This window comes from Pinus tabuliformis, chromosome Q, assembly GCF_031772625.1.
Source record: "Pinus tabuliformis cultivar Carrire ecotype Pingquan chromosome Q, CPIR1, whole genome shotgun sequence".
NCBI classification, from domain to species: Eukaryota; Viridiplantae; Streptophyta; class Pinopsida; order Pinales; family Pinaceae; genus Pinus; species Pinus tabuliformis.
In genome coordinates this window covers 3,006,433-3,078,521 of record NC_142296.1, presented here as the reverse complement: position 1 = coordinate 3,078,521, position 72,089 = coordinate 3,006,433, and the positions used below count along the sequence as shown (strand labels likewise).

General features: G+C 36.0%; 2 protein-coding genes and 1 pseudogene across 2 annotated transcripts; all 3 read right to left on the bottom strand.

Annotated features, from left to right (window-relative positions):
- Positions 1-14,851: 14,851 nt before the first annotated feature.
- Positions 14,852-21,715, bottom strand: LOC149217978 ((-)-beta-pinene synthase 1, chloroplastic-like). Its single transcript, XM_089383699.1, has 5 exons — positions 21,564-21,715; positions 20,483-20,581; positions 20,178-20,382; positions 14,961-15,209; positions 14,852-14,863 (listed from the first exon to the last, which is right to left on the bottom strand). Exons 1-5 carry the CDS (start codon positions 21,713-21,715, stop codon positions 14,852-14,854), a joined length of 717 nt encoding a protein of 238 aa, XP_089239825.1.
- A 16,712-nt stretch (positions 21,716-38,427) lies between these two features.
- LOC149217977 (uncharacterized) lies at positions 38,428-39,063 on the bottom strand (annotated as a pseudogene).
- A 371-nt stretch (positions 39,064-39,434) lies between these two features.
- On the bottom strand, positions 39,435-41,889 carry LOC149217976 (soluble inorganic pyrophosphatase 4-like). The gene is made up of 4 exons (XM_089383698.1): positions 41,634-41,889; positions 41,148-41,176; positions 39,596-39,661; positions 39,435-39,476 (listed from the first exon to the last, which is right to left on the bottom strand). Exons 1-4 carry the CDS (start codon positions 41,803-41,805, stop codon positions 39,435-39,437), a joined length of 309 nt encoding a protein of 102 aa, XP_089239824.1. The 5' UTR covers positions 41,806-41,889.
- Between the last annotated feature and the right edge of the window lie 30,200 nt (positions 41,890-72,089).

Below are 72,089 nucleotides of genomic sequence, written 5' to 3'. Positions count from 1 at the left end.
TGGAGGGGCCCAGTCTGGAGGTCGTGGCCACTGTCTTCTTATTTCCTTGAGGGCATATCATCAGAAAAACAAATTTCCCTGTTTTGGAAATGAGCTTACTGCATTGTTTTGCAGTAACCAAAGAGATGGCAGTAGGCGGTGCTACCTCTGGTATCCTGTACAACATATTTCCCAAAGTAATAATAACAACACGGGGCCTTGACTCATACACAACATGTCGCTTCCACAAGTATGGTTGTCCTAATAATACATCACAAACTTCAAGGGGAGCAATGTCACACAATACCTCATCTTTGAAGGGCTTGATGTTGTATGGAAGGTGACATTGCTGGCTCACGCGAAGATCCCGTCCTTGGTGAAGCCACCCGATGATGTATGGTTGTGGATGTGCTATGGTCGATAAGCCCAGCCGCTTCACAACCTCTACCGAAATGAGGTTCTTTTGGCTCCTGCTGTCGACAATGAACTATAGCGGGGATCCCTTTACCCACATCTGGGAGTGGAAGAGATGCTCCTCCTCCTCTAGAGATTTGGGTTCCTCCTTCTGGATCTTCGTGGTGGCAATGGTGGCATTGGGTTCCGCATCGATAATCTGCTTCCCTTTGTCATTCCCCTTGTCAGGTTCTGACTCAAAGTCGGAACATGCATCTGATTCTGAAACCTTTAGCTCAACCACCAGTGACTGCTTGGCCCGAAACTCACTTGTGTTGTGAGTGGAGCTCTTGTGGAACTCACACCATTTTCCCGTGTCTTTTTTTGGCTTCGCGGCATTGTTCTTTGCTTGCAGCTTTGGTGGGTTGTCTTGGGCCGCCCCACCTTGGCTTTGTCCTTTGTTCTGCGATTTGGGGGCACCTTTCCCTTGCTTCGGATTTGCAGATCCAAAGTCTCGCTTCTTCTGTTTAAACTTTTGCTCGACCTTGACGGCATATCGGTATGCCATGCTGAGCGAGGAGATGTTCAGGAATTCTATTTCTTCCTGGATGTACTTGTGTAGGCAGCCACGATATTTGAGTACCAAATGCTGCTCTGAATCCTTGATACCCAACTTTGTGCGAAGGGTATGGAAAATATTGGTAAACTCTGCACGTCTTGGTCCCTTCCCTGCCGCAGCGTGGTCCAGTTTACGTATTGATCCTCATAGATTTTGACAACGTAGTACTGCTCCTTGATGGCATCCCGGAATGAATTCCAGGTGGGTGCGGCTGAAAATAGTGAGCTGGTACTTTCATCCTTTTGCTCGCAGTAGGTTTCCCACCAATCTTTGACGTGGGGGACTACTTTGAGAAGAGTGAAAATAATCTTTTCCCGACTGGAAAAATCATGAACAGAAAAATAGCCCTCTAGCAAATTTAACCATTTATAGATGGCATCTGCGTTTATCTGACCCTCGAATATGGGGATTTCAAAATTAAATTGTACGTTAAATGGTGTGGCATTTCCATAGTAGTTGTTGGAAGCCGATGCGTCGCCCCTGGGTAGCCGCTGAAGGATATGGGAAAAGTTGTCCATCATCGCATTACTTTGTCGCTCGAGGGCTTCTTCAAGCAAGATTTTGATAGGATCTCCTACCCCCTCGTCTTTATTTTCATCTGCCATGGGAGGCCGTCAGGATTTGCGAGGCTAGTCTTGTAAAGGATCGACCAGTTCAAGCCCTAACTCCTTATATCCCGACCTCGTTGGGGAAATGCAAAGAAAAACAGAGAAAAAGCAGATCGCTTTGATACCACTGATATGGACTTAAACAGGAATGCAACAAATTACAGAGATGACCATAAACACAAAGATGTAGCAGAAATAATATTTCATTAATGTAAAATATTGAGAAATGCTTACAAACAGAAAATGGAAATAAACAGCTAGGGTGATGGTAGCTTATCTCTGAGAAGAGATGTGGCGGCTACATGCCTCTGAACTGTGTTACAATGAGGCTCGAAGGCCTATTTATTGTTGAGAAATAATGGAGTAAACATCCAAAAACCTAACCCTAGAAGATGAAACGCCAAATTGTGGGCCCCGTTTGGGTAAATTGGTACATCAACTTCCCGGGGCTGTAACTTTGGCATACAATCTCCGTTTGACGTGCACAATATCTCATTAGAAATATCTATCCGAGAAATACAACTTTGGGAAGAGCAACAATGTCCATCATTGTCCATGGACCCATGTTTCTCCTAGTTTTCCCAAAAAAATGTCGTTTAGGGCCTCAAAACGACTCCGGAAGTTCACGACCTGAAAAACTGCTAAAAATAGTAAATTGTGATATAATTAAGGAAACTGAAAAACTGAAAGAAACAATGGTGGAGGCCCAAGTGGACTTGGTAGGTGGCCACCAATATCCACCTGGATATTGGAAGGGTTTAAAGGAAAAGTTATTGGGCATTAGGGATAATACATCCCCACTAACTATATAATAGGGGGAAACACCCGCGGGGAGGAAATAGGAATGTCAAGGGTTGGGTGTAGGGGATCACAATGACCATAATTGACATGGTAAATTGACTAAATGGGATAGGTGAAGGATGGAATTGGGTGGGTATACAAAGGTAAGGGATTGGGAGCGATGACACCTACATAGACATTTGTAATGTGTTTTATTAGTACAAAAACATAAAATTGAACTAGACTAAGATAGTGAACATCACATTAAAAGTGGATATGATTTAACATATGCTGCCTAGGTGGTAGGTGATCTATTATTCCCATGTGGAGATGGCTACTCAAAATATTTAATAGACACCTACCGAAACACAACAACATTAATATTTATTTCTCCTAAATAACTTGGACATTTGCAAAGATTTTTTTTTTTTTTATTTTTTTATAGTTTAAATCCATCTAAGTTAATCATTGAAGTAGACAAGCATAAAGTCTTTTAAACACTTGTGTGTGAGGTGTTGTAATGTCAAATGCTACAACCATGGCTATAATTCCATTAGGAAAATTGACATCTTCACACCTTGATGTCAACGTATCCTCTTTGTAGCATCTATACATGCCAAAAAAGTGAAAGTAAAAAAGAAATACGTTAAAGTTACACTTATTGAAAATTTTTTCAGTTTCATAATTAAATATATAAACCCAATGATTTAGCTTCAATTAAAAATCGTACTAACCTGATGCATAAATATTCATGGATAAGATCCTCCATCAAGCCATGGCAAGTATTCCCGTAATGAGAATACAGATGTGGTGCTACTCGACTCAAAATAGAAACATCGACCTGACTATGTGGATTTGCTAATATATAATCACTGCAATCTGAAGGCCCTCACATGGAGGTTTAAGATATTCCTCCAAAGGATATTGTTTAGAGGCCACTACAACTGAACCATACTACATTAGACTACTTGTGAGATGTGCTATCACAATGCTAGTGTCATAAAGGCGATTTAAAAGGTGAGGTTCCAGTGGTGGGGTTAGGCATGTGCCTAGGAATAGGAGGGCCTCTCAATGGATTACATCTAACATTTGGTCGATACTAGGTAGATCCAATACCAACCCATTGGAACACACTAATGTCAAAATAGTTCATGTGGAAATCAATTATGGAATCAACCCACAATTTGTGAAGAAGATGTAATGGTACCTCTCTATTATTACAAGGAGGTTTATCGAAAACCATAAGCCAATGACTCATCCACCTCTCTTTCCATGGATACCAATCCATGCAAAGACATATCTTCCTCGAATTAAGGGTTTCATTGGATCTAGGATCAAGAAACAACCCCACAATAATTTGTTTGGTGATATTCAAATATTTAACTTTCTCTTTACTTATACCAATGGAGATAATTCTCTCATATTGGTCATATATTCAATTATACTTGTTAACTGACCATGGGCATGGTTAATGGAGGTAATAATATTATTAAAAGATTGGCTAATGAAACTTGTGGTGGTTCCCTTATGTTCCTAAGCTCTCCAATCAATATTTTTAATTGATATAAGTCTTTTGTAATTTGTGTCTGTGGGTTGGTATTTGCCTTTAGGTTAATGTTTTCTTATGGCTCTTGTGGTGCTTCCCTTATGTTTCTAAGTTCTTCAATCAATAATTTCAATTGATATAAATCTTCTGTAATTTGTGTTTGTGGGTTTGTATATGCCTTCAAGTTTTCTTGTAGTTCTATTATGGGGTTGGTTTCTTGATTTGGGTCTAGCTTTTAGCCATCATAATGTTATATAATCAATTTACAATTAAAAAAATTCTTTACTTTTTTTTCTTCTTTTGTACATAAAAAGAAGAAGAAAGGAAAGATGAATTATCTTTGAAGCTAAATGACTAGGGAACCTTTGAAGCCCCTCAAGTTGGGAATCTTAAGTAGGGGTGTGTGCATGTTCTAATTGTGTTGGAAAACGGTTAGCAAATGAGAAACCATGCAACCTTTTTTAATACATAGAGGATTGTACTTACATTAATTTTAAAAAAATATATGCACTTTATTTTTTAAATAATGTGTGCATGTTCATATGCCATGTCAGAAACTCAACGTGAAGGTTTGACAAAGGTCAAATCTAAAAAAGAGGAACGCTCTCATGTTTATGAGAATGCATGAATGTTCATAAAAATTCCATGCTCATGTGCTCCCATTTCACCAAAATTTGGTAGCATCTCCATGTGAGCACCCCTAATTTCTATGAAGACTTCCTCAAACCACCACATGAAACCATGAATGGTTCATAGGCCCTTGGCCATCATCAAATAATGGAAACAAGATTCTTAGGATCTTGCTGAAGCTTCTTAAGCTTGAGATCCTTAAACAATTACTTGAACTAATATGTAAGAACTTTATAAGGGGAATTTGGCCTTGAGATGCGATTTAGGCACCATGAATACATTTTTGGATATGTGTGTCAAGGCATAAACATGGTTAAGTAATAAATAATGATATTAATCCCTCACTAAACTTTGTTTAGCCTAATAACCATGAAAAGACCTGGAAACAATGACATGAGTCCTCTCTAGAAAGTCTTTAACATTTGAGTTGAATATGGACAAAATTATGAAATCTTAGACATTGTGGGTAGGTGTAGGTCCATGATCATAGTTGCATGAGTGAAAAAAGAGACTAGATAATCCTAAATCATGCTTGTCATGCTCAAGCACCATGAATGAGTCTTCGAACCACCACATTAAACCTTTGATAGTGATCATTTGTTTCCAAGGTTGTTGTTGGTGCCATGACTTGGCTAGTTGTGCACCAAGAATGGGTCTAGATTTCTAACCAAGGTCATGGGGTAATGACAACGACCTTGTCCCTAAATAACTCTTCATAGTCTTAATTAAAATGAAAAACACCAACATTCCACTAAACATTACATGCTTTTGGCATATTTTGACTATGAGTGGTTTACTAAGGGACATTATGTCATTTTCAATAACATCAATTGATCTTTGCATTATGAAAATGATTAGTGAAGTATTACAAAGGCCTCAAGTATTTAATAAAGCTTCTCAAGCTCAAGCATGGTGAAAGATGCATTGAAATATCTAAGTAGATTATGACTACCATTAATTGGTTTTGGGAAGTAATGATGTGTCTATGGGCCTATACCATGGTCAAAAGGAAAACAAGTGCCTTATATGTGAAAAAGAACCTTCTAGACCTCTAGTGCTATGAACAATGTCTCCTACCACGACACATGTCCTCTCTATAGAGGTTTGACTCATGAGTGACATTCCAGAAATTTTAATTTAATTATCAATAATCATTAGGTGAATGGTAGGGATTTAATCTCCACATAATATTCTAGAATATTTTTAGTAGTATCCACAGGTCAAAGGTTGAGATTTATCTCCAAAGTATTTATGCCCTTTTGCTATTTTAATTTAATTAATTAATTCAAAAAAATATCATATGAAATAATATATGGTTTTTTGGGCATGTGGTATTGATAAGACATGATATTGGTCCATGATATTGTAACAAAGCCTCTTTAAAAATTAAAACTCCCCATGAGGATGAATCTCCATGGTTAAGAATCTTGTCACTTTTTTATTAAATGTATATATATTTAATTTATCTATTAATTCTTTTTATCAATAATAATAATAATAATAATAATAATAATAATAATCATAATAATAATAATAGATATCATTTTTTTTCTTTTTGGATTCAAGTGCGTTAAGTAAGTCATTCACATATGACCATTTCCATGAGAGGTAGTCGTAACTCACTAATTTCTCATGATTTTTGAATAGTTCACTTAGCACTCATTGCATCGGATGATGCTCACATATGTATACTAATTTAAGAATTCACAAGCCTCGAAGTCAATACAACAATATTCATAAGCACAAATCAATACAACAATATTTATCAATGCATTATAGCTCATTATGTCACTAACATAGATTTTTACCATATATATATATATATATATATATATATATATATATATATATATAAGGTTACCCCACACATATACTTACTTAAGAATTCACAAGGCTCGAAGCCATTACAACAATATTTATCAAGGAATTATAGCTCATTATGTCACTAGCAAGGATTTGAACCATGCCAAATAACCCAATTGACTTTTGTATTATAATAATAATAATAATAAAATTTGGTATAATAATATTTAAGTTTATTAAGTCAATACAACAATATTTATGGGCAAAAACCATTACAATAATAGTTATCAAGGTATTATAGCTGATTATGTCACTAAGAGGCATGTGAACCATGCGAAATAACCATATTCACTTATATATATAATAAAATTTGATACAAGTTTATTTATCAAGACTTTATAACTCATCATGTTACTAGCAGGGACTTGAACCATACCACATAACCTTATATAATAGGCGAACATCATTAAAAGAGAAAAATTAATTGATAATAATATTATTAATCACCATTTAATGTTATATTTTGATTATAATATTATTTATTTTTCGTCTCTTGTTAATTAACCATTGTATCTCTACTATATTTATTCTTGCCTTGATTAGAGCTATCTGTCTCTTTCCTAAAGATGAACTATAGTAAATGGTTCAAAACATATCTACCAAAAAAACTATATGTAATTGATTCAGAAAAACCTCAATATACAATAATATTATTAATGAAAAAATGAAATTTTTTTTTTTTTTTTTTATAAATACTAATTTGGATAACAATTTATTTAATTATTTTCAATATAAAATATTTATTTTTAAAATTATACAAATACTTTTTTTTTTATAATAAAAGCAATGTAAAACCAAAATTATAATTTCTTAAAATTAAAAAAATAATATGGTTCAATTATATATATGAGATAATTCAATTTCAATATTATTTTAAAATTATATTTAATTTTTTGTTTTATGTAATTTGGATCGTTGAATAAAAGAAGATCCACAAATTTAGGTATTATAATTAAGGTTTTGGAATATCTTGTTGAGTCTATTTTTAAAATTTGATAAAGAGCATGAACGATAATAAATATATGAAAAATATGTCATTCAAATTCTAAATGGTCAAACAAACTAAATTAATACTTTAATATATAAATAATATATATTAGATATAAAGTAAATTTATAGAATTTAATAAATGACAATCAGAAAAGTGTAAACTTTAATTAATTTATAGTAGTTATTAATATTAATATTTCGAATAAGCCCCGAGGGATAGCTTAAATGGTCGAGTTCCCGTTGCTAGTACTCTCCCGGTTTGGGAGGTCATGGGGTCAAATCTCCTCGACGCCCTCAGGGTTAGGCCTGATATGGCCGACCGGCAGATCCCTTCGGGTGGAGCTGCCCCGCTTCTCTATGTGGACGTAGCGGCCACTCCGATGCCCGTGAACCACACTTAAAAAAAAAAAAAAAAATATTAATATTTCGAATGTAACTATATTAGTAAGAGTCTTATTTATATTAATATTAAAAAAATTTAAATTATATTAATAATTTTATATAACCATCTAAAAGGTGCAAACTTTATACTTTACTTTAGTTAAACTATAGTAGTTCTTAATATTAATTTTTCTAACGTACTTGTATTAATAAGAGTCTTATTTATATTAATATTAATAAGAATTTAAATTATTCTATATTAAATTATAATATTGTGGTCTATATGAAAATGTTTATATAGATTAATAATACAATGTATTATATATTATAAAAATTAGCTATATAATAATTATATTTATAATATATTAGAAAATATTATTTTTTATTATTATTTTTGTTTAGGAGGGGTTATTGATTTTTATTTATCTGAATGTTATTGTCTTTATTAATATTATTACGGTTTTTTTTTTAATTTCGAAAGTCTTTTTTTTTTTTTTTTTACTTTTGTAATAGAGGTTTTCTTTAACAAGGATTTTTGCATTCTTTATGCAGACATATTGTTTGGTGTTCATAGTATGTTTTGCAATACCTGAGTTTTTTGTCCTTTCGTGTCTTATGTTCGCAATGTGCTCCTCGATTCTTTCTTTAAAGGTACACCCAATGTCTCTGATATAACATTTACCACATGAACATTCTATCTTGTAAACACCTTTAACTTGGAAGGGGTCAATGTCATCCTTTACAGATCTCATCATTTGTTTGGTGGTGGTTTGGGGTTTAAAACATGTTTTAATCTCTTTCTTCTTCAATATTTTGGAAATCTTGTCAGTGATTCCCTTATAGTAAGGTAGATATGCAGTGTTCCCACGGTTATGGATGTTAGATGTAGGATGATCACCGTCATGCCTTAGAGCTTTTTGGAATGTATTCTTAATATATTTCATGCTATATCGAAGGTTGCTAAAGAATTTTATTAAATTCTCTTTTTCATCAACTTTATGATCAACTCCAAAGATTTTGAAGGCTCTAGAAGCCAAGGTTTTAATGACCCCGATATTTTGTGAGGGATGATGATGAGAGTCTATGTGAAGGTAATTTTTTGTGTGCGTTTTCTTCTGATAGACATTGTAATCTAATTTTCCATAAGGTTTCCTTATGATAAGAGTATCAAGGAAGGGAATGCATCCAATTTCTTCTTCCTCCATGGTGAATTGAATGTCTTTTGAGATGTTATCGAGGTGGTGTAGAAATTTATTTAGTTCCTCTTTTCCATGTGGGCAGATGACATTGGTATCATCAACAAATCTTTTCCAAACCTTATGTTTTAGACGATAAGTATTAAGGGCGTTGCTTTCAAAATTTTCCATGTAAAGGTTGGCCATTACTAGAGAAAGACGAGATCCCATTGCCACCCCACTCGTTTGTTCATAAAATTCTTTTTTAAAGCTAAAAAATGTGGATCTAAGACAAACTTCAACAAGTCTAGCTATTAGTAGGTTAACTATTTCTTTGATTACAAGAATTGCCTCTTCTAGGGTGATCTTAGTAAAGATGGATACCACATCGAAGCTAATAATAATGTCATCTAGGCTGATTCTCTCCTCCTTGATCAGTTGAAAAAAATATTTCAAACCCTTGATGTATGAATATGTATGGCCAACTAATGTAATAAGTGATTTTGCCTCAAATTTTGCTGATTGGTAGGTTGGAGATCCAATAGTGTTCACTATTGTTCTTAACAGAACACCATTCTTGTGAATTTTTGGGGCACCATAAATTCTACATGTAATTTCTCTTGAAGGCATCAATCTCTTTTTGATACTGTCATTAAGGTTGGAAGATATTAAGGCTTTATAAACCTTTTTTATCACTTCAGAGATAAGATTACTAGGTAACTTCTTGTAACTTACACTTTCATTTAGAAGCTCAATCATTTTCATGTCATAACCTTGAGATTCATTACCACAATAACCCCACCTTTATCCGCTTTCAAAATAAGGGACAATATGTTCTTCTTTGCTAATGTTATTTCTAGTGGCTTTGGCACCTCTATGATGGAATTTTTTTCTTCAATAGTTAATGATTATACACTATCTTCTATAATAAAAAATTAAATATTTTCTCTAAAACTCTTTGTTCAACACTATTTAATACAAAATTAGAAAGTAACTCTATTTAATACCAATTATAAAATAAGTTGTGAGCTATATTCAAAAAACTTATTATATTTAATTTATTAAAATTACAATAATTTAATTTTTTATTATAATTAAAAATAAAAAATATATAATGGACTATATCAAAGCTTTTAACACAATATCCAAATTTTAATCTTCATATTAAAAAGTAACTATAAAATTCAAACAAAATTCATTTCTCTTATATTAAAAATATAATTTCAACGTTGTAATATTCACTCTTATTAAATATGTAATTATTTAAGTTTATTACTACTTGTAATCTGTTGCGATCCCATCCGACTCCACGAATTTCAATGACAAACTCAAGAATTACAACTTCAAATTTAATGACATAATGACACAGTTTTATATAATGACCTACATATCTGTTGGGAATAATGCTTAATTTGTTATGTAAATTGCTGACAATTTAGTCAACAAATTTTGTGATCTCTGTGCAGCAAATTATTAGGGAGGTCAGTGCTCACAAATAAAAGAGTGTTAGAATATTGGTAGTGTTAGTAGATTTGTTTCAGAGTTGATTGATAATCATATTAGTAATAATTTTACTATATAAGAATGTAGTTAATGGTTTAATAATATATGAGATTTACAACAGGTTTGTGTGACACAGTAACTGTGTTTTATTTGTTTCATTTTTTTTATATGTATTTTTCTTCATAGTTATGTTGGCTTATAAGTTGGCTTAAAGAGGGCCATTTCATATTCTACAAGTGGTATCAGAGCAGGTAAAATTGTTTTGGGTTAAATTTTTATTGTTGAAATTTCGCCAAAGTTAATCATGTCAAATTCTAACCAGATGCAAGTTCCAGAATTTGATGGAAACGATTATGATTATTGGTGCATTAAGATGCTAACGTTCTTTATTGGAAAAGATTTGTGGGAGATTGTTGAATCAGGTTATGAGGAGCCAGCTGATTGGAATGCCCTTACAGCCAATGCAAGAACAACCAGAAATGAAGGAAGGAAGAAGAATGCTCAAGCTTTGTTTCACATTCAGATAGCTCTTGATAAGAGCTTATTTCCAAGAATATCAGGAGCAAAAACTGCCAAAATGCCTGGGAGACTCTACAAGAAGCTTACCAAGGTAGTGATTAAGTTAAGGTGGTCAAGCTTCAGACATTGAAGTGAGAGTTCGAGAATTTGAAGATGCAAGAAGCTGAAAGTGTGAGTGACTATTGTGTGAGAGTCAAAGATGTGTTCAATAAAATGGCTACACTTGGAGAAACTGTAAGTAATGAAGTTTTAATTAAAAATTTATTGAGATCTTTAACACATAGATGGAATCATGTTGCCATAATCATGGAAGAAAGTAAGGATTTAACAAAACTATAGTTTGATCATTTGGTTGGATCTTTGATGTCTCATGAAGAAAGATTGAATGACACTTTTGAAGGTGTAGAGAAAGCTTTTTCCTCTAAATTACAAATTACAAAGAATGAATATGCAAGAAGAAGCAGTACCAAAAGAAATCAAGGTCAAGGTAAATGGTAAAGCCAAAATTATTCAAGAGGTAGAGGAAGAGGTGGCTCAAGTGGAAGAGGTAGTTTCATAGGTAGAGGTAGAGGTAGATTTGATAAGAGAAATGTTCAATGTTACTATTGTAACAAGTATGGCCACTTTGAAAGAGAATGCAGATTGAAAGAAGGTGAAAATGCTAACTATGCTCAAGAAAGTGGTGAGTATCCTCGAGATCATTTATTTTTATCTTGTGCCAAAGGTGAAAATACTAGTAAAGATGTTTGGTACCTAGATTCTGGATGCTCTAACCATGTGACAGGGAATGAGAAGTTGTTTTCAGCAAAGGATGAAAGTTTCAAATCCAAGATCTAGCTTGGTGATGATAAATCATTGGTGGTTGCTACTAAAGGAGCTATGGAGGTCCAAACAAAAGAAGGTATAAAGAGTATTCATGACATTTATTATACTCCACAATTGAAGCATAAATTGTTGAGCGTTGGGCAGCTATGTGAGAAAAATTATAAAGTAGTCTTTGAAAATAAGACATGTACTATCTATGATAAGAATAAGGGAAATAGAGTGATCACTGTTGTGCCTATGACAAGAAATAGGATGTTTCCCTTGAGGTTTGATGAACATAAAAACAATATTGCAAATATGGCTTATGAGGATTCAAGTTGGTCATGGCATCTCAGGTATGGACATTTAAATTTTCACAGTTTGAAGTTTCTAACCTCACATGCATTAGTTTCTGGAGCATAAGGAGGTTTGTGAAGGATGTGCTAAAGGAAAGCATGCAAGGGAAAGGTTTCCAAAGGGTGCTGCATGGAGGGATCATCTCCCACTTCAACTTATTCATTCAGACATATGTGGTCCTATGCAGACTAAAAGTTTGGGTAAGTCATCGTATTTCATCACCTTTATTGATGATTACTCTCGAAATTGTTGGGTATATTTTTTGAAGGTCAAAAGTGAAGCCTTGGATACATTCAAGAAGTTCAAAACCCTTGTAGAAAATGAGAAAGGGTGCAAGATCAAATGTTTGTAGACTGACCGTGGAGGAGAATTCTGCTCAAAAGCTTTCCATAGTTATTATGATATGAATGGCATCAAGAGGCATCATACTACGACATACACACCCCAACAAAATGACATAACTAGAAGAAAGAATCGTACTATGGTTGAAATGGCAAGATGCATGTTACAAACTAAGGGGTTGAGCAATTCTTATTGGGGAGATGCAGTTGCTATAGCAGTGTACATCCTCAACCATAGCCCCACCAATGCACTAGAAAAGACGACTCCTTATGAATCTTGGTATGGAAAAATGCCTAATGTTAATCATTTCAAAGTTTTTGGTTGTTTGGCTTATGTGCATGTACCTGATCATAATAGAAAAAAGTTAGATGCAAAGAGTGAGTTATGTATTTTTATTGGGTATAGTGAAACAAGCAAGGCTTATAAATTGTATAATCCTCTAAATAAAAATCTTGTTGTCTCAAGAGATGTAATTTTTTATGAAGGGGGAGTTTATTGTCATCAAAAAGGCCATGTTGAGAAGACAAAATCTGTTTTGAATGATGATATAATTGTTGATAATGATCACGAGCAACCAACTAATGTTTCTGTAACTAGTGGGTTAACTCCACCAAGCAACCCTTCATTAATTTCTTCAACATCAAGTTTAAATCCAACTTCTTCTCCAAGATCTACAAGGAAAGGTAAGAAGATTGAGTGATATTTATCGGAGGAGTGCAAATCAAGTACATGGAGAAAGCCTAATGGGTTAGATAGTCAATTTTGCTTTATTAGCCAAGGCTAATTTTGAACCATCATGTTTTGAAGATGCATGTACTATTGAGGTTTGGATGCAAGCCATGAAAGAAGAGATGAATTCCATTCAAAGGAATGACACTTGGAAGTTGACAGAGCTTCCACATGATAAGAAAAAGATTGGCACCAAATAGGTCTATAAGATTAAATTTAATAGTGATGGGAGTGTTGAAAGACACAAAGCAAGATTAGTTGCTAAAGGATTCACACAAAAGTATGAAATTGATTATGAAGAGACATTTGTACCAGTAGCAAGACAGGAGACCATTAGAATGTTGATTTCATTAGCAGCTCAAAAAAAGTGGATCATACGTCATATGGACATGAAAGTGCCTTCTTGAATGGGTACTTAGAAGAGGAAGTATATGTGGAGCAGCCACAAGGTTTTGAAGTGGAAGGAAAGGAGAATAATGTCTACAAGTTGAAGAAGGCTTTATATGGTCTCAAGCAAGCACCAAGAGCGTGGTATGCTAGGATTGATGGATACTTTCATGAAAATGGCTTCCAGAGAAGTAATAGTGATCCTACCCTTTACTACAAAAAAGAAGGTATTGATATTCTAATCATAAGTTTGTATGTTGATGATCTATTGTATATGGGTAGTAGTTCTAAGATGAATGATAAATTCAAAGTTGCTATGATGAATGAATTTGAGATGAAAGATCTAGGCATCATGAAATATTTTCTAGGAATGGAGGTTTATCAAAGTAAGGATGGGATTTTCATTTGTCAGACAAAGTATGCACAGGATATGCTAAATAAATTTGATATGCTTGATTGTAATCCATATCCTACTCCAAGTGCTCATGGGGAGGTTTTATGTAGAGATGATGGTGCTGATTTAGTTGATGAGAAAACTTATAGAAGTATTGTGGGGAGCTTGATATTTCTAACCCACATAAGACCTGTTATTACATATTTAGTTTCACTTGTTTCAAGGTATATGAAAAATCCATCTCAAATACATATGAAGACAGCCAAGAGGATTTTAAGGTATGTGAAAGACACTCTAAATTTTGGTATTCATTACTACTCTTCTGAAAAGTTCAATCTTGTTGGATTTAGTGATTCAGATTAGGGAGGTAGTCTTGATGACCGTAAGTCGACATCTGGAAATTGTTTCTCTTTTGGTTCTGGTTTGATTACATGGAGCTCAAAAGAAAAAAGCATTCTTTCCCTCTCATCCACAGAAGCAAAGTATGTTGCAGTTACCTCAGCAGGTACACAAGCTCTTTGGCTCAGAAAATTTTTGGAAGAAATTGGAGAAAAACAAATTCAACCTACAGTGATTTATTGTGATAATGTAATTGCCATCAAGTTAGCAAAGAATCCAGTTCATCACAGCAGGACAAAGCATTTTGACATGAAATATCACTTCATTAGAGATTTGGTGCAGAAGAAGGATATTGAATTGAAGCATATAAATACTCACCATCACCTAGCAGATATCTTCACCAAAGCAGTTGCAAAAGCTTAGTTTTTGGCACTACGAGATAAGATAGTAAATCCTCATTAATCATTTTACCTGGTAACATTTAACAACCACATTACCTAAAAACATCACTTATCACTTTTTAATCTAAAAATAATACATACCAAAACATTAAACTGGATTCTAATCCACCAAATTTCAAAATATTCTCAAAATTTAGTGTCACATGAGAATACCACGTTACCTGATAACATCGGGTATCACCTCGTAATCGAAGTATGGCACATGCCAAGTCATTGAGGTTGGATGGAAAGTCAACTTCCTTGAGGATGTGAGGAGGAAAGGGGATGTCCATCGTCAGCATGGGTTGCAATGCCGATACGCGATGACCAGAGCTAACTTTCCCGTTCTCCAAGTATTCCTCGAACGTTGGCAGATAACCAGTGGTGATACACTTTGCTTCTTGCATATACGAATCAAGATAATCCTCCCACTGCACACACGCAAACAGAGGCAAATTCCGTAATAACTACCGAGTGAAATACGTGGGCGATTCATAAAGAAATAAATGTATGTGGCCATACAGCCTGTCGAGTGTTAGCGCTTGAAATTTCACCTCAGGCTGAGAAAGGTAAACCTCAAGGCTACATCAAACCATTTAGCCTCGTAGCTAGCCCTACGGGGTAGGAGAAGGCTCTCTCCGGTCAATCTCGGTAGATCTTCAATGGGATGAGATGACCAACAAGGTAACACTGATATTAGGCTAGTAAACTGATTAGAAAGGTTGATTTGGGGGTTTTTTGGGTTTTTGGTGGCAATTTGAGGAATTGCAATTTTGGGTGCGGGGATTGGACACAGTTTCTGCAGGGGGTTCCTTGGGGTGAGGTAGGAAACAGTATTGATGCCTTAACTTGAGATGGATGATCAGGAATGAAATATGAGGAGCTAAAGAGAGCAAACAATGACTTTGAATTCCCTTTAGACAGTAGAAAACATGGAAATTAAACAAATTTAAAAGCAGAGCATGGCTAGCATGAATTCCTACTTTAACACTTCATTTGTTTAATGTGCAGCAGTAAAGAAAGGAAATGAATCACATAACAAAGCTTACAAGAACATTGAGAAACACACCATCAACACATGAGTCCACAAGAATCCCAAAGATGACTGCAAAACCCTGGTCTTCCTTAGCCAAAAATTGCAGAGATACAGTGAAAATATACAATGATAGCTTCTCCCTCAAGAGTCCAACCATGAAAATGAGCAAGAAAGTACATAATATAGATGATCTAACCTCTTTCCCTGCCTCCATGGGTCGAGCTCACTATCCTAGGAGCTGTTTCAACCACCTCTAAACTAAGCACTACAAAATAGGCAGTCAAAACAACTTGCCTCTATAAACTTAAAAACCAGTTCATACATTCAATTTTTACCCTTTACATGAATAAATCTTCTAGAAGAGTTACAAAAGGGTAAAAGTGTCTAAAAAGTGTCACAATTACATCAAAGAAGACCATCATTAACCTCAAAAAGTCAAACCAAGTCAAACTGTGCTTTTCCGAGCTGTTACAGTGAAATCTGGCAAAGTTTGCCTGACGGGTCGCGCACATCTGCCTGACGGGTCGCGCACATTGGGAGCTCTGTTTGAGGCACTTGCATGTGTCAAAATTGGGTGCAGGATAGCTCGTTGGAAAGGTCTATGAGTCTAATTTCCAACCCAACTAGAATTTTTGAATTTGGAGGTCATTTGCCCTGTCAAAACGTAATTCTCCCAAGACAGGTTTTTGCAACTCAAAAAAGGGGCAGAAAGTCAAATTTTGCATGTATTTTGACCTTTTGGAGGCTCAAAACTCCATAAAAACTCAAGTCCATCCATAGGCATATGTAACTTTGCATAAAAAATCTAGAAATGCTGAGTTTTTGCAAAAAGGAGCGGCCATGACAAAGGGTCTCACCGGGGGTGAGACTCGTTGAGGAGCCAAAACCTGTAAATTTCCAAAAATGCCAAAATTACCCAAAATTTTCAAATTTTTTTGGGATTTGAGCTGTGGCTAGGCTAATGAGTGCCATGATCCTTGAGAGAAGCCTCAGCCAAGATACGGAGGGGATTTGGCTTCTTTCTCTGTTTTTGAGCCTCGGTCAACCTCCTTTGAAAAACTTTCATTTTGGCTTTGCATACATGCATCCTTGCCCAATAATGATTCTTCATATTCCTCAGCAGCTTTTTCTCTTGGTTGGCCTTAGCCAACAGCCTCTCTAAGTATGCATTCACCTAGATGAGCATTAACTCTCGGTCAGCAGGCAATGGATCACCGGGTCTTCTTCGGTTCAAGACTCGGTCACTACGAATCCTCCATAACTCATCCAGTGCTTTCTCCTCCTCCAACTGTTTGTTCCGCTGCTCCAGGTAAGTGATAGTCCATTGGGCACCCTCAAGTCTCTTCTGCAAAACATCATTTTCAGCTCTCAGATGCTGAATGATCTCCTTTGCCTCTCGGCTAGGAGAACTGGCCTCAAGATCAATGACCTCGGTATCGGGGACTCCTGATGGACCCTCATGAATCATGGGCTGTTTGCCCCTCTGTGGTACCTGTGCTGGTGAAGAAAGCGAGGCCCCTTCCACCTGATGTGGAGATAACACTCGCTGTGCTAATGATGAAGGCGAGACCCCTTCCACCTGATGTGGAGATAGTACTCGCCTGGCTGCTGCAAATAAGGCCCTTGGGCCTTTCTGATAGGTGACCAAAGGTGTAGAGCTGGCATGTCGGGTGACCGGAATATCAGGTTGCTAAGATGGTCCTCCCTCCTCATGAATGACCTCATGATGTGGCTGGGGTGGCACTGTGAAAAACTCACGAGAGATAAACTCCTCCCATGAGATACCTTGCTGTGTCAACTGATGCAAGGCTATGAGCTGAATCAAACCATAATGACATAAGCTCCTATACTGCTGGGCCGGGGTCTTCCTCTGCAACATGGGCACCATCTTCTGAATGTTCTGAAAGAAGAAAACCGGGATGTTCATCATCCTCACTCGGGTGAAGTGCATCAAGAGGCGAATGTGATATGAGTACACTTGTGAAAATCTGCCCTCATAGGTAAAATAGTGCATAATAAGCCTCATGATGGGAGCATACTCACTCCGGAGAAATCTGAATGGAAAAACACCCGCTAAATGTCTCAAGAATGATGGCCGAACATAAGGCTCAAAGTGAACAATATCTAGCAACTTGCGCTTAGGCCACACCTCACCAACATTCAGTATCCCTGTAGCATGTGAGATCACCTCGGGTGTCAATGTAAAATCTACCCCTGCTAGATTGACATGTCCATCATGCAAATGTAAAACAAAGAGGCGGGCCAACTCTCTGTGATGTTGAATCCGGGAGATCCTCTCACAAAACTGATAACAAGACATGTACTGAAAACAAGTCACTGCCATGGGACAAGCCTGTAATTCTGCCAAAGAGGTGGGCTCCTCTCGCTTATGATGTCCACCCTTACCTCCCCTACGAGGCCTCCTCTGTACCTCAACCTCTGTAGATGATGAATGGTCATCACTTTGCTCATAAGTTTCGGTTTCTGACATGGTTTAGGAGCAAAGTGGACAAACTGAACTGCTGTCTCTGCCTGCAAAAAGTGCCGAACTCTATACTGTTTCAAGGGGAAAAAGACATGAGGGAAATGTCAGGGGAGGGATCTTTTAACAAGGAATGGGAATATATAAATATAACAGGGAATTTTTAAGGGAAATGTTGCAAATCATTATGCATATAGGAATACATATTTATAATTGGGAAATCATTTGCAAAGATCATTGCATATGGGAAAAAACATATATGAAAGTGAACATGGGAATATGCATACATGTATTAATAGGGGAAATAGGGAAACCATGAAAAAAACATGCTGACATATTTACCAACATTTTTGCTTTATTTACACATGCATATGGTGGAGGAGAACTAGGGTTTGAATTTTGTTTTTTGATGCTTTGGGAGAGGGGTAGGGTTTTCATTTTTAGTGATTAGGGATGGGGAAAGAATTGCATTTTATTTGTAAAATACTATGGGAAAAGAGATGAACATATAAGTGTGAGTGAAAGGGAAAGGAGGGAAACAAACCAAAGGGAACAATAGCTTGAAACAACACAAACCCTAGCACAATTTGCTCATTAACATTGCAGCCATATAAAGGAGTTCCACTTGCAAAATTTTAATCATTTTAACATGTTCATGACACCCACCATTCATAACCAGCAACCAATCCATGTTTAGAGCACCTACCTCGAACAATTTGATAGCTTGGAGGGCGTTTGAGGGAATTCGTTTGAAGTTTGCAGCAAAACAGTCCAACGGGTCGCGCACCACGCCCAACGGGTCGCGCCCCTCTGACGGGTCGCGCCCGTTGTTTTTCTGAACGGTGGGAGACCCTCTGACGGGTCGCGCGCACCCAACAGGTCGCGCACCTGGCTCAACGGGTCGCGCACCTCTCTGCTGCCCGAAACTGCTCTGCCTTGGCTCCTTTCTCACAATCGCTCTCTCAAACCTCTCTTGCAAGCGATAGGATGCACAATGAGAGTGAAAGGAGGGAATTTAGGCTTTTATAAGTTTCATTTGAAAAAATTTCATTCATAAACCCACTTTCTAATGTTTTCCTTTTGACACTTTATAACACTGATTTTTGGTTTCTTTTATCCTGAATTTGACTCATTGAGTGCTTTGACTTGATTCTTTTTGCAGGTAGATCATCTGAGGGACCTCGGCAAAGGGACCAGGGTTGCATTTTGTCCGCTGAAGACTTTTGAAATTTCATCACTTATTTACAAAAACTGAGAAAATGACCTTGGCTTTAAAAACAGAGTTTTTAAATCCAAGGTGAAAGTTCACTGTACAAGATAAAAATATCGAAGAAACATATTTACAAACCTCCCTCTGGCTTGCTGAGTACTCATGGATTTTCTTAGACATGACCTTGCAGAGATAAATGACCAAAACCCTAGACCTAGGACTTTGACCTCAAGACAAATCAAGACAAGCTTGAAAAGCTTAATGACTGATATGACCTGATCCAGCAAAGCCAAGAGGGGTAAAAATAGACCAGTTTCTCCATCAGGGTTATGGCATGCCTAACGGGATGCAAAATTTGACACTGATGAGACACCTACTAATGCAAATGCAAAGAGCTTTGATCACTGATAGAGGGCTTTCAAGACCGACACTAACATCGAGCATAGTTGAGAGTGTCTCGGCCTTGAGCCTTCTGTGCCTCCGTAAACATTTCATTGACGGTGTTGTAAACCATCATGTAAATTCCTTTCATATATTGTGGAAGGCAATCTGTGGTGGACGGATCCCATATGGTCATTATACACACAAATATTGGTCAAGTGGGTGAATGCAGAAGCAAGCAAATATTCTTCTAAAATTCTTTGGATTCATCATCACCACCTCTTAATTGCGGCTGTGAAAAGTTTGAGCTCGTCAACTGTTCCGAAGAGGTTGTACATATCGTCAAGAACAGTGATAACATGACACGCTTTCGCAAAGCCGAGTCTGAATCCAGAATGTTGAGGCTCAAACGCGATGCAGGAAGCCAAAGTGTAGTACTCCACGTGGCGATGTCGAGTGAAGGTAATCTGAGGTGAACCTGAATCATTCCACCATCTGCACATGCAAATTTCACGGATTTTACTTTATTGGACTACTAAATCCATTTCTTCTTTTCCATTGTAAGGAAGATATTCATCCACACATTTCGCATCACCTCAAGAGGGACTCTAACTCTGTCTTCTTTATGGATTGAAAGATGTTGAACTTCAGTTTCACAAGTTCTAAGAGTTTCTTCGTCTTCCTATTTGACTCCCTGTATCCGTTAAAAATACATACATCGACAATGTATCAAAAAGATGTTAGGTAAATATTTTTACTAGCTTAAATTAGATAATAATAAAAATAATAATAAAATATAATTAAAAGATAAAAATAATATTAATAATTATAATTATTAATTAAAATATTTTGAATTAGTTTAGATCTATTTTAATTTTGAAAGTCAAATCTCTTAGAGTAATTTTTTTTTAGAGTGAGAGAGATTTAATCCCTTCTTTAAATTTATAGTAAATCTAAAACTAAAATAAATCTAAATGAATAATATAAAAAATAAAAATAATACAAAACAAATAAAAAATATTATAATATAATAAATAAAACTAAAATTTATAATATAATAATAAATAGAAAAAGATTTTTATTTTTATAATTTTTTAAAACATATCCTAATGAAAGTTGGCAGCTGAGTCGTTCCGCCCACCGTCGCTAAAGGTACATTGGACCGAGGAGTCTGTCCGACAGATGAAGTGGGTGCAGTAGGAGTAGCACCCTTTGATTCTTTGGTAGGAGTGGCAGCTGAACAAACCAGAGGGCATTCCTTGTAAAGATGCCCAACCTTATGACACCTTCGGCACCTGAACAACACTCCTTCATAATCCAAGATTTGTATGTGGGTGAAGTTCTTCCATTGCAAAGTATTTTTCTCTTCCAACACTTCTCTTGTATCCAGATAAACCATAATACATGCCATAGACCGATTGCCAGAGCTGATGTATGATTTGTCATAATCCAGATAGGAGCCAAGCGCATTTCCGATGCGGATGAAAATGTCTTCAGACCAAAAATGGAGAGGTAATCCGGGCAGCTTGACCCATAGTGGTCGAGCGCCAATTTTTTCCCGTTCTGGATCGAATAAAGGGCTCCAACACTTAAACAATATCGGGGCCATCTCGATATGCCAGTACCTGGAGAGTGCCCAATTGGTGTACTCCTCCTGCTAGAAGTAGAGCGCAAACCATCCCCAAGCCAGCATTTGAACCTCTGGGAGTTCCTTGAAAATGTTCCCCCATATTTCCTTGACCCAGAGGCGAAGGCGCTCGTCAGAATATGCACGACCTCTGACTCTTCCCACTAAAACTCTGCTCGCCGTGTCAACAACTTCCCCCATTTGGACCCCTTCCCCAAATTTTAGAGTTAGGTCCTTGCTTGTAGCCTTAACACACTTTAACTTTTTCTTACCAGTATGCGGCGCGGTCGGGTGATCCTATAAGGGACCCTGTGTGCCCTAATGATCCTTCTAAGGCTGTGAGGTATTATTTCAGACTTTTATCATCGGTGTTTCGAAATAGCCCGAAGGGGAGGAGGAGGAAATCGAATCAGATGCGGGGGGAGTGTGTGGGAGGGCCTGCTGCCATATCAAACCCTATGGAGGAGGGGATATCAAAAGGAGTCTGATGAGGAAAAACACCCAAAGGCGACGGGTCAAATGGGGGAGAGGGTGTCGTGCAAGAGGCAAGCAAGTGGAGGGTAGCCAACGATAGGGGGGAATTAAAGTCCCGGGGAGTCGATAGAGAGGGTAGCGAATGACAGGTGGAATGAGGAAGGACTGGGGCCTGAACAGGAGGGTGGGATAACGTAAAAGTGTGAGAAAGGCAGAAACTGAACCCCATTAGTCGAAGCCTCTAGCAGAGCATTAGGGCACGTCCAAATAGGCTCATAGGGGTGAGGGTCAACATAATAGTCCACCTCCTCCTCTTCTAGGTCTGACATCTTGTAGGCAATCCCGACGATAGCGAAGGGTGTTCCGTTGACAACAAAACCAAAGTGATAATGCCAACCGTGATGGTGAGAATGACAGTGCAACTACGAATATAGCATGCAGAGGGTGTGCATCTGCAGGCAGTGAGGAGGAAATCCTAACCGTGATCCCAGTGCTGAACATGCTCAAGATCCCAACTGCCCATCGTTTCTTCTCCAGCAAAGTGATTTACGAAGATTTGAAAATGAATCTATTTTATATTTTACTGTTAGATTTCAATTAATTTGCTTTAGATTCAAAGCAAAAGATAAACCTTCAGGAATTGAATTGATAGATTGGTATGAATATTTTTTTATTTTTTTTTGTTTATGTTCCTCCTATTTCAAATCCATATGAAACAATTGCAAGCTTTGATGACTCTCCTTCAACTTCTAGTAATATTATCAACAATTCTGATATAGAGGTGCATATTAATCATGATGAAGTGGCCTCAACCATGTTTGATAAATTCCTAAATTTAGTACACACCTCTTACATTGTTAATGATAATCATGCTGATGAACCATTATCACAAATCTCATAAGCATTTGATAGAAAACTACAAGAAGAAATCAGTAATAAACTTGAAGGACTATATGCCACGAAATCTGAAAATCACTATGAATTAAATTCAGAAAATCACATTATAAATCAACAAGTAAAAGCAGAAATTGAAGTTTCCAATAATATGCGATTTGCTGTACAAATTTCTGAATTTGATCATGTTGATCAAAAGACAAATTCAGGGAAACCAAGCAACATTCTTCAAGAAAGCATTAATAAACAAATAAATGATCTGGAATATGTAATTTGCATTTGAAAGAATTTACAAGAATTTGATACTAGAGATATTTTTAAATTCATTGCTTCTGATTCTCATTTCACCTCTATTTTGATATTTTTGCTAATAGCAATTTATCCCCTCTTTACTTTAATGTTGTTTCAAAAAATAGAGAGGCTGATATAAATGAATTGCTAATTAGTTTTTATAAAGATAGAGAATCATCCATTCATCATTCTTTTGTCATTAATGCACATATGCTTCATATTCCTTCTTGCTTTGGTACATCAGATGAGACTGAAGGGAATTCTAGAGAGTGTTGTGAAGTCATTTATGATAATTACTCTGACATTGAGGATGTTGATCTATCTTCTTCTCAAATGAATCCTTATGATCAAATTCAAATCACATGTGAAAATGAAGAACAGTCTAACTCAGAAATTCTTTCAAGTAGTTTTCATTTTTAAACAATTAATCATACTGATGATTTCAACATTCAGGAACCCATTCCAATCTATGATTTTTATCGTGATCGAATTCTCACCCATATTCATAGTCCCGACCCTCTCTTTAATTCACAAGTTTGTGTTTGAAAGAATTTTAATTCCATTATTTTGATCAATCCTTCTGAAGCGGAAATAACATCAAGTCAATCTCAATTGTGTTGTAACAATAATTTAATTACTACTGCAGATAACAATTTGATTTTGTTATTTTTCGTTCAATTATTTTGTTTGATTTCAGAATTACTTTCTATTTTCATTTTTTAATTTTCAAATATCTTATGCTGGCATATTAAGCGGTTCATTATTTAGCACTCAATTGATGCATTGCATGAATGGAAAAATGAAGTTTCAATTAATAATCATGAACATCAAGAGATATTATTCTTCCAATTCCAATTGATGTTCATTTCTAATCACTTGTTACTTTCCTCTCAAAAGCAGTGCTAACAAGAGAGTATATTCTTACAATATGACCAACTATCTAATTCTATTAATGATCTTCCATTGAATCTATCAAACTTCCATCCATACTCCATTGACCCATTTGAAAGGCACTTGGAAAATTTTCTTACACGAAAGATTATTAATAATTTAACATATGTACATAAGTCTGACAAATTTTTGCAGGCCATTTTATCTAAAAATTCATTTCCACAATCTGACCTGTTATCTTCCCCTTTAAACATCTTCCAATCATTAATGGAAATCCATCCAGATTTCTATGATCCAATTGAAATTCAACTAGAAGGGACATTTCAAGGGAAGGTAATTGTAAATAAGCTGCTTTTTGTAAGTATGTTAGCAATAAATGTACATTTTGCATTCAGATTTAGTTCTCTTAGTTTAATTATATTTGTATTTTTGTTACTGATGTTTGACATGTACATACATGCAGGAATTAAAATGAGAGAATGGTTATATTGGAAGTATGACTATACCTAGTCATGTTTCCTTCCATTCAGTTAGCAATAGGAATAGATCAATTTAGACTTAGATTCTTTTTATGTTTGCATTTATTTCAGTATTTCAGATTTTTAATAAGCAAGTAATGAATCCAAGTTTTTCTTGGCATCCCCTTTCATGTTTTGGAAAAGTGGCTTAGAACATATCAAAGTTCTTATGTAGTCAGATCATACACACTTGTGAGCCACTTGATTGTCTTGTTTTTGCAAAAAACTTCATCACATTGTTAAAAATGTTTTTTAATCATATATGAATAAATTCTAAGGAATTGCTATGGCTTGGCAATTTTTGATTCACAAGTATTTCTAAAAGGCTAATTTTCACCACCCTTGTCCTCTAATTTAAATTTGAAGAGGATTCAATTTGAAGGTTCATTACTTAGCATTTTTTATTGAATAAGTAGATGATTTTGAACATATGAAATTTGTGAGAAATGCATGGGAGAACTTGAATATTCATGAGGTAAACTTACATCCAATATTCTTCTAGGCATGCATTAATAGGTTCATCTTCATCTGCTGTTAGTTTTCTCTTTTTCATAGTTTACTTCCTATTTATGTTCTGTTTCTTTTGCAGGTTTTCATTGGCTTGATTTTGGAGACTACAGATAAGCAAACATTCAATCATTTACAATCTGCAACATGTTCACGAAATTATTTGTTGTTTCGTCAGAATTTGGGTATTCTTTAGTTTTTCTTCTATTCATTAAAACCCCGATAGACCTTTAATATATTATTGGAAGATTCACATCAAATCGTTATAATATCATAACTGTCCTCATAATAAAGTTTTGATAAAGTCATTCTCCGATCAAATATTTCTGATAGTTAATATAATTATTAAATGGGTTTTTATTAAAATGCAAAGTTGAGTTGGGCACTTTCTTTTGAATTAAATACTTCAAGAGCTCCTGACCCCATAGGATTTCCACGTAGTAATATCAGAGCTGTTCATATAAGCATCACTCAAAATACTCTGATATACCGATCCTTCGATCCTCTGATATCTCTTTTCATCCGTCCTCCAATATATGACATCTACGATCCTCCGATATCCTCATATCGCCGATCTTTGATATTCCCAATCCTCCGATTCTCCGATAAACCCCTCTTATCCATATGAGAAATTCCTATCAGATGTGACTCTTTTCAACCCCTGAAATCAAATATTCAATACAAGACTTCTGATATCCCTTCCCACTTATATTTTTAGTCGTTACGTTTTAATAATAAAATCCTATTGGTAAGAATATCAAATGTTTCAAAGATACTACCATGAGATTTCTCTGATATTTTTCTTCCAATACGTTCATGTGTGCAGACCCACGTGAATGTACATTTAGCAATAATGAGTCAATAATAATGTTCTACCTCCAATTGATACAACTGAAATAAAACACTTACATTCTTCATTGCTTAGATTTGCTACAAATGGAGGAAAAATTCACACAAAACACTTGCAGTGAATGATCTTATCCATGATTTTATCTATAATTGTTCCGAATATTAAAATTTCCGAGTTGAGTTGAACCATTGGATCACACACATTCATATTGTTTTCCCTTTAGTGATAGTCCTTTCTTCCAAAATGATTCTGAGCCTTTAATTGGTGAATTTTTGAATTCTAATCCTCTACATCTCATTTTTCCGAGTATTTCCTTAGAATTTTGGACTTTCTGACCTGTTGGACCCTTGGATTCATATTATATCGTGTTGATGGTGCTGGACCCTCAAACATGTCAGGGGATCTCCTCAGTAAGAAGTCCCAACTAGACCTCAGACCGTTTGGAGTAGGAGTTCCAATAGTGGGTAGTACGATATCGCCTTGACTGCTATTTCGCGCAGAGGTAAGTAAGATGTCCTTGTTGGAAGCAAGCGTGTGACCTTGCAACAAGTCAAGGAAGGTGCATGAAAGGCTCTAACACACAGAAAGGGGGAAGAGTGCACCCCTTATAAGCCTGCGATAGCACACAACTTGAAAGGGAACCCATGAGCTGAAAGGCATCATGAGATGGAAAGCATGATAGCCAACAATCCAAAGTGATGAGTTATAACAATAACACACTTTGATAAGATTCATACAAACACATAGAGAATAGTCCATATATATATGCGTAAATTACAACGACATACATCGTTAGAGTAACCAGGATAGTCGAACTACAATAACAATATATGCATGAAATGTGTTGGCTCTATTATATTAAAAGAGTGAAAGATCTAATCATACATACAACCATAACATCCACTAGCCCAAATAGTGGAATGTTATAGTCACTGCCACTTGGTCCTCCAAGAGATGTACTCACTCAACACTGTTGAGAAGCCAAGGCTTGTTACAATACACTCCAATCTTTCTCTAAGTTATACCTATTAGAAGCTTGGCTCCCAAAAGCCTATACAATGAGTTATCAGGTTCTATATATAGCAAAGGGTGGGGTGACCCTTGACATTCCCCTTTGTGATTCTTAGCCTACCCTCATGAATCTCCCACTTACACATGCCTATTTACATTCTACTATTGACACTTGGTCTTTAATTTTACAACATGTTCACAATACAATCTGCACATGTACCCATGTGAGACAAAAATGGGCTTGAGTAAGCCATACAAGACATCACTGAGACTCAAACAATTGTGCGAAGACTCACTCGTCAACATCCTCTTGGTGATCGATGGTGGCAAACTGATGCCAAGCTTGGTAGTTTGTTATGGTGTTCGCGTACTTCGTGGTGACATCCTTCTGAAAGAGAACTCTTGCCTGTGTTGGATCCGTTGACTATTTTTTCAATTTCATAATTAAATAGATAAACCCAATGATTTAGCATCAATTAAAAATCGTACTAACCTGATGCATAAATCCTCATGGATAAGATCCTCCATCAAGCCATGGCAAGTATTCCCATAATGAGAGTATAGATGTCATGCTACTTGACCCAAAATAGAAACATCGACTTGACTATGTGGATTTGTTAATATATAATCACTACAATCTGAAGGTCCTCACATGGAGGTTTAAGATATTCCTCCAAAGGATATTGTTTAGAGGCCACTACAACTGAACCATACTACATTAGACTACCTGTGAGATGTGCTATCACAATGCTAGTATCATAAAGGCGATTTAAAAGGTGAGGTACCAGTGGTGGGGTTAGGCATGTGCCTAGGAATAGGAGGGCCCCTCAATGTATTACATCTAACATTTGGTCGATACTAGGTAGATCCAATACCAACCCATTGGAACACACTAATGTCAAAATAGTTCATGTGGAAATAAATTATGGAATCAACCCACAATTTGTGAAGAAGATGTGATGGTACCTCTCTATTATTACAAGGAGGTTTATCGAAAACCATAAGCCAATGACTCATTCACCTCTATTTCCATGGATACCAATCCATGCAAAGACATATCTTCCTCGAATTAAGGGGTTCATTGGATCTAGGATCAAGAAACAACCCCACAATAATTTGTTTGGTGATATTCAAATATTTAACTTTCTCTTTACTTATACCAATGGACATAATTCTCTCATATTGGTCATATATTCAATTATACTTGTTAATTGACCATGGGCATGGTTAATGGAGGTAATAATATTATTAAAGGATTGGCTAATGAAACTTGTGGTGGTTCCCTTATGTTCCTAAGCTCTCCAATCAATATTTTTAATTGATATAAGTCCTTTGTAATCTGTGTCTGTGGGTTGGTATTTGCATTCAGGTAAATGTTTTCTTATGGCTCTTGTAGTGCTACCCTTATGTTTCTAAGTTCTTCAATCAATATTTTCAATTGATATAAATCTTCTGTAATTTGTGTTTGTGGGTTGGTATATGCCTTCAAGTTTTCTTGTAGTTCTATTATGGGGTTGGTTTCTTGATTTGGGTCTAGCTTTTAGCCATCATAATGTTATATAATCAATTTACAATTAAAAAAAATTCTTTACTTTTTTTTTTCTTCGTACATAAAAAGAAGAAGAAAGGAAAGATGAATTATCTTTGAAGCTAAATGACTAGGGAACCTCTAAAGCCTTTTGAGTTGGGAATCTTAAGTAGGGGTGTGCGCATGTTCCAATTGTGTTGGAAAATGGTTAGCAAATGGGAAACCATGCAACCTTTTTTAATACATAGAGGAATGTACATACATTAATTTAAAAAAAATATATGCACTTTATTTTTTAAATAATGTGTGCATGTTCATATGCCATGTCAGAAACTAAACGCGAAGGTTTGACAAAGGTCAAATCTAAAAAGGAGGAACGCTCTCATGTTTATGAGAATGCATGCATGTTCATAAAAGTTCCATGCTCATGTGCTCCCTTTTCACCAAAATTTGGTAGCATCTCCATGTGAGCACCCCTAATTTCTATGAAGACTTCCTCAAACCACCACATGAAACCATGAATGGTTCATAGGCCCTTGGCCATCATCAAATAATGGAAACAAGATCCTTAGGATCTTGCTAAAGCTTCTTAAGCTTGAGATCCTTAGGATCTTGCTAAAGCTTCTTAAGCTTGAGATCCTTAAACAATTACTTGAACTAATATGTAAGAAGTTTATAAGGGGAATTTGGCATTGAGATGAGATTTAGGCACCATGAATACATTTTTGGAGATGTGTGTCAAGGCATAAACATGGTTAAGTAACACATAATGATATTAATCCCTCACTAAACTTTCTTTAGCCTAATAACCATGAAAAGACTTGGAAACAATGACATGAGACGTCTCTAGAAAGTATTTAACATTTGAGTTGAATATGGACAAAATTATGAAATCTTAGACATTGTGGGTAGGTCTTAGGTCCATGACCATAGTTGCATGAGTGAAAAAAGAGACTAGATACTCCTAAATCATGCTTGTCATGCTCAAGAACCATGAACGAGTCCTCGAACCATATAAAAATGAAAATGATTAGTGAAGTATTACAAAGGCCTCAAGTATTTAATAAAGCTTCTCCAGCTCAAGCATGGGGAAAGATGCATTGAAATATCTAAGTAGATTATGACTACTATTAATTGGTTTTGGGAAGTAATGATGTGTCTATGGGCCTATACCATGGTCAAAAGGAAAACAAGTGCCTTATATGTGAAAAAGAACCTTCTAGACCTCTAGTGCTATGAACAATGTCTCCTACCACGACACATGTCCTCTCTATGGAGGTTTGACTCATGAGTGACATTCCAGAAATTTTAATTTAATTATCAATAATCATTAGGTGAATGGTAGGGATTTAATCTCCACAGAATATTCTAGAATATTCTTAGTAGTATCCACAAGTCAAAGGTTGCGATTTATCTCCAAAGAATTTATGCCCTTTTGCTATTTTAATTTAATTAATTAATTCAAAAAAATATCATATGAAATAATATATGGTTTTTTGGGCATGTGGTATTGACAAGACATGATATTGGTCCATGATATTGTAACAAAGCCTCTTTAAAAATTAAAACTCCCCATGAGGATGAATCTCCATGGTTAAGAATCTTGTCTCTTTTTTATTAAATGTATATATATTTAATTTATATATTAATTCTTTTTATCAATAATAATAATAATAATAATAGATATCATTTTTTTTTGGGATTCAACTGTGTTAAGTAAGTCATTCATGTATGACCATTTCCATGAGAGGTAGTCGTAACTAACTAATTTCTCATGATTTTTGAATAGTTCACTTAGTACTCATTGCATCAGGTGATGCTCACATATGTATACTCATTTAAGAATTCACAAGCCTCGAAGCCAATACAACAATATTCATAAGCACAAATCAATACAACAATATTTATCAAGGCATTATAGCTCATTATGTCACTAACATAGATTTTAACCATATATATAAATATATATAAGGTTACCCCACACGTATACTCACTTAAGAGTTCACAAGGCTCGAAGCCAATACAACAATATTCATAAGCACAAATCATTACAACAATATTTATCAAGGAATTATAGCTCATCATGTCACTAGCAAGGATTTGAACCATGCCAAATAACCCAATTGACTTTTGTATAATAATAATAAAAATAATAATAATAAAATTTGGTATAATAATATTTAAGTTTATTAAGTCAATACAGCAATATTTATGGGCAAAAACCATTACAATAATATTTATCAAGGTATTATAGCTCATTTTGTCACTAACAGGCATGTGAACCATGCCAAATAACCATATTGACTTATATATATAATAAAATTTGATACAAGTTTATTTATCAAGACTTTATAACTCATCATGTTACTAGCAGGGATTTGAACCATACCACATAACCTGTATATAATAGGCGAACATCATTAAAAGAGAAAAAATTAATTAATAATAATATTATTAATTACCATTTAATGTTATATTTCGATTATAATATTATTTATTTTTTGTCTCTAGTTAATTAACCATTGTATCTCTACCATATTTATTTTTTCTTTGATTCTAGCTATCTATCTCTTTCCTAAAGATGAACCATAGTAAGTGGTTCAAAACACATTGACCAAAAAAACTATATGTAATTGATTTAGAAAAACCTCAATATACAATAATATTATTAATGAAAAAATGAAATATTTTTTTTTTTATAAATACTAATTTAGATAACAAATTATTTAATTATTTTTCATATTTTTAATATTAAATATTTATTTTTAAAATTAAACAAATTTTATAATAAGAACCATATAAAACTAAAATTATAATTTTTTAAAATTAAAAAAATAATATGGTTTAATTATATATATGAGATAATTCAATTTCAATATTATTTTAAAATTATATTTAATTTTTTGTTTTATCTAATTTGGATCGTTGAATAAAAGAAGATCCCAAATTTAGGTATTATAATTAAGGTTTTGGAATATCTTGTTGACTCTATTTTTAAAATTTGATGAAGAGCATAAACCATAATAAATATATGAAAAATATGTCATTCAAGCCCTAAATGGTCAAACAAACTAAATTAATACTTTAATATATAAATAATATATATTAGATATAAAGTAAATTTACAGAATTTAATAAATGACAATCGGAAAAGTGTAAACTTTAATTAAGTTATAGTAGTTATTAATATTAATATTTCCAATGTAACTATATTAGTAAGAGTCTTATTTATATTAATATTAAAAAGAATTTAAATTATATTAATAATTTTATATAACCATCTAAAAGGTGCAAACTTTAGTTAAACTAGAGTAGTTCTTAATATTAATTTGTCTAGCGTACTTGTATTAGTAAGAGTCTTATTTATATTAATATTAATAAGAATTTAAATTATTCTATATTAAATTATAATATTGTGGTCTATGTGAAAATGTTTATATAGATTAATAATACAATGTATTATATAGTATAAAAATTAGCTATATATTAATTAAATTTATAATATATTAGAAAGTATTACTTATTATTATTATTTTTGTTTAGGAGGGGTTATTGATTTTTATTTATCTCAATATTATTGTCTCTATTAATATTATTACGGTTTTTTTTTAATTTCGAAAGTCTTTTTTTTTTTTTTTTTTTTTGTAATAGAGGTTTTCTTTAACAAGGATTTTTGCATTCTCTATGCAGACATATTGTTTGGTGTTCATAGTATGTTTTATAATAGCTGAGTTTTTTGTCCTTTCATGTTTTATGTTTGCATTGTGCTCCTCGATTATTTCTTTAAAGGTACACCCAATGTCTCTGATATAACATTTACCACATGAACATTCTATCTTGTAAACACCTTTAAATTGGAAGGGGTCAATGTCATCCTTTACAGATCTCATCATTTGTCTGGTGGTGGTTTGGGGTTTAAAACATGTTTTAATCTCTTTCTTCTTCAATATTTTGGAAATCTTGTTACTGATTCCCTTACGATAAGGTAGATATGCAGTGTTCCCATGGTTATGGATGTTAGATTTAGGATGATCACCGTCATGCCTTAGAGCTTTTTGGAATGCATTCTTAATATCTTTCATGCTATATCCAATGTTGATAAAGAATTTTATTAAATGCTCTTTTTCATCAACTCCAAAGATTTTGAAGGCTCTAGAAGCCAAGGTTTTAATGACCCTGATATTTTCTAAGGGATGATGATGAGAGTCTGTGTGAAGGTAATTTTTTGTGTGTGTTTTCTTCTGATAGACATTGTAATATAATTTTCCATAAGGTTTCCTTATGATAAGAATATCAAGGAAGGGAATGCATCCAACTTCTTCTTCCTCCATGGTGAATTGAATGTCTTTTGAGATGTTATCGAGGTGGTGTAGAAATTTAGTTAGTTCCTCTTTTCCATGTGGCCATATGACATTGGTATCATCAACAAATCTTTTCCAAACCTTATGTTTTAGATGATAAGTATTAAGGGTGTCGCTTTCAAAATTTTCCATGTAAAGGTTGGCCATTACTAGAGAAAGACGAGATCCCATTGCCACCCGACTCGTTTGTTCATAAAATTCTTCTCTAAAGCTAAAAAATGTGGATCTAAGACAAACTTCAACAAGTATAGCTATTAGTAGGTTAACTATTTCTTTGACTACAAGAATTGCCTCTTCTAGGGTGATCTTAGTAAAGATGGATACCACATCGAAGCTAATAATAATGTCATCTAGGCTGATTCTATCCTCCTTGATCAGTTGAAAAAAATATTTCAAACCCTTGATGTATGAATATGTATGGCCAACTAATGTAATAAGTGATTTTGCCTCAAATTTTGCTGATTGGTAGGTTGGAGATCCAATAGTGTTCACTATTGTTCTTAACAGAACACCATTCTTGTGAATTTTTTGGGCACCATAAATTCTACATGTAATTTCTCTTGAAGGCATCAATCTCTTTTTGATACTTTCATTAAGGTTGGAAGATATTAAAACTTTATAAACCTATTTTATCACTTTAGAGATAAGATTACTAGGTAACTTCTTGTAACTTACACTTTCATTTAGATGCTCAATCATTTTCATGTCATAACCTTCAGATTCATTACCACAATAACCCCACCTTTATCCGCTTTCAAGATAAGGGACAAGATGTTCTTCTTTGCTAATGTTATATCTAGTGGCTTTGGCACCTCTATGATGGAATTTTTTTCTTCAATAGTTAATGATTATACACTATCTTCTATAATAAAAAATTAAATATTTTCTCTAAAACTCTTTGTTCAACACTATTGAATACAAAATTAGAAAGTAACTCTATTTAATACCAATTATAAAATAAGTTGTGAGCTATATTCAAAAAATTTATTATATTTAATTTATTAAAATTACAATAATTTAATTTTTTATTATAATTAAAAATAAAAAATATATAATGGACTATATCAAAGCTTTTAACACAATATCCAAATTTTAATCTTCATATTAAAAAGTAACTATAAAATTCAAACAAAATTCATTTCTCTTATATTAAAAATATAATTTCAACATTGTAATATTCACTCTTATTAAATATGTAATTATTTAAGTTTATTACTACTTGTAATCTGTTGCGATCCCATTCGACTCCACGACTTTCAATGACAAACTCAAGAATTACAACTTCAAATTTAATGACATAATGACACAGTTTTATATAATGACCTACATATCTGTTGGGAATAATGCTTATTTTGTTATGTAAATTGCTGACAATTTAGTCAACAAATTTTGTGATCTCTGTGCAGCAAATTATTAGGGAGCTCAGTGCTCACAAATAGAAGAGTGTTAGAATATTGGTAGTGTTAGTAGATTTGTTTCAGAGTTGATTGATAATCATATTAGTAATAATTTTACTATATAAGAATGTAGTTAATGGTTTAATAATATATGAGATTTACAGCAGGTTTGTGTGACACAATAAGTGTGTTTTATTTGTTTCATTTTTTTTTATATGTATTTTTCTTCATAGTTATGTTGGCTTATCAGCTGGCTTAAAGAGGGCCATTTTGCATTCTACAAGTGGTATCAAAGCAGGTAAAATTGTTTTGGGTTAAATTTTTATTGTTGGAATTTTGCCAAAGTTAATCATGTCGAATTCTAACCAGATGCCAGTTCTAGAATTTGATGGAAACGATTATGATTATTGGTGCATTAAGATGCTAACCATTTTTATTGGAAAAGATTTGTGGGAGATTGTTGAATCAGGTTATCAGGAGCCAACTGATTGGAATTCCCCTTACAGCCAATGCAAGAACAACCAGAAAGGAAGGAAGGAAGAAGAATGCTCAAGCTTTGTTTCACATTCTGATAGCTCTTGAAAAGAGTTTATTTCCAAGAATATCAGGAGCAAAAACTGCCAAAAATGCCTGGAAAACTATACAAGAAGCCTACCAAGGTAGTGATCAAGTTAAGGTGGTCAAGCTTCAGACATTGAAGCGAGAGTTCGAGAATTTGAAGATGCAAGAAGCTGAAAGTGTGAGTGACTATTGTGTGAGAGTCAAAGATGTGGTCAATAAAATGGCTACACTTGGAGAAACTGTAAGTAATGAAGTTTTAATTAAAAAAGTATTGAGATCTTTAACACATAGATGGAATCATGTTGCCATAATCATGGAAGAAAGTAAGGATTTGACAAAACTATAGTTTGATCAATTGGTTGGATCTTTGATGTCTCATGAAGAAAGATTGAATGACACTTTTGAAGTTGTAGAGAAAGCTTTTTCCTCTAAATTACAAATTACAAAGAATGAAGATGCAAGCAACAGTAGTACCAAAAGAAATCAAGGTCAAGGTAAATGGTAAAGCCAAAATTATTCAAGAGGTAGAGGAAGAGGTGGCTCAAGTGGAAGAAGTAGTTTCATAGGTAGAGGTAGAGGTAGATTTGATAAGAGAAATGTTCAATGTTACTATTGTAACAGGTATGGCCACTTTGAAAGAGAATGCAGATTGAAAGAAGGTGAAAATGCTAATTATGCTCACGAAAGTGGTGAGTATCCTCGAGATCATTTATTTTTATCTTATGCCAAAGGTGAAAATACTAGTAAAGATGTTTGGTACCTAGATTCTGGATGCTCTAACCATATGACAGGGAATGAGAAGTTGTTTTCAGCAAAGGATGAAAGTTTCAAATCCAAGATCTAGCTTGGTGATGATAAATCATTGGAGGTTGCTACTAAAGGAGCTATGGAGGTCCAAACAAAATAAGGTATAAAGAGTATTCATGACATTTATTATACTCCACAATTGAAGCATAATTTGTTGAGCGTTGGGCAGCTATGTGAGAAAATTTGTAAAGTAGTCTTTGAAAATAAGACATGTACTATCTATGATAAGAATAAGGGAAATAGAGTGAACAATGTTGTGCCTATGAAAAGAAATAGGATGTTTCCCTTGAGGTTTGATGAACATAACAACAATCTTGCAAATATGGCTTATGAGGATTCAAGTTGGTTATGGCATCTCAGGTATGGACATTTAAATTTTCACAGATTGAATTTTCTAACCTCACATGCATTAGTTTCTGGTTTGCCCAAGGTAGAAGAGCATAAGGAGGTTTGTGAAGGATGTGCTAAAGGAAAGCATGCAAGGGAAAGGTTTCCAAAGGGCACTGCATGGAGGGCTCATCGCCCACTTCAGCTTGTTCATTCAGACATATGTGGTCCTATCACTACTACATGTAGGGGGGTTTTAAGACAATATTTGAGTCAATTGTCTTAAATTAAGACAAAAAGAAACTTGTGTATTTTCTTAAATATTGTCTTTAAGTGGGTGTCTCAAAATATAATGTCTCAAAATTTTGTCTCTATAAAGACAATATAGAACACATATTATTATTGTCTCTATAAAGACAAGAATTATTGTCTATTAAGAGACAATTTGATTTGTCTCTCTAGAGACAATTTCATTTGTCTCTCTAGAGACAACTTCATTTGTGTCTCTTTAGAGACAATTACATTTTTGTCTTTTTATAGACAATAGCTGAGATTAAAAACACATTGTCTCTATAGAGACTAAATGCTCATATTTCAAACTATTGTCTCTCTAGAGACAATATAAAAAAATATTTAAAAAAATAAAAATAAAATCATTTTGAATGTTCTTTCAAAGTAGTTTCACATTCAAAGTTCACAAATAGTGATTTTAATTACCTTAAATCTTTGTTGTTTATGGATACCAATAGAATAAAAAATAGATAAATCCATTATTTTCAACGCTAACAACAAAGTAATTTTAAATCTAAATGAAAAAACAATTCTGGAAAGCAACATTGAAAATAATAAGGCAACATGCTTATATTTTCTGAAAATGCATTCACGTCATTTGAACATGCAGGATCCTCAGTTGGAACTTCATTTTAAGACATAGTATGAGTCAAAAAAGAAATGTTCTAGATTTCTCCATCCTACAAGAGGGTTTACTCTCTAACATAGAAATTCAAAGCTTCAATCACATTAAATGGTGGAAATTAAATTCATATCCAGTTGTTAAACCACAATTTCAATACCCTTGTATAATTGGAATTGGCTTCCTTGATAAAAAAGAATTTTGATAATGTATATGAATTTGAATTTACAATTGATTGGAAATTCTGTCTTCATGAAGGTTTTACAAAAGATGAAAAATTGACACAGGTCCTGGCAACATGATATAGGCCAATTCTCAATCTATTGGTGACCTACATAATTATCTTCTCCACTATTGGCTTTCACAATTCGAGTTGGCTCCATCTCCTGTTGCAGCCCAAGAATTGTAGCAATTGGTATCCAAATTGGTGGTGATATAGTTCCCGAGGAAGCTTCATATCCAATGAATCTAATTCGGGTAATGAACTATTATGATCAACTTCATAACAAGTTAAAGTTGTAGAAAAGTCTCTATCACTAGATGTTTTCTCAGCACTTAATCATTTCTTGGAGGCACACCAAACCACCCATCCTTCTTCCTGTTAAGAATAAAATAATAAATTCCTGTAAGGCAAGTTTTATACCATTGCTCAACCATTTCCAAGAGAGCTACTTACTGAAATAAAATAAAATAAATGTAGTGCGTACCTGAAATAGAAATGTGTGCACTCTTAGTATTTCTTCATTATCACTTGCCTTGCCTTGCATGATTCCCCGGAGCACCTGCAAATGCAATAGTAGAGTCATTTTATTTTTTTATAATAAAAACCCCTACCATCTTTATAATAATTAATAATTGAAATAAAAATAAGATTCTGCAAACTTATTAAACTCTCAATATAAAAATGGATCAAAAACAAAACCAATATACTCTTTAATATAAGCATAAATTTTAATGATGATACCATCTCTATTTTTGGTTGGTAGCACTGTTTGTTCCCAATCAAAGCCCAAAAATGTCGTGAATACTAGTGAAAATACTAGGTAAGTTTCAAACCCTTTTAAAATGAAAGTACATCACCTATTTTTCTCTGTAGTGGGATGGGAAGTATTTGAAAACTCTTATTAGAAGAGTGAACAAAATCTCTGACTAAAACTTGCAGAATCTCAATCAACATTAATACTCAACAATCATATGGGATTTTCCCTAAATGAGGCTTTTATAATTATATATTTATTAATTTAAATTTAAATATAAAATTTAAAGAATTATAATTATTATATTATAAAACTCATATAAGAAATTAGTATAACAGCTCCCTACACTAAGCTGTACATCACAAAAATAAAAATAAAAACCTGCAATAAGATGCACATCACAATAATCAAAACCAAAGTTATAATTAGAGAATAACCAAACCGAGTGTATCACAGTAATCAAAATCAACATTGTAATTAAGGAATAACCAAAGCCATCGTTATAATTAAGTAGTGGTACGTAAATCCAGCACAGGTTAATGAAAAAGAAAAACTACTTATTTGTTTCTATATTCCTTGTATTGAAGAATTTCATTAATAAAGTAATTAACTTGTGCCTCTGTCAAGCATCTCCTGGTATTGCAGCAAAGACATCCTGTTCTACATCTTCAGTTGCTCATAGAATTTAGCAATGAATTCCTCAGCATGCCTGTCAACCTGATGGTCATTATCTTCACTGAACGAGTTCGAGATCCTTCGACACATCGGAGACAACAAAGGGCTCAGCCTCTGAAGAGCAGGCAACTTGTTATGATCAAGGCAATCCTTGCTGAAGTATTCATTGTTGTGATCCAACTTGGGAAGAACAATAGTGTTAGGCTCTTCCTTTTCTTCAAATTGATGTGGATGAATGCATGGAAAGTGAAGCATATGTGTGGGAAAGTAGTGATGTTTTCTCTTGGCCATGTTGAAGATGGCAGGGCTGTTGCTGCAAGAGAATTCATATTCTTGAAGCCCAAAGCCACTCTGGTTGCTACTGTCTTTGGAATGGTGGAACACCAAATTCCTCAAGCTTTTGCCATAGACTTTGCCTCTCTCCATCATCAAATGAATGTCCATGAGCATCTTGCGCTTGGAGGTGAGGCCTTTTCTGATCATGAAGAAAGCTATCCGCACAAGTCTCCAAAGACCCTTTGATGAAACATGATTTACACCAAAATGGATATTCTCCATTTCTTGCAATTTCTGATCAAACCTCACAAGTTCTGATACTCACACAAAAAAAAAAAACCAATCTGATCAACTTCTATTAAAAAACCAGGAGGAGGCTTGAACAATACAAAGGTTTACAATGCCTACGAGATGTGAAACCTCAAAAGGTGAGCCGATGAAAGGGCATGGAATGCCTCTAGCTTATATTTACTAGCAATTGTCCCAAAAGGTACAAAGAGAGGCCGATAGGATTATTAAATTGGAATTTTTGAATTTTTCTGGAAGAGTTAATTGGTTTGTACAAAACCTTGTTTTCACATGGTCTTTCGGAATGGCTGTGGTCATTTAGTTTCCAACTTCTAAGTTCTCCCTTTGACAATTCGGGATTCTAGAACTCTCTACTACACATGGCGATAAACTAATGAGTACAAAATTCGATCTACCTACATTTATAGATTACAAAATAAAAACGTAATTAAAGATTAACCTAAAATATGGTACCCAATAAAACTATTTACAAAAATAGCACTTATTTCAAAGGCTCAAAATAAATAAAGCTTACCTTGATCAGACCAGTTTTTTTGTCGAGCTCATATTTCACCTTACTCCCCTTCCCAATTTCCACAACCTGAGTATCGAAAAATAAGAAAAAATGATAAGTGAAATGAAATCATGGATTGGATAATAGCATGTATGATCATGCCTAATTGTGGTCCTTGGAATCCTTATAAAATATAATTTCTAATCTTGATTATGTATGAGATAACAGAGATAATTATCCATACCTATAAGAAGCTCATTGTCTAGGACATCAGAAACCATATTCTATCAAGCTTAGCAATGAAAAGTTGAAACACTGTGCAAAGGGTTAATCTAAGGGCTCTGTGAGGAAAGGCCAACGATAGTAAGCACAAAAGCAAAGTATCAGGGACAAAGATATGAAGGGCATACTTTTGGGCACACTATAAAAAGCAGAAAAATAATGAGATAACAAAATGCTCGTCCTAGATACAATTTTAATAACAAAAAAGCTGCATATCCAAGGAGGCCAATCAATGTAATGCCGAGCCACCTTTTATCTATGTAAGATTAAGATCTAATTCATTTTATAATTTCTACATGAAAATATAAAACAATGATAGCCTATTGCGAGAACAAGGAAAGATTTACACAAGCTTTCCTAATTGCAATCAAGTAAGCACTAAAACAGTAGCTGTAGCAGCATCATTGTTAGTAATGGCTCCTAACTAAGCGCTTGGGAGTAAAAGAAGTTGTGGATGAGCTACAAAACAGTATTTGATATCATCTTACAAGTAGATAAAAACTCTGCCAAGTGCATGATTATAGGTGAACTGACCAAACAAAGATGCTAAAATAGGTAAATCGAATAATAGATAATAACTCTGCCAAGTGCGTGATTATAGGTGAAATGACGAAACAAAGATGTTAAAATAGGTGAATCGGATAAGAGATATGAGCTTATTCAAATGTGGTAAATTGATAACATGTTTCTACTATTTGAATGCGATATGCCTTTCAAGTAGCCCATTGGGTTTTTCCTATATAGACAACATTTTACTACGAGTTTAGTAAGGAGCCAATTACTTGTTCCACCATGTTTATAAAAGCATTCCTAGCTTATGCTTGAGAGTGTGAATATGACAGACAAGAGACAATCATATTTTCAAAGATGCAAAGGTGTTAGATCCTAGAAGCAAGCTCTAGTTAAAAAAAGGAAACAAAAAAGAAAACAGCATGATTGATGTGATCACACATTTCTACTATTTGAATGCGATATGTCTTTCAAGATACCCACTGGGTTTTTCCTATATAGACAACATTTTACTATGAGTTTAGTAAGGAGCTGATTACTTGTTCCACCATGTTTATAAAAATATTCCCATCTCATGCTTGAGAGTGTGAATATGACAGACAAGAGACAATCATGTTTTTCAAAGGCACAGAGGTGTTAAATCCTAGAAGCAAGCTCTAGTTAAAAAAGGGAACCAAATAAAAAACAGCATGATTGATGTGATCACACCTTAGGCTTTATCCTATCCTTCAAAGCAAGGAACACATTCTATAAAAATCAAAGAGGGATACTAGGTACTTACACAATTGAACACCGAAGGAGCTCTAGGTCCTGCAGCCAGACATTGAATTTCACATTTATATCAACCAACCCAAATAAAAACCAAAGAAAAAATCTAGGAGACTAATTATTACTACATTTCATGGGCAGCAAAGACATTAGTATAGTGTAATCTATCGCTGAACCGGTAAAGAGTCAATAAATCACAAGATAAAGGCATTTATGGATAAAAAAAATTTCAGAACCAAATAATAATTACTAACAGATTGCATGCAAGGATAGGTGTGCTAGCTTTTATGTAAACCACTTAAGTATTGAAGACACCTCCTGATGATCAATATAATGTATAATCAATTTATTTTTGTTATGTGTGAATGTACCCCCTATAGTTGAATGTTACATAAATAACCTATATCCAAAGTGATCATTATAAAGTTACAAATGACACCACATCATGGCCATTATCAACAAAACAAACAATGAGGCAAAAAAGGTTCTTAGCACTTACCAATCTCAAGATCATGCCAAGGATGTGCAACAATAGATCTACGTGATAGAGATGAAAGAATCCTTTCATTCAGAGGTGGATGAGGAAAGCATGATTCTCCTCCGTTTCTTGGACCTTCAGCACTAGGTGGAACAGGTATCTTTGTCGGAACATCAGCACTAGGTGGAGTCATGTTTGAATACAGGGAAACAAGTGTCTTCGCTTCAACTAAATGTGTAATAGGCCTACCAGTTGATCCTTGGCAGATTACAGTTGACTGGACCTGCAATTGGGTGAATTACATAAACGATCAAAACCAAAAGCTTATGTTTGTATATGAGATAAAAATCCAAGAATATTTCAAGGACATATAGGCAAGCAACCAAATAATAACCGGACAAAGCATAAGAAATTGATACATGAAAACAGAGCAGGCTAACTAGAAACATTGTAAGACATTGATCTGTAAAAGTAGAGCCAAATAAAAAGTAGGTACATGAGCCAGAGGTTTACTTTTTCATTTCAATCCAGAATAATAAAAACCATTTGCAAAACTGCTATGAGAAAGAGTTGGCATCATATAACTTGTGAAGCCTTTTTTAGCAGTACCACAGGTGCAAACGTATAATGCAAAACATTGTATAAATTTTTACCCCTGCCAACTACAAAGTCTAATTTTTGCAACATTTGCAAGACCAGAAAATCAGGCCTTCAAGGGTAATTTAAGGATTTTGATGTGAAAAATTGGGCAAATTAAGCACACAAAAACTTTCATGTGCACTTAGTTCTGAACAACTAGGTTTTCACAAAAAAAGGAGCAACAAATAGTTCAGAACAAACAGATGCATTTGGAAACTTATTTTACACATAATCCCAAGAGAAAAACCAACGTAGGCATTACTTTAAAGGCCTGCATTGCATATGCATGGAATGAAATCAATGGAAATTAAACACATGATCCATGGTAAATAAAAACATGACAACTTATTTTAGATAATGTCAGGAGCAGGAAAAACTGATATTAACTCCAGAAAATTCTTTTAAGAAGATAATCAAATTGTAGCAGTACTTCCTTGCAAGATGGGGGGTGCTGCATATTTGGAAAAAGCGAATATATGGTCTGTATCAGTGTCATACCCTGCTGCCTAGTAAGTCCAGAGAGTTTTGATATATTCAATGTTCTACTATCTAAATCTAACGAGCTTAAATGGCCCGGACAAGGCTTAGAACACATCCTCCAGTCACAAGGTTTGGAAATGCTGGTAGCCTTACATTTAGAGCAAGACATCGATCATCCTCCCTTATGAATCTTGATAAAACAATAGCATAGGAATTTGTATGAAGAGACTCGAGCATTAGAAAAATACTGACAAGAAATAGATCAGTGCATGTGTTGTGCACGCTCCATCTCATAAACAGAACGAATGTGTAACAATTGTATATACCTATTACCCAGTTGGATGTGAAAAATGGTGTATATATAGAGCATATACATGAATTATAATTGTGGCAGAATAAAAAATGCATGGAAATGCTGGCAACCTTAGATTTCTAGCAAAATCAACGATACGAATATATACAATTTCATGAATTAGACTTGTAGCACCTCAAAAATGTTTGAAAATGCTGGCAATCTAGGATTAATAGAAAAAAACATCGACCATCATCACTTGCGAGCCTCAATAAAGCAATGGCGAGGGAATTTGTATGAAGAGACTCTGACATTCGCTAAAGACTAACTAAAAATAGATGCGTGTGTTTTGTATGCTCCAACTCCTGAACAAAAGGGATGACCAGTAGGCCTGTTCCGTGTTGGATGTAAACAATGGTGGATGTACAGCATGTATACAGGAATTGCAACGAAACATTAAAATAGGATATAAAGACACCCTGGGCATACATCCACTCAGCGCAAGATAAAATCGATGGAAGTATACACATTAAGTATATGCCGAATCGCAATAAAAGACGTGTGCAACTTGTTTCCACAAACTTTTCACACAACTTCTGTTAGGCCCCTATACTACTAGTGTAACACATTATTGTTATTAGTACTACCCACTTATTATATTGTTGTACCCATGTAGTGCCCATATTGTTACTATTGTGCCCAATAGAAGCCCACTATTGTTATTATTGTGCCCTTACATTATTATTGTTATGTCAGCTCTGATTATGTTATGACCCCTTAGACTCCTATATATAGAAAGGAGGTCTTTTCATTTGTATCATCCAAGAATTGTTCATTTATGTAATGTAAAGGAGGTTGCCCCCTCGAAGAGGCTGAATTCTAAGGCGTGGATCTATCTTTTCTATCTTTTTCTTGAGCTGGTTCATAACATTTGGCATCAGAGCTTTGGATTCTAGGGTTTCGCTGCTCCAAACAAGTCATCGTGGCATTTTTGCTATAAAAGTTTTTCTGCGATGTTTCAAAAGCTAAAAAAAAAAACCCTTTTGAGAAGAAATCACGCTGAATCTTGGGTCCAAATTTCAGAGCTTTTTGCACTATATTTGCGGAGATATGATATGAGGAACTTGGTCTTTTTGCAGACTCTTGAATTACATTCCAAACAGGTGACCTGGGGAAAATCATCATAACTTTCTCTCTGAGCATCGAATTGAAATTTCGTGAGAAGGTATAGAAATAGGATAGACTGTAGTTTCTTGTATATCTTTTTTAGATCCAAAGGTCGAAACACTGACTCGTGGCATGTCGTACAAGTTTGCTCTACTGAACTAGTCTATAATCAGGTCATCTTGGGAGATTGTGCATAACTCTTCCTTGGAGAATCCAACGTGGATCAGACTAGTGGCATTGGAAAGAGGACACAGAGGGCTACTACAGGTCGCAAGTTTAGAACTGGATGATCCGTAATTGCAGAGATACATCAGATTCAATATCAAGCTTCTACAAAGTGAAAAAAGGTGTGTATTTTTTTAAATTTTTGCATAAGCTTGGTTTGAAAAATTAGTTTGAATTGGTAATTGATGCCCCGAGGAAAGAAAATGTAATCACCTAGTAAGCAACCTAAAATCTCTAGCATGACTTATGAAGAAGAGGAAGAAATGCAACATGATATATCAAAATTACGAGACCAAGTGCAACAAGTGTCACTTGCACAAAAAGCAACAGAATCTAAGATGGATGGTTTAAGGAAAGATGTAGAAGCTAAGATGGATGGTTTAAAGAAAGGTGTAGAAGCTAAGATGGATTGTTTAAAGAAAGGTGTAGAAGCTAAGATGGATGGCATGAAAGCTAAGATGAATGGCATGGACGCTAAAATTGATGGCATGGATGATAAGATGGAAGAATTGAAGATAAATATGAATAAGTTGCTACAAGAAATGGTCACTAATGGTGAAAGGGTAGTAAAGGAAACTCATGATGAGAACAAAAGAAATGTTAATCATGATTCCATAGACTCTAATGTTCGATCGAAGACCCACCATATTCCAAAAATCGATATGAGGAAGTTTGATGGGAAGGATCCCGCAACATGGATATTACAAATGGAGCAATTTTTCGATCTCAATAATGTGCAAAACACACAAAAGGTACGTATTGCAACTTTATATTTGGAACCAAATCAGTTTGTATGGTATCAATGGCTTTACTCTCGTAAACAAATTATCACTTGGGCAATTTTTACAGAAGAATTGATAGCACATTATGAGGATACAAAAAGCAACACTTTTTTTAGCCAATTGATAAGTCTCAAACAAAAGGGTTCAATAATGGAGCACATTGAGGAGTTCCAAAAATTGAACATAAGGGTAAAAAATATTCCAGAGGAGCATAGGATTGATGTGTTCATAGGGACTTTAAAGGATAATATCCAACATGATGTTCACCTTTGGGAACCTGATTCATTAGAGAAGGCATTCAAGTTAGCAAGAAAAATGGAAAGCAAAATTATGGCAACCAGGAAGCATACCACTCACAACTATAAATATGGAAGTGTTGTTGCCCCTAGTCTTCCACAACCTATAAGGTTGACACAACAACAATTGGAAGAAAAAAGAGCAAAAGGGCTTTGTTATAGTTGTGATAGCAAATACACTAAAGGTCATAAGTGTGCTGAGAAGAAATTATTCTACATAGATTGTGAAGAGGAAGAAGAAAAGGAGCAAGAAAGGTCAAAAGAAGAGGATATACTCCAGGAACAAAGCCTAGATAAAGAAGAAATGAATCCAATCATATCTTGTAATGCATTGGCGGGAATTACCACTCCTCAAACCATCAAGATAGAAGGACAAATCAAGAAGAAAAAGGTAATAGTGTTGATTGATTCAGGAAGTACCCACAATTTTATTCATTGTAAGGTAGCAAAAGAATTGAATTGCTTCTTATATCCAGCACTAGAGTGTCAAGAGATGGTTGCAAATGGAGGAACAATAAATTACTCTGGAAAGTGCCATAATATCAAGCTATCCATGGGAGAAGATGTATTGACTAGCCCAATGCTTTCCATTCCAATGGGAGGTGCTGATGTTGTACTAGGAGTCCAATGGCTACAATCCTTGGGTACAATAGCTTTTAATTTTCAAGAACTTTTCATGAAATTTTCTGTGGAAGGAAAGGAAGTTGAATTAAGGGGTATTGTAGGGAAACTGGGAAAGATAATCAGCTCTAACAGTATGACAAAGCTTCTAAAAAAGGAACAAAGAGATGTAATTTCACAATTATGTTCGCTAGATGTTTCCACATTGGAATCATCTATTTCTCTAGATCTCCAAAAAGTCTTGGACAATCATTCCAAGGTATTTGAGACTCCCAAAGGTCTCCCACCTATTCGTGATCATGATCATGCTATTCATCTGATTCCAGGAAGTGTTCCTCCAAACATCAGGCCGTACAGATATCCCTATGCCCAAAAGAGTGAAATTGAAAATATGGTTGCATAAATGCTAGAGGTTGGTATAATTCAACCGAGTCAAAGTTCTTTCTCTGCTCCAGTAGTATTGGTGCACAAGAAGGATGGATCATGGCGCATGTGTCCGAATTATAGGAAGCTCAACTAGCTCACTATTAAAGATAAGTTTCCCATTCCTGTCATTGATGAATTACTGGATGAATTGCATGGATAAATTTACTTCACCAAGTTGGATCTTCGTTCAGGATATCATCAAATCAGAATGAAGACTGAAGACATTCCGAAAACAACATTTAGAACTCATGAGGGTCATTATGAATTTTTGGTCATGCCTTTTGGCCTTACCAATGCACCTTCAACATTTCAAGGTTTGATGAATTCCATTTTCAAACCATTCCTTAGAAAATTTGTGTTAGCATTTTTTGATGATATACTAATCTATAGCAAGTCTTGGAAGGATCATGTTGAACATGTTGAAAGGGTGCTACAACTATTGGAGGAGAAACAATTATATGCAAAAAGATCCAAATGTTTATTTGGAGTACAAGAGGTGGAATATCTGGGTCATATTGTATCTCATGAAGGAGTTAAGGTAGACCCTAGCAAAATTAAAGCCATTAAGGAATGGAAAATCCCCACATCCATAAAGCATCTGCAAGGATTTCTCGGGTTGACAGGGTATTATCACAAGTTTGTTAAGAATTATGGGAGAATAGCAGCACCTCTAACAACATTATTGAAGAAAGATGCATTTTCATGGACTCCAGAAGAAACAAAGGCCTTCGAGCATCTTAAAGAGGCAATGTGCCAAGCACCGGTCTTAGCTACACCAGACTTCACAAAAACCTTTATTGTGGAATGTGATGCTTCAGGAAATGGAATTGGTGCTGTTTTAATGCAAGATGAAAGACCCTTTGCTTTCGAAAGTCGTCAAATCAAGGGAAAGTTTTTACACAAAGCTATTTATGAGAAGGAAATGTTGGCAATACTCCATGCACTTAAGATCTGGCGACCCTACCTAATGGGAAGACACTTCAAGGTAACAACAGATCATGATAGCCTTAAATACTTTTTAGAACAAAGATTATCCTTTGAAGAGCAACAAAAGTGGGTCACAAAGATGTTGGGTTATGACTTTGAAATAATCTACAAAAAAGGGAAGCAAAATGTGGTGGCAGATGCACTCTCAAGAAAGGATGAGGATGTGGAAGAATTTTTGTGCGTCATTTCTATTATCCAACCAGATTGGATAAACGAAGCAAGGGAGGAATGGAAGAATGACGAAGAAGTATGGCCACTTATTCAAAAGTTGCAAAAGATCCCAATTCAAACAATATTGCCAGAAACTGAAGAGGAAGGAAAAATCATATTGGAACCTGGAGCAGTCATAGAAAAAAGAACCCGACAGCTACAAAATCAATCAATTTCAGAGTATCTCATCAAGTGGAAGAACTTACCCACTGAAGATTCCACATGGGAGGACAAGAATTTTATACAGAAGCATCAAGAACTACTCAAGCGTTGAGGACAACACTTTTTGAAGGAGAGGGGCATGTTAGGCCCCTATACTACTAGTGTAACCCCTTATTTTTATTAGTACAACCCACTTATTATATTGTTGTACCCATGTAGTGCCCATATTGTTACTATTGTGCCCAATAGAAGCCCACTGTTGTTATTATTGTACCCTTACATTATTATTGTTATGTCGGCTCTGATTATGTTATGACCACTTAGACTCCTATATATAGAAAGGAGGTCTTTTCATTTGTATCATCCAAGAATTGTTCATTTATGTAATGTAAAGGAGGTTGCCCCCTTGAAGAGGCTGAATTCTAAGGCGTGGATCTATATTTTCTATCTTTTTCTTGAGCTGGTTCATAACAACTTCATCGAATCAGACAACAACATTAAATGATGCACATACATCCATTCCTCTGCACCACATAAAATGGATGGACATATACACACTATTTATACACCAAATCCTGATATAAAGAACATCTGCACCTTGTTTCTCTGAACTCCTTACACAAACCCATCGAATTAGACAAAAAAATGTGATATTCTCAAATAGACAAAATCTTAGAATAAATATGTACTCAATTTCCCAATACAAAGACCTCATAAGATTTACAATACAACCTATCCCGCAAGAGTAAACTGACTTCATTACAATGGGAAAAAAACATCAAAGAGCCCTCTCGACAGAAAGCTCTGAAACAACGACAAAAAATATAACTTGCAAAGATCAGTACAAAATCCTAAGATAACATTCCTTCCATGTAAAATCCACCCATTCGAAACAAAACAGATCAAACTTCAAAACTTTAACAGCCTAGGGTTTCCAACACAGGCCATCCGCGCAATGTTAAGATAAATCTCGGCTAAAAAACCGATCCCAGACAAATATCTTAACACAAGATCCCGCAGCAAGTGCCCTCGCAACAGTCATGAGATTTAAATTCCTCAGTTGAAGAAAAAGAAACTGGCATTAAATGAAGAAGAATAGCAAAATGAAAATAGGGCATGCACTTACCTGGTGTATCAGCCACTAAAGCCCAAAATTCTTGAAGCTTGGAACCAAGTATAAAGCCTCTGAGAGCAGTGATGCTGTGCTGTGCTTGGCCACTTCCCGCGCCTGTACATTTATAGGAGGGAAGGCATCCGATTTCATCAATGGGAATGAATGGAGGGCGCAGATAAAGGGATCGAAAAGGGTATCATTCTGTGATTCTCGATGTCCATCCAGTTCAATTTGCGTGTGTGAGTGGGGACGGAGGGTAATCTACTCAATCTTATTCATTCCTTTGTTCCTTGCAGAAACCTTCTTTGTTCCTTGAAACCCTCTATGTTCCTGTATATACTTATGAATACAAATTGGCAAAACCAAAGTAATTAAGGTATCAAACCAATGAGTAATGTTCTTATGTATATATATTGGAAAACTAAGTCAATACTACCTAATTTAACTAGCATTTATTTTCAAATAATCAAGTATCAAAACCAACGAGTTATGATGATATCTATGTGAATCGTAAAAGTAAGTCAATACTACCCAATTTAGCTAGCACTATAAATATTATTCAAAGACACAATGATAAGCATTAAAATTTTGTTGAATACATCTAGTTACTTGTCATGTCTTCACTGCTAAGTTTTGGTACAATTATAGAGTATCACATTGTGATGTAAATGTGGTCTAAATTAAATTTTTTTTAATTACACCATTTATTACTATATCCACTAAACATAATACAATGACCACAAGGTACCACTACTCATACTAACATGACAAAAACACTATAACAAATAGATTTTCACTACCATGGACATAGATAAATTAGGGATTACTTTTTCACATGTATAAAAAAATATATACATATAGTTTCCCATTGTTACTTCTATCACACTACTTATGACAACACTTACTTTAAGACAATCTCCCCTTAACAATAAGGACTTGATTATTGAAGCAACCTAATTTAATAATATAAAAGAGAAACACATTTATTATATTGGGACAAATATACTAACCTTGGATCTATCAAGGGAGGAATGGGGTCATATTACTATAAGTGAAAACCTCTTTTACAATGTGAACTTTTGAGTAAATTTTTGCATCATATTTATCATCTCAGCACTTATAGATCTATGTGAGTTCTCTTAAACAATTTTATCTTAATTGTTTTAAAACTAACACCGGTTAAGTCAAGTTGACTATTCACTTTCCAAGGCAGAGAATATGTCAACTTGGCAGTTACCTGCATTATAACTTAATATTAAATACTATTCTTATTTTTTCTATTAATATGAATGCTTCTAATATTTAATATATTGTTAAGTAGATTACCCATTGAATAATTAGTGAAGTATCTAATATTGGATGAGAGAGTTGTAAGGCTAAAATTTTGGCTACCATGGGTTAAATTTGGTGTTTGTATCATGCCATGCAAAATTAGATTTCACACCTCTCCAGGAATCAATCAAAATAATTTACACATACCAATCAAAGGCATTCAATAGATGGTTAAAGTAGTGGTTGGGAGGAGTTCATTGTTAGAAACATCCAAGGGTTTCCAAACTAGAGAATCCTTATGGCAAGGGCTTGCACCTCTTCCTTTATTTCTTAAACTAGGCTTGAGATTTATCTTAATATTGAACATTTGCATGAGACATAACTTAATTTATTTTCAATATATTTTTGCTTTAAAGAAGGCAAGATATGCTACCATGATGCAATACAATGATTCACCAACATTGGGCACCAAACAAATGAATTGGACCATGGATGTTATGTACGATGACAATCATCCACAATAAACTATGATTATTAGCCACTCTGCAATCAAAGGCACAATGCAGGGACAACATGTATCCATCTTAGAGGATAGTGGGGAAACCCAAAATTTTATTGATGCATAGTTGGTGGAGTGTAGAGGCATTCATAGATTGATATATATCCTGAACAACGTGGGTGAGAGAGGATGCCCATGCTTCACCTTAGTTGTCTTCTTGATTGTTGGTTAGATATGTTGATGATATGGTTGATGGTTCGATATTGAAGTCAAAATCCTCCCTTAACCCTTTAGCCAAAAAGATGTCTCCTCAAGTATCTCCAATAATATCATATGAAGAGTCATAATATTTAACTTGGAATTATGGCCCACCATGATCATCTAATAATTAATTGAAATAGCAGTAGACCCCAATTTAGGGATTGGGTGGATCATATGGTGGGACTATGCTAGTGGGAACCCTAAATAAATGACTTGAAACCCCCTTGATTTTCTACCTTGATGGCATTCATCTCCCAAATTTCTTGTTGGATACACAAGTCCTGAAAACATGACAAGGAAGATGAGAGGAAGTTGACAAGGACATTAGGTTTTCATAGAACATCATAAAGTGCATCCACATGGATGAAGATGGAATGGGAATTAAGGTCATAAAGTCATAAAGGTCACAAAGGTGCATCAAAATATTTTTGGAGTGTCCCAAAGGTAAATATACAATTCTTGTCTCCTATAAAATAAAATGTACATTTATTGTGGCCGTGATAGTATCCACAAGATTCTTAGAACTAGTGGTATAGTGTTTGGCAATGAATGAATAAGCAAGAAACCATAAGCAAGAAAATGGGGAAAGTATCTAACAAATATGGTTAGAGTACACATCAAATTCCCCATCCTTGAATGAAATGGTGGTTTACACAGGGCTCATGAGAGAATATGGGATGGAGGGTAGATTGGCATGGTCAGAAAATGAGAGAAGGGTTTTATCTACTAAAGGAATATGGGATGGAGGTTATGTCTAAGTTCAGGGAGGCTTTTAGCTTTTTTGACAAGGATGGAGGTGGATGTATCACAACAAAGGAGCTCAGGACAATACTGCATTCTTTGTGTCGAAACCCCAATGTATATTGGAAGTGGTCCAAATGTTTTATATTCAATAATCCAGTCGTGAATACAATCAACCACAAAAGAGTAGTTATAATCTACCTGTAAATGAAACATATTAAATACACCATTCCAAAATGATTTTTCTGAGGAGAATCAAAGAAATAGATGAGTCTGGCTATCCATCGCCTCCATACATAGTAAACAACAACCAGGCCCACTCTTTCCTTTACGACACATTGTCTCATGCCAAGATGAAGCCAAAAATATACATTTACTGATATTCTTAAGCAGAGCGAAAATATGAAGCCAATATACAGAGATTCTCTGAAGGACTGCTCGAACTAGAGTCAACTTGCCTCTTAGGGAGAGCCACCTCTGTGCCCATGATAAAAGTTTACAGTGGATTTTCTCTATAAGTCAACTCCAATCCTTAATTCCATAACAATTAGGTTGGAGCATAAATCTAATATTTTCAAAATCTGCATCCAATGCAGTGGAGATAACACCAAAAATATGATAAATCTCCAGTATCAATGCATCATCTCGGTAAGAAGAAATCATATGAGATTTATTATTATTCATGAGGAGTGCAGATACCAATCAAAAGAGGTCAATCTACCAAATAGTAACACATCATCGAAAAATATCAAAGGAGTAGCTGTGACTTGTCTACATACACAATTACATTTAATCCATCTACCTCCACACCTGCAACCAAAATTACTGCCCTTGTGAATTTTGTGACTAATTCTTCCACAATCGAATATTTTATCCTCAATGTCTTCTTCTCACAAAAGTTGTCATAGATACTTTTAAGTAGGGATATTGTCTACTAACAAATATTATGTAATTTGCCTCCACCATCCTTGTAGAAATTATTTTGTAGAGTTGCAACTACTTATGAAGTTTTAATCAAAATCACAAGACACAAACCTACTCTATTGCTCTCTCGAACTTAATTCACAATTTAGAACAAAAATTTCATACATGCAATAAGAAATAACACGCATGCACACATAATTTTTCCTGAGGAAAGAAATATGCTAAAAAACCCAATCTCTGCTTGCATTAATATGATGAATAGAAATGTATTGCAATTTATTTTCTCAACTGAGCACAACCTGCAAGTGAATAACCTGTCTCTCGTCTCACTGAGAAGCTATAACCCAGACTTAGTAAATTTCTACCTCTGTTTGAGCCCATATTTCCTTGCGCAATTCCTTGAGAAATTAGGCCACTATTATTTAGGAATTTTTACAAAATGGATTGTGAAATTCCCAAGGTTGATCATGTGACTACATGCAACACCTGTACACTCAAGGCTAGTCTACAATTGATGTTACATTGCCTTGGAATCTCCACCATATTTGGGTAACTCGAATTCTCCATGCACTAGATATTTTGGGTTGATTGATCAATTAACTGGATGATCACTGAGTTTGACTAAAGTCCCACTGCACAATTGGCCTTCCACTAGTATGGGCTCTGAAATGTTCCATGATAATTGCTTATTCTTGGGGCTTGGTTTTCAAGGCAAAGTCCAACGTTCACTCTAGACTAACTATGATCATCAATAACCACTTGGTGAATGCTAGTAGTCAACCAGTAAACCAACCACACAAGAATTTGAAACCGAATAGGTCAAAATGAAAATTAAGTATGTTAACGCAATAGTTCAATAAGAACTTGAATATTTCCATTAAAGGAAATCATAACACAAGAAAAAACACAACAAAGTATAAGTGATCTGAATGATGATGTTACCAAATATGTAAGTGAAGGACTCAGAAATTTATAGTGATCATGGGAATGATAGATATTGAACACAGCATGATGATGTTGTTGGGGAGGGATATATCATTGTGGAGGGATGGATTTAGTTTCTAAAAGGGTCTCAACTCAATCTACCCAGTTGGATGGATTGTTTATCTCAGATACATTGAGATTCGTTAAATTTATCTTATCAGGTTCATGAGGGTAGGAGAGGGAGGTGAAATAGAGATGGGAAGCTTAGCAGTCATCCAGAAGGAAAATATATGCCTGCATGTAAAGGTAAAGGGAATGCTAAGGGGGTAATTTGATTCAAAGAAAGGGTGAATTATGCTTCCCTGAATGGACATCATGAGACTATGTTTAAGATTCACCATTCTGAAGCTACGAGAAGACTATAGTGTAAGCACAAGAGAGAAGCTAAAAATATTGTGGGTTGTGAAGAGGGCCAAGAAGGCCCCTTCTGGTTCTTCCTCTTTTATATTGGAGACACAAGATTTAAGAGTGTTTATATGGTAGCAGTAAAGATGAGATGGATTGTCAAGCATATGCTGTCAAGGGTGTTGTTGGACTGTCACAGTGGAAGAAATGATCTAATGGATAAAATGAATGTCTACTGAAAAAGAAAATTTCAATGTTGAGGAGCAACTTGGGAGGGGTAGCTGATGGTTCCCTAAGCTAGGTCAGGTGCTTGCAATGGATTAACGATCAACTTCTGCTGCAAAGTCTAATGAGGAGTATGATTATGCAATAATTGCACCTGAAAAATTAGAAGTCAAAGTCTAGGACTCATTATAAAAAAGCGGTTCAAACAATAACCACTAAGTTTTGAATGGGATCTAAAATTTGACTTTCTCAAAATTGAATGAAGTTGGAACCACTCTGAAACAACTTGAAACAATTAATGTTAATACTAAAAATTTAAGTAAAAGCTGACATTATCCTTATCTTTCCTTTTCAAAAAGGAATGATAAGGGGAATGTCAACTTTTACTTTAAATTTAAAAATTAAATATTACCATTAATTACTAGGGTTAGGTTTTGTAGGGCCCTCGAGTTAATAATTTTTTTTCCTTTTCATTATTTTTTATTAAAAAAATATTATTTGGTGGTCATTAGCTATGTTGCACTACATTCTTCAGAATTGGTCAGTTTATTAGAGAGCTAGTGAATTTGGTGTTTTAAGGTTAGTTCAATACAAGACCAACCTTAGCCAATCTGAACCACCAAACTAGACTAGTACAACTCTAAAACCATTGGAAACAACCAATTCCACTAGTTCTAGGCTAGTTCCAATAAGAGTTTTCCCTTCTCATCTTCCTCTGAAATAGTTTTGTTGGATCCTTTCAGGAATGGTGATTTGGAAAGTGCCATAAACTGTTGAATTGTTGTGAGCACCTAAGATCATAAGTAGTTAAGCCTTGGCAAACAAAAATTTACAAGGACCTAGTACAGACATCCCAAAAGATATTTAGTGAGGATGTGCATGCAAGGAACTATTACAGACCTCCCAAGATACTTAGTGAGGACGTGCATGACCAAAAAACATAAAAAAAAAATTATCCACCCTCAAAAACCATCCCTAAAACATTGAAGTGTGGTGCAAAACAAATTGCTGGTAGGCTATTAATGCTACCAACGATCATTCGCTCTCTAATTTCACAAGAAGATCCTAATCAAGCTACCTCCTCCACTATGTTTATAGCAAGTTCTTGCAAATGTGTGAGCTACAAGAAATTAAAACTACCTTCAAATCTCCACCAATCTTAGGGAACTTGACTTGTCTTCATGCCCCAACTATTTTGGGTTGATTTATCAGTTAACTAGATGATCACCAAGTTTGACTAAAGTCCCACTGCTTAAATGACATTCCACTAGTTCCTCCAAAAGTTAGAACTAGTTTAAGTGACAACAACCTGAGATAATTGACCTTTATTGCTACAAGTTAGCAATCACATGTGCAGAACTGAACTCTAACTCCTCCAACTTGAATTTATTGAGTAAACTAGGTGACACAAGCCATGTCACACAAGTTAACATCATCCAAGTTGTCTGTTGATGTGGAAATTTGAATTTTTTCAATTTAATCAAGGAAAATTCAAATTGAGAATTTTTTGCTGCATTTTTCAACACATAGTTCATTGGAATGTATTACTTTCACTATGAACTTGGCATAGTTCACATGTTAAGTTCATAAGGTTTTGGGCTGATGTGGTTCCATGTGTTGTGTATATAAATAATAGGTGTCCAACTCTTGCTATTAGAAACAAGACTCCCTATGAAATGTGGTATGGCCACATTCCTTTAGTGAGGCATCTCAGGGTTTTTGGTTCCTGATATTATGCCTTCATACCTAAGGAACAGATAAAAAAACTTAGTGCAAGGAGTCACAAATGTATCTTCTTTGGGTACTCATACCTCCAAAGCATACCATCTCTATGATGAAGTGAATAAGAAGTTTATAATATCTAGAGATGTGATCTTTCTTGGGTCTTCCAAGATTGACAATGTTGTTGAGTGGTAGCTTAATTGTTTGGATATATTCGAACATGCAAAGTATTTTCAAGAGTTTGATAGTGAGATTCCACATCTCCTTCTCTTAGCTCTATAATTTCTATGAAGATCCTTGAAGAAATCAGGTTGAAGGAAATTCCTTCACCTACTTTGTCAGGAAAGAGCTAAGAGACTATTGGCAGCAGGTAGCCAAATCTGACAAGCGGTGAGGGTACATGCAAGATACAAAGCAAGGATTAATTCAAAAGAGTAATGCATAGGAGTGTACTGACTACATACATATCATCAAACATCTTTCATCCCACTTAGGATGCCTTGCATCGTGCCTAGTTAGTCATAAGATTGTGTTGGTCACAACCTCAATAGCTTAAATAAACAACTGGTAATACTCTTCATCTTCTAAGCTATGTAATAAACAAGTGAAAGGGAGCAAGACACGTAGAGCAAACACATGGAATGACTTTTAGTTCTTGCAACCATGAATGTCATTGAAGACGGAATGATACGACAATGATAAGCAAACTTTTAAGCTACATTAAGAGGTGTATTTCAAAAGATGTGCTTTGTTTTCCATACCTAGCCTCCAAAGGGTTATGCATCAGGTGGAGTCTTCATGCGGTCCTAATATTCTATCATACCTTGGGTTTCTTGGTCTGCTTATTTTTCTCCTCAGCTTCTTGAGAGTCATCTATTATTTCATCTTTCTTCGTGGCCTGTGAGAGACATAATTGTGTGGTTTCAATGGGCAATGACTGTTGCGAGTTGAGGCCTTGGGAGGACACATTTACAAAGTTTTGGGATGTAAGGCACTACTATGGGATGAGGCCCTGGAGGGACACATCTATGCAATTTCAGGATGCAAGGCAGACTGGGTAGTCAAGGGACAAAACTGCACAGTTTTTGGAGACAGTGGGTTCCAGCTGAGGGAAGGACACTAGAGGAAAACACTGTGCATTTTTGAATGGTAAGGGAGGTTGGGATTTCTACGCATTGCATGGTTTGAACAATCAATGAAAAAGCTTGACGGTTACATATGTGAAGTGTGTAGTTCGGGAAATTTGGATGAGGCTAGGTTGCTAAGGAAACTTCGAAATTTAGCTAAGTGTGGGACCAATGGAACTTATGTGAATAGTGATAAAACTTCACTATGATCACACACTTGAAAACTTATCGATACAACATAGACCATCCAGAACATATAACACATACTTCACTTAATGCAACAACCTTTGTGGCAGCTTACGGCAAGTGCGGCTCTGATTATAGACTTTGGGAGGATAAAGGCGACACTTGTGTAAGAGTGTGTGAAATGAGTGTTAAACATGTCTATGTGGTGAGGACAACCCATTCTCATAAATATTTCCCCTTGAAGCAAAAAAAACCTCCCTTTGCATGACAAGCGATTACCCCCATGCCCAAAGATGACACATTCTATGTAAAGATAAAAGCATTAACGACTCTTAAGATCGAAAAGGGGAGCTTGAGATCATCAACATACCAATAAGTGACTAAGGAATGATTGATCACAATATCCATAGTAGGCTCTGAAATTTAAGTGCAGGCCAAAATTTTGGAGGGTGTTGCAACCTCTACAACAAAGCCTTCACCTTCTTGCTAGCTTCGTTTTCAACTAGTGTCTTGAATTCTACGAACTCAGAGAATGTCTCATCTTTATTACATGTGAAGAAGATCCAACACTTCCGTGAGAAGTCATCAATAAAAGTGACAAAATATTTGTGTCTGACAGTGTAGGTTGTCGAGAAAGGTCCATAAACATTATAGTGGATCCTTTCTAGGACTGCATGTGCTTTGTTGTCCTGATCATGGAATGTGGATTTTATGTACTTTTGTAATGTACATCCTTTTCATATATCCTATTGCTTAAGTGCTCCTTTAGAGAGGCGAGTGGTTATTTGTTCTATAATATTCGAGGTACCATGATACAAATGACCAAGTATTTTGTGCCAAATTTCATCGACATCGCGACCTTCACTTTCTCCGCCTTAGTGCTTAATGTAGCACATTCTTACACATCTAGCATATACAGGTTCTTCACACGAACCCCAATTTGCTTCACCTGCCCCGTGGCTATATGTCTCAGGAATGCTTTTCCTTTGTTGAATATGACTTCACAACCATGGTAAACCAACCACTCAGTGAATGCTAGTAGATAGACCCCTAATCCTTTACCTTTACCTTTTTTTACTATTGCCTCATATTGAAATTTTGAAGACAAAATATTTCTTTTCACTTAAAAATTTTTCTTAAAGTCCCCCTCCATGTAGTAGTGTTGAATGCAACAATAGACAAGTTGTCTCTAATCATATCAGCATATATGAAAGGGACAGAAGAGGAATTGACGTCCAAGAAATCTTGTCAGTAAAACTTGTCGTGTTCTTCTTAGTCGACTACCCCCACAAAATAAAGAGCCCAAAAAATTGTTGTCTTTATATAATATAACGTGAATGGTAAGTAAAATAACAACCTTGGTATAGGTGCAAGACAATAGTTGTCTACAAGCTGGCCGACTTAGGGCGCACTGTCACAGCCAATTTTTCAGTTGTAATTAGATAATATCATCTTAAATTGATATGTTTGTGTCTTAATTGTTAATTGTATTAAACATAGGTTCGATCTAAAGTGGTCATTGTATTAAATATAAAGTTTTGTCTTAAAATATTTTTGTCTCAAAATGCTTTTGTCTTAAATATAAAGTTTTGTCTTGAATTGTTTTTGTCTTAAAATAATTTTGTCATAAACTATTTTTGTCTTAAATATAAAGTTTTGTCGAGACTGGCGGGAGCCGACGGAGACGCAGCGGCTAGGGTTTCCACAGCGAGCAGAGTTCGATTCTAATGGGGAGTGGCAGGGGAGGGAGCTCCGCTCCCTCCTACAAAGATGCAGTGACCAGCAGAAGTAAATCACCAAATGGAAATAGTAAAGGCGGTATGAACTACAGAAACAGGGACAATGAAAAGGAAATAGATGGGACCAGAAAAAAAGAAAATAGCAGCACAAAGGACTGTTAGGATATTCCGACACATAGGATATAGTTAAGTTCAACTTGGTCTAGTATAGAGTTAGGTTAGAGTTAGGTAAAGTGTGTTTCTTTACCGTTGTACATTTTGTAACTTACAATCCGACGGTCACGATATGTAGTGATCCGACGGTTCACTCTCACCTCGGTATTACCGACACTTGATCCGTGGCTTGACACCCGATTGGTCCATGAGTTCTATTTAAAGCGCATGGAGGGTCATTGTTCGAGTAATCCGTGCATGAGAGAAGCTTATGTAAATTTTCATTCTTTGATTAATAAATTGTCTGTACCCACATTGGGACAGGCCGTGGACTGTTTCCCTCCTTGCACTCTGAGGGTTTTAACCACGTCAAAAATACTGGTGTATTGATTTGAGATCTGGTTGTGAGCGGTGTCCTCTTGGTATTCTTTCTGAGGAACTTACCCTGTAAATTTCTACATGGTATCAGAGCTATTTGAGGGCCGCGTCCGTTGGTGATCCAAATCTGAAGCCGGTAGAACTGCATGCGGCTGTCGTTTCCTAGATCTGCTGTTTCTGACTGCTTTCGGGCCGAGAGGACTGCTCTGTTGCGTTCGGAGCATCTGTTTCAGTGAGGAACCCCTTTCGTTTCACGCGAAAAGGTTTCCGGTAGCCCTAGCTGCGTCATTTTTCAGATCGGGAGGTATACAGTGTTTTTTTTGCAGTTTACTGTCATTTTCTCTCTGCTTATTTCGGTTTCGGTTTATTTAGCCTTTTTTTTCTCCGGATCTATACCTTTCATTTCTGCGTATGCTCTTTGCCCTGCGACTCTGTGCGATCTGGGCAAATCAGAAACAGAAAGAAAGGATTTTTCTCATGCGTATGCTCTTTTCCCTGCACCTTAGTGTGATCTCGGAAAATCAGAAACATTGAGAAAAATATTTAGTTTTTCGGCTAAAAGCTAACTTTGAGATTTTTTTTAAATTTCTAGTTTTTTGGCTAAAGCTAACTTCGAGCCGTAAGGTTCGTTTTTCTTTGGATATTCGTGTTGGGTTTTGTGTTTTGTGTTTTGTAGGGGAAAAGAGTCTTCCCAAGGCAAGCACGCAAATCGAGCCCCCCCCCCCCCCCCCCCTCTCTCTCTCTCTCTCTCTCTCTCTCTCTCTCAAATATTTTGTATAGATCAATTGGTTCAAAGACCTTTTAAGAGAGTAGAGGTCTTGGGTTCAAGTCTCCATTTTGTGGGGGCGGATTTTTTCATTCCCGCACATTCGCGCACTTTGCCGGCAACGTCAACAATTTTTTTTTTTAAAAAGCCATAACTTCTTCATCCGGAAGCCTTTTTCAGAGCCGTTTTTTTTAAAACCGCCTATTTTTTCGAGATCTATCCATTGGACCACTTACTTTCAGCATCTTCAGCTTCAGTTGTTTTTCAAAAAATGGAAAGTCCATGCCAAGTCATTCTTGACAGCACTAACTACTTCCAATGGGTAGCCTACATGGGAGATTTACTTAGAAGTAAAGGTCTCTTCAGAATAGCCACAGACCAAGAGAAGAAACCCAAAGATGAAGACAAGGCCGAAAAATGGGAAAATCGACAAGATCAAGCACGTGGTTTGATAGGAATGTCTGTTTCTCCTGATCTTAGATTCCACATTGCAGAAATTGAAACTCCTCATGAAGCATTAGAAAAACTTGCTAAAGTTTTTGGGATTAAAAATGAAATTAGAGCCCATCAACTTGAGAATGAGTTGCTTACTTTGGATCCTAATAATTTTTCTTGCATTGAAGATTTCTTGTCCAAATTCAAGACCCTTAGATATCTCTTGGAAGGTGTTAAAGTTAAGAAAGAAGATGGTAACCTTATTTATTCCATCCTTACTAAGTTGGGACCAGCCTACTCTGTATTTGTTTCCACTTTCCATTCTACCAGGGAAGCTTTCATTTGTCAAGGCAAAGACTACAAGCCCCCTTCCTTTGACTCCTTTTGTGATTCCTTAATAAGAGAACAAGAAAAACTCTTACACCTTGGTCTTCTTAATCTTGGAAACTCTTCCTCGAAAGCGTTAGCCGCCCAGCAGCAACCAAATTCAAAGAATCCTAAGAAGTCTTATCCTCAAAGGAATGGTCCTAAACCAACTCAGCCTCAAGATGAAAGATCATTTCAGCAATATGACAAGACCAATAAAAACAAATGGAAGAAGACTGACAGACATTGTAACTTTTGTAATCGAGATGGCCACTTAGAATCTAAATGCTTTAAGAAGATGGAAGCCTTGGAAGCCGCAATGAAGAAACATAACATCCATCTGGAGCCTACTTCAACTTCAACTTCCGGAACGGCATTTTCTGCATGTCATCGTCAATCATCTCAGTCTGGTTATGCATTAAATGTATCTTCTTCTTCTTCTCATTCTCATGAGTGGCTCATTGATTCTGGAGCCTCTTGTCACATGGCCAAAAACCAAGCCATGTTTTCTTCTTTAAATGATTGTAACACCAAAAATATATATGTTGGTGATGATAGATCTCTTAATGTTGTAGGGACTGGAACTGTTCATCTAGACAATGGTCAGTTCAATGATGTATTATGTGTTCCAAACTTATCCTGCAACCTTCTATCTGTCTATCAGATAACTCATTCAGGTGAAGGTAAAATTGTTGAATTTTCACCTCATGATGTTGTAATCAAGGATCTAAAAGATCCTAAACAGATTCTAGCTACTGGTCTTGCTGATGATTCCAAAAGGTTGTATAAGTTTCACAACTTTGGGTCATCCCATCTTCCCTCAGTATTTGTTGCTCATAATGATGAAGTGAGCAAACTTTGGCATGAGCGGTATGGTCACTTAAACTATCGCTCCCTTCAGCATCTATGTAAAGAAAACATGGTGACAGGTCTTCCTATGGTATCTTGCAAAGATGGTGTTTGTTCCGGATGTGTACTCGGAAAACATCATCGGGACAGTTTTGACAAACGTGCCTCTTGGCACGCCTCAGCCCCTTTACAGCTTGTGCACAGTGATTTATGTGGTCCTCTTCCTGTTGCTTCATTCTCTGGCTGCAAGTACTTCTTAACTTTCATTGATGATTTCTCTAGACGCACTTGGGTATACTTCTTAAAACTCAAGAGCGAAGTATTTACCACCTTTTTGGCCTTCAAAGCATTCGTTGAAAAACAATCTGGACATCAAATTCTTAAGCTAAGAACTGATAATGGTGGAGAATATGTTAAAAATGCATTCATCAACTTTTGCACCGAAAATGGAATTCAAATGCAACATACTGTTCCATACACTCCACAACAAAATGGTGTAGCTGAAAGGAAAAATCGCACCTTAAAGGAAATGGCTAATTGTATGCTGCAATCTAAAGGACTCAGTCTTAGTTTTTGGGCCGAAGCAATTAATTGTGCAAATTATATAATCAATCGCACTCCTACTAAGGTTCTAGAGAATATCACTCCAGAAGAAGCCTGGAGTTCCATTAAACCAGATGTAAGTCACTTTCGTGTGTTTGGAAGTGAAGCATGGGCCCATATTCCAGATGAAAAGCATAAAGCCTTAGAACCTAAGAGTGAGAAATGTACTTTTGTTGGATATTCTGAAGATGTAAAAGGCTATAGACTTATTCCATTTAAGTCCAAAAATGTTATCATTAGAAGAGATGTAAAATTTGATGAAAATAAATCGGCCTGCGAGCCTAGTCCGGCGGATGTGCCACCTCTTCCTATCTCTTCTATCTTTGAAAACATTTCTTCTTCTGATGATGAAAGCGAGGATGATAATCCTTCCCCACCTTCTCAGGATCCTCAACTTCCAAGATGGGTCCGTGCTACTCGGGATGCAGCAGGTGATCTTGCCGGTGATCCTACAGATCAGCGACGTACACGTTCTCAGTTTGAAAGAGCCTCTTCTTTACTGGCTCAAGCTCCAGTAAATCATGATCCTGACACTTTTGCAGAAGCTTCAGGCCATCCACATTGGGAAACAGCTATGAATGAAGAATATCATTCATTGATGACAAATGATACATGGGATCTTGTTCCTCTACCAAAGGGACGCAAACTTGTTAGATGCAAATGGGTTTACAGAACCAAGTATGGACCAGATGGGAAAGTTGATAAACATAAAGCTCGTCTAGTTGCTAAGGGCTTTTCACAGGTTGAAGGCATTGACTACACTGAAACCTTCTCTCCAGTTGCCAAAATGAACTCTATCCGCCTTGTTCTTTCCCTTGCTGCCTCTTTAAAATGGGAAGTCCATCAAATGGATGTTAAATCTGCCTTCTTGCATGGTGACTTGCAGGAAGAAATCTATATGGAACAACCCATTGGCTTCATACAAACAGACTCCAGCCTCGTTTGTCGACTTAAGAAATCCCTTTATGGCCTCAAGCAAGCTCCTCGAGCTTGGTATGCCAAAATGGATAGCTTTCTTTTAGAATCTGGCTTTTCTAGGTGTCATTCTGACAATACTGTCTACACCAAGAAAGTGGGCAACTCTCTCATCATCCTTGTTCTTTATGTTGATGATCTTATTCTTACTGGTAGTGATCCCAACCTTATAAACCATGTGAAGTCCAGCCTTAAAAAGAAATTTGAAATGACAGACTTAGGACACTTACACTATTTTCTCGGTCTTCAAGTCTTGCAATCCCAAGAGGGTATTTTCCTTTCCCAGTCCAAGTATGCTTGTGATATTCTTCGTCATTTTCACATGGAAGACTGTAAGCCAGCCACTTCTCCCTTTCAGTCTGGAGTCAAACTTTCAGTCTCTTGTACTTCTCCTGAAGTTGATGCTACCTTATACCGTCAACTTGTCGGAAAACTCTTGTATTTAACCCATACTCGTCCTGATCTTTCCTTTGCTGTTGGCCTTGTTGCTCGTTTTATGCAAAACCCCCGTGAAAGTCATTGGAAAGCAGCTAAAAGAATACTTCATTATGTTCGAGGTACAGTACAGTTTGGGATTCATTACAGTGCCAAAGCAGCTCCTCTGTTAGTTGGTTTCACTGATTCTGATTGGGCTGGTGACCTTGATGATCGGAAGTCTACTGCCGGTTATGTCTTCACTCTTGGTTCAGGACCTATTACATGGGCTTGTAAGAAACAGGCTGCCATTTCTCTTTCATCAGCAGAAGCAGAGTATCGTGGTGCCGTGGAAGCTAGTAAGGAAGCCTTGTGGCTTCGTCAGATCCTATCAGAGTTTGGCTTTGAGCAGCAGCATCGAACCACACTTTGGTGTGATAATCAAAGTGCCATTCAGCTATGCAAAGATCCAGTCCAGCATCAGCGCAGCAAACACATTGAACTACACATGCACTTCATCAGAAAGCTCATTCATGACCATGTTCTTGAAGTGCAATATTGTCCAACAGATGATCAGGTTGCAGACATCTTCACAAAGGCTCTCACAGAGGCGAAGTTCACTAAACTTCGATATATGCTTGGAGTTCAGGAAGTTGTCACTAAGGGGGGATAGGCTCTAGTGCCTCCTTCCTTCTCCTATTGTGTCATATTTGTAAATCCTTCAATCCTATCCCAAGTTGTTCTTAAGGGGGGATGTTAGGATATTCCGACACATAGGATATAGTTAAGTTCAACTTGGTCTAGTATAGAGTTAGGTTAGAGTTAGGTAAAGTGTGTTTCTTTACCGTTGTACATTTTGTAACTTACAATCCGACGGTCACGATATGTAGTGATCCGACGGTTCACTCTCACCTCGGTATTACCGACACTTGATCCGTGGCTTGACACCCGATTGGTCCATGAGTTCTATTTAAAGCGCATGGAGGGTCATTGTTCGAGTAATCCGTGCATGAGAGAAGCTTATGTAAATTTTCATTCTTTGATTAATAAATTGTCTGTACCCACGTTGGGACAGGCCGTGGACTGTTTCCCTCCTTGCACTCTGAGGGTTTTAACCATGTCAAAAATACTGGTGTATTGATTTGAGATCTGGTTGTGAGCGGTGTCCTCTTGGTATTCTTTCTGAGGAACTTACCCTGTAAATTTCTACAAGGACAAAGAGGAAGAAGACAAAAGTCTGGGTTGAAGAGACAAAAAACAAAAAGGACCTTGCAAACCAAAATCATAAACTACTCCTCGAGTAATATTAAATGATCCTGCTCTGTAGGAGCACGGGGAATATATGGGAACCTATGCCATTATCTGTAAATTCATGGGAATATGCCCCACTAAAAAGGCTTTACAGACGTGGATCAAGTATCATTGGAAGCCCAAAGGAAGCATTGACCTACATCTTGGGTCAAAAGGATTCTTCACAGTAGTATTCTCTAACATCGAAGATAAAGATAGAATATTCGAAGGAGGACCCTATTTTTTTGCTGCAGCAGGTCTCTATATGAGACCTTGGAGAATGAACTTTGTCCCAGAGAGGGAAACTTTCTCTTCGGTTCCTGTGTGGGTAAGGCTCTACTCTCTACCTCTCGATTATTGGCAAACAGAATCATTGGCTGCCATTGGCAATAAACTAGGACGCTTTGTTAAAGCTTCTGAAGCCACAAGAAGGGGAAAATATACCTCCTTTGCCAGGATATGCGTGGAAATGGATCTATCAGGAGCACTTCCGGATGAAGTCATCCTGGAAGTTTTTGATGAGGAGTGGGTGCAGATGGTAGATTACGAACATATCCCTTTCAGATGCCGAAGATGCCATGAACATGGGCATTTGTTAAGAGACTTCCCTCTCAGCAAAGAAGATAACAAAGAAAAGCCTAATACAACGAAGGACACTGAAAGCTTTCAGAAAGTGGCCAGTAGAGGAAGGGGAGGAAAAAAGGGATCAAAGCAACAACACACTGAGGGGCAAAAGGATAGTCAGAATAAGTTTCAAGTGCTAGAAGAGCCTGAAGAGATCACAAGAGAGAATCAGTATCAGAAGGAAGATGCAAAAGAAAAAGAAAATAAAGAGGACAAAAATCATTCTCCGGACATTGACTCTCAAAAAGAAGCCATGAGAAGTGAAACAGAAATGGAAATGGACCAGGAAATGACCCAAAGTGAAACAGATCTGGAAGATCACGAACTACAAGAAATTCTCGACAAGGAAAACTTGGATCTGGAAGGATTCCTGATGCAAGGCACCAAAGGAGGAATAGAGTCTCTGCCTCAAGAAGAATGCAACAGAATACAGCAGTTGTTTTTATGGAAAACTCAGGAACGAGGACTGGAGAAGGGTAAAAACATCCACAAACAGGAGCACAGAGGGGTGAAAACAATGAAAGTAAATCCAGGATTAGCCACCAGAAATCCAGGAAAAAAGAGAGGCATAAAAAACAAAATGAGCTCCTGATGGAGTGTGGGAAGCTAATGATAGATTCGGGTAAGATGAAAGATCTAACCAGTTACTCCTTTACAAATCTTTAAGTATGAAGTTTATATCATGGAATATCAGAGGTCTAGGTAGTAAAAGAAAACAAAGAATGCTAAGTAACAGAATGAAACTAGCAATGCCAGACATAATCTTCATTCAAGAAACAAAATGCTCCATTCAGAAAATAAAAAAAATCCACAGCAAATGGTTCAGTAAATTTGAGTTTCTAGAAGTCAAAGCAGAGAACACAGCTGGAGGCATTCTCACTCTTTGTGACCCCCAAAAAGTCAGCATTATTGATGCAGAGGCAATGAGAAATTACTTATCAGCTATCATTCAACCAATGGGGATGTCTGAGACCCTCCTGGTTACGAATGTATATGGTCCCTAGAGAATAGATGAGAAGCTTAGATTTCTGAACTCCCTAGCAGATCTCAGAAGCAGACATAAAGAAATCCCTTGGGTCATTGGAGGAGACTTTAACATGATTAAATCTCTTTCGGAAAAAAAAGGAGGCACCAGAATCCTCAGTAGAGATTCAGTAGGTTTCCATTCTTTCACAGAAGACATGGAAATGGTTGACTCTGAAATGCATAACGGTCTTTTTACTTGGAACAACAAAAGAGGAGGTAATGCTCAGGTTGCCTCCAAGCTAGACAGATTTTTTATTTCCGAGAAGCTAATGCTCACAAATACAGAAATATCTGCAAGTATTCTCCCTTTTGGAGGCTCTGATCACTGGCCGATTCAATTAGAAATCAAGGGATTTGATGCTCCCAGGAACAGACCATTCAGATTTGAGAATATCTGGCTCTCCCACCCAGATTTCATCAGCAACATTGAAGAATGGTGGTCCAAAGATCTACAGGTTCAGGGCACCAAAATGTTCCTCCTCCATAAAAGACTAAAGCACATAAAAATCAAACTCAAAGAATGGAACAAGAAGGATTTTGGTAACATTTTTGTAAACAAAAAATCAGTAGAGATCAAAATGCAGGAACTAAACCAAGCTATGATCACAGATGGTTTTGATAAAACCAAAAGTGAGCAAGCTGAAAAACACAACCTTGATTGGGAGAATTTATGCAAACAGGAGGAAATCTTTTGGAGACAAAAGTCTAGAGTCCAATGGCTCAAAGAAGGTGAACGAAATACGAGATTTTTCCACCGTTCCACCATAGCCAACAGAAAGCACAATAGAATCTCCTCAATATTGAATGAAGATGGGGAGCTTCAGACCTCTCACAAGGATATTGAAGCTGTGATGGTTCAACATTTCAGAGGCATCACTAATGAAAATAATCGAGACAGAGACCAACACATCAAGGAAATTATAAAGAATATTCCCAGGATGGTGTCTAGAGAAGATAACTTTAACCTGAACAAACCAGTTACCGAAGCAGAGGTCAGCATGGTTATCAAAGAAATGCAGAATGGCAAAGCTCCAGGTCCAGATGGTTTTAATGTTGACTTCTTCAAAGCCTGCTGGAATATTGTCAAACAGGATATTTTGGATGTGGTAGAGGACTCCAGAAGAAGCAGATCCATTCTGAAAGCCCTCAACACCTCCTTCATCTCCCTGATCCCCAAACAGGACTCAGCCCTGACTCCTGATAAGTTCAGACCCATTGCTTTATGCAATGTAGTTTACAAAATTATTTCCAAGATCCTAGCCAACAGACTCAAACCTCTTCTTCCTTCTTTGATTTCTGGGGAACAGTCTGGCTATGTTGAAGGAAGGAAAATACTGGATAATATTATTCAGGCCCACGAGGTTGTTCACTCACTCACTAGCAAAAAGCAGGCTGGTATGATCATGCAACTAGACATTGCAAAAGCGTATGACAAGGTCAACTGGATTTACATCAAAAAGGTCCTTTCCGCTTTTGGGTTTGATCATGACTGGATCAGATGGGTTATGGCTTTGGTTACTTCACCCAGCTTTTCAATTCTGGTGAATGGCTCGCCCTCAAAGATCTTCACTCCTTCCAGAGGCCTCAGGCAGGGAGACCCACTCTCTCCCTTTCTTTTTATCCTCATGATGGAAGGATTGGGCAGAACCATTAAAAATGCTAAAGTCTCAGGAAATATCAAGGGCCTCCAATTAACGGAGAACGGCCACGCCTTGACTCATCAACAATTTGTGGATGACACCATGCTGTACGGTATCCCCATAGTCAAGGAAGCTACAACGTACAAAAAAATCTTAAATGACTTCGCCTCGACTTCAGGTATGGAAGTCAATCTCTCAAAATCATTTTTTTTTCTCAAACACTAACATTGCTATTCAAAGGAACATCTCTAGAATATTGGGCTTCCAAAGGGAGGCCCTCCCTTCTAAGTATTTGGGAATCCCTCTTACGGATAAACCTATGCACTAAAGTGTCTGGGAACCGGTGCTCAACAAGATGCAAGACAAGATCAAAAGATGGACTTTTAAAGCGTTGAACCTTGCTAGCAGGTTGATTTTGATGAAGGCAGTTCTTCAATCTATCCCTATTTTCTTTTTATCAGCCCTGCCAGCCCCCAAAGGGGTCTTACAAAAACTGAGGAACATTTAGAGAGACTTTCTCTAGGGCAAGGAGGAAACCAGAAAGAAATGGGCCCTTGTTTCTTGGGATAAAATCTGTAAACCCAAAAGTCATGGAGGCCTAGGCTTAGATGATCAGGAGATTCTAAGTAATGTTCTAGGAGCCAAACTCTGGTGGAGATGGGTTAAAGAACCAGGGGCGCAATGGGCTAAAACCTGGAAAGAAAAATATGCAAGCTCCTGGCAAACAAGTGATCTTATCAGGATGTCAGGGAACATAAAAGGCTCTCACATCTGGAATAAAGCCTGGGATAACAGAAGCCTAGTACAAGACAACAGCTTCTGGGAAATCAGAGCAGGAAAACAAGCTCTCTTCTGGGAAGATAAATGGAAACAAGAACCTATGTTGTTAAGGGAGGACTTTATGAGCATCAAGTAGGAAACTGATATCCAAGGACTAACAAAAGTTAGGGATTTATGGAATCTTCCTCATGACACTGAGAAATGGAGAAGCTGGAGGACAATAGAATGCAGAGGGGATGGCCCCATAAAAGCAAAAATAGAAGAACTCATGAAAATATTAGAACAGAGGAAGATCTTGGTTACAGATGGGCAGGATCAGTTAAGATGGGGCCAAAACAAAGAAGGCATCTTCAATATCAAGGAAGCAAAAAGAATAACCCTTAACCTAGATCCCTGTGTTTTGGCTAAGTCATGGCAAAAACTTTGGAGCCACCAAGGATGGATGAAGATCAAACTGTTTATGTGGTTAGTTCATCACAAGAAAATTTTAACTTGGGAAAATATTCAGAAGAGGGGGGTCATGGGGCCTTCTAGATGCCAATTATGTGAGGCTCAAGAGGAGACAATGGAGCATATTCTCAATAATTACACCTATACTAACTGGTTGTGGGATGCTTTTAACATCATTTTTCAACAGACAAACAGAGACAAAGGTAGCATTATTAACACCCTGAACAAGTGGAGAAAAAACTTTTCAGAGTATGAGATCCTTAATTTGGCCTGGACCTTTACACCAAGCTTTATTATCTAGAATGTTTGGAAGGAAAGGAACAAAAGAATTTTCAAGGATGAAAAAACTACTCCTCTTTGCCTGATGGAATTGATCTTAAAGCAGATAAAGGAGACTGTTTCCACCACTGCGCACAGTTATCCCTCGATTCCTCCCACTACACTTGAATTGAGAACTCTCAAGCAGCTGGGTATGCATGAGATCATCCATAATGGTCTTAGCAAAAAAGAAAGAGTGATGGAAAGAGAAAAGGAGTTCTGGCATCCTCCACCAAAAGGTTATCTGAAATGCAATATTGATGGGGCTTCAAAAAGCAACCCGGGGACAACAGGTTATGGAGGTGTGTTAAGAGATGAAGAAGGAAAAATAATTTTCACTTTCCACTGTCATTTAGGCAAAGCCACCAACAACATGGCTGAATTAATGGCTTTGGAACAATGTCTAGAGCTTCTTAAACTAAATCACAGTTCAAATGTCCTCATCGAAGCAGACTCCGAGATTTCTATAAATGCAGTTAAGAAGATTAGCTATGGAACAGCACCTGAAAGGGTCTCAAAACATTGGAGACTTATACAAGTGTACCAGAGAATCCAAAAACATCTCCAGAGTCTTCGAACGGTTAGCTTCAATCATGTTCGAAGGAAGGCCAATAAACTTGCAGATCTCTTGGCCAACCAAGGAGTGACTAATCCAGATTGCAGGATCGAAATGAAATGGCAGGAGATGCCTCCAAGCAGGCTAAAAGCTCTCTGCGATGCTCAAGCTGCAGAGGACAAGGAAATTTTTGATCATTGGGCACGAGGGGCAGGATATGATTAAAGCTCTTTATGCCTGTTCAAACTCATTTTGGTGGTCGGCTCCTTGAAAAAGGGCTTACTCTGGATGGCGATAACTTCCTTTGGTATAAGGGAACTTATCTCCTTCATTTCTTGAATGGCGACACAAGGTGTGATTTACAGTTTCAGGAGGTTTCGGCGGCGAGCTCCATTGTCAGTTTCAGCAGGACAAATGGCTGGATCGCTACCACAAAGGAAATTCCATGGCACTTTTCTCACGGTTCGGAAAACCAGGCGTTAAGCGGTTTTCCTATGATCGCAAGGCTCACAAATGGTAAGTGGTTTTGGTTCGTTGAGAGCGATTCCACTCAGCTCTCAATGCGTGGCAGGGGTGGGGGTCATCTTACCACCCTTCATCGCGCCTTAAAGATCTTGCATCTTGGCTCTCCAATATCTCTCTGAGCCGTCCTTTTTTGCGGTGGCTTTCAACGGTTAGATCTGGTCGGGCTAGTTTGTTTACTCCTTGCAAGTTAATGATGGGAGTTATCATGGATTTGGACTCTGGGTGAACTTGTAATCGTGGGGACAATTGAATGGTTAGCTTGTCCTTTTGTTTGTTTAGTTGGTCACATCGTTGACAGTACGATCTCGTTGGTTTCGTAGGCCTTGAGATATTCAGGCCTTTTGTACCTATTGTAACTTTACTTTTGGGTTTTTGAAATAGAAGGAAAGTCTCTTGCATCAACAAAAAATATATATATAAAGTTTTGTCTTTAAATTTTTGTCTCAAACTACTTTTGTCCTAAAATATTTTTGTCTTAAATATAAAGTTTTTTCTTAAAATATTTTTGTCTCAACCTATTTTGTTTTAAAGTTTATATTTAAGACAAATCAATTGATATTAAATTTTAATGTAAAATAACTAAAATAAAAAATGACTTTTTAAGACAAAAGATTTCTTTTGTCTTAAAAAAATGTCTTAAAAGTGCCCTTGGTGTAGTAGTGTATGCAGACTAAAAGTTTGGGTAAGTCATCATATTTCATCACCTTTATTGATGATTACTCATGAAATTGTTGGGTATATTTTTTGAAGGTCAAAAGTGAAGCCCTGGATACATTCAAGAAGTTCAAAGCCCTTGTAGAAAATGAGAAAGGGTGCAAGATCAAATGTTTGCGGACTGACCATGGAGGAGAATTCTGCTAAAAAGCTTTCCTGAGTTATTATGATATGAATCGTACTGTGGTT

Coding starts and splice junctions, on each gene's coding strand:
- LOC149217978 (XM_089383699.1), bottom strand. CDS start 21,715: ATGGGGGAAGTTGTTGACACGGCGAGCAGAGTTTTAGTGGGAAGAGTC. Junction 20,582..21,563: donor CAAATGCTGGCTTGGGGATG/GTTTGCGCTCTA, acceptor TAACGGATACAG/GGAGTCAAATAGGAAGACGA. Junction 15,210..20,177: donor AGCTCAAACTTTTCACAGCC/GCAATTAAGAGG, acceptor GCGTGTGTGCAG/TGGGAGGATTATCTTGATTC.
- LOC149217976 (XM_089383698.1), bottom strand. CDS start 41,805: ATGACTCCACCTAGTGCTGATGTTCCGACAAAGATACCTGTTCCACCT. Junction 39,662..41,147: donor CTCCTTCGGTGTTCAATTGT/GTAAGTACCTAG, acceptor TTCGATACTCAG/GTTGTGGAAATTGGGAAGGG. Junction 39,477..39,595: donor AAAAAACTGGTCTGATCAAG/GTAAGCTTTATT, acceptor CTATAAATGTAG/GTAGATCGAATTTTGTACTC.